General features: G+C 38.4%; 1 pseudogene; it reads left to right on the top strand.

Annotated features, from left to right (window-relative positions):
* Positions 1 to 23701: 23701 nt before the first annotated feature.
* On the top strand, positions 23702 to 24057 carry LOC104658012 (annotated as a pseudogene).
* The last annotated feature ends 48032 nt before the right edge of the window (positions 24058 to 72089 follow it).

Genomic DNA, 72089 nt, shown 5'->3' with positions numbered 1-72089 from the left:
TGGACAGGTACTATAATTCCTTTTCAAATGGTTGAGGAATGAAAGCTCGTTAAGTTACAGAACCTTGTCTGTGGTCAGTCCCAGCTTGAAGCAGGGGAAGGACTGCCACCAGGATCTTCTCATTTCTAGGCCTGGCTCCTTCCAGGACAATATATCCCCCTTGTCACAATGAAACTCAATAGATAGCCATATACAGAGAACTCACCAAAACACAACCAAACTGTACAATATTTACCCAAATTGAAAACTGCAAAGATTTATGAAACGCACACCATGTTTCTGGTAATGTGCTAGATAGAGTCCAATCTCCTGCCCAGTTTCATAGAGATTCCACTAATATCCAACATAAGAAGACAAATGCACTTTTTTACTTTAAAAATAATCCATTTTTATAATCAATGATGATTTTAGAAATGACCATCTTTCTAAATAAGTATCAACCATTCTACTAGCATTCAAAAATCAGATTACTTTATGATTGTGTATTTCAGTAAACATGAAATCTCCTTCTTTCTTTTTCACTGCCCTTAGTTAGACCTTCCTTACTTCCCAGCCAGATCCCTCAGCTGAACTCCTGAAGGTCTCCAGGCTTCCTTATGCCCTGATCTATTATCCATAAAGCTCATGTGACAATCTTTTACAATACAAATGTGATAAAATCACTTCCCTGTGCAACATTCTCTGATGAAAAGTTGAATTCTGTAGTCAGGGATAGGAAGTCCTTCAAGACCTCTGCGTCCTCACGTCATCTCTTCATTTACACACTTTTTCTTCAGCCACATAGAACCGCAGCTTGCTAAATGAAAGTCATACTGTTTCTTGGTTCATTGAGTTAACATATATGGTCTTTGCATGGGATGCCCCTCCCTTTCTTCACCTGGCCAGCTGCCACTGATCTTTTGAGACTCAGGGAGGGCACTGTTTCCTACAGAAAAACTTGGAGGCACTTTGGGAGGCTGAGGTAAGAGGATTGCCTGAGCCCAGGAGTTCAAGATCAGCTTGGGCAACATAGCAAGACCCCATCTATAAGAAAAGACTAGGCGTGATGGTGAGTTCCTGTGGTCCCAGCTACTTGGAGGCTGAGGCAGGAGGATCATTTGAGCCCAAGAGTTCAAGGTTACAGTGAGCTATGATCATACTTTGGCACTACAGCCTGGGCAACAGAGCAAGATCCTATCTCAAAAAAAAAAGAAAGAAAGAAAATCTTGGAGGAACTCGTATTTCAATGCAAGCCTCTGTGCTCCTCCGCACCCTGGACAGATATCTATTTTATCATTGTTCTTACATTTCTCTGATCTTCCATAATAAGCTTACCAGGCTGTCCCTTACAACTAGACTATGAGTTCCTTAAGGACTGAAATTGTTCTCTTTCTGTTGTTAAAGCAACTTCTCCAACAAGCTGACTACAAGCATATAACAGAGATTTTCCCAAATTTTTCACAAGGGAAGAAATTTTTCCAAAACTCCAATTCAAATACGTCTCTCTTATAGAGAGAGGGGAAAAAAGAACTATATATATCTGATAATTTAATTAAAATAATATCTAGTTAGCTCCCAACTAATGGTCAGCTGGGAGAAGAAGCAATGCTGAAGTATTTTGTTATTGTTGTTGTTGAGACAGAGTCTGACTCTTCACCCCAGCTACAGTGCAATGGTGTGATCTCAGCTCACCACAACCTCCGTTTCCCAGGTTCAAGTGATTCTCTTGCCTCAGCCTCCCAAGTAGCTGGAATTACAAGAGCCTGCCACCATGCCCAACTAATTTTTGTGTTTTTAGTAGAGATGAGGTTTCACCATGTTGGCAGGCTGGTCTTGAACTCCTGACCTCAGGTGATCCACCTGTCTCGGCCTCCAAAGTGCTGGGATTACAGGCGTGAGCCACCACACCCAGCCTGAAGTATTTTTATCAGTTATACTGATAGTATCCCAAAAGAAGGTAACATATTACATCATGCAAAACAGAGCTCTTTCTCAGTGCCCAGCGGAATGGGCTCTCTCAAATACTTATTGAGAGTAGTCACTCAATAAGTATTTGAATGAATGGAAGATGCATCCAATACTTAGTTTATAAAAATTCCAGTATATATAAAAGATAATGTTTACTAATCCCTTTACAATGAAAATCTTGTGTTTTTAAAATTGATTTTAAGCTATGCAAATTACATGCTAATTGTTCACCTAGTGCATGAGGCACAATTACGTGCTCTGCCCTCTATCAATATGAGTGACTCCTTGGTAATTATTGATGCTAATTTAGGAAAGTAACCAGGATTCAAATTCTCCTTCCAATATATTTCCACATTTTTTTTTTTTTTTTGAGACGGAGTCTGGCTCTGTCGCCCAGGCTGGAGTGCAGTGGTCGGATCTCAGCTCACTGCAGGCTCCGCCTCCCGGGTTTACCCCATTCTCCTGCCTCAGCCTCCGGAGTAGCTGGGACTACAGGCACCCGCCACCTCGCCTGGCTAGTTTTTTGTATTTTTTAGTAGAGACGGGGTTTCACCGTGTAGGCCAGGATGGTCTCGATCTCCTGACTTCGTGATCCGCCCGTCTCGGCCTCCCAAAGTGCTGGGATTACAGGCTTGAGCCACCACGCCCGGCCTCCACATATTTTTTAATGAGATATAGCAACTGTGTGAAACTTATAAAGCCTCCCCAGGATTTGAAAGAAGCAATGGAAGAATAGAAGAAAATGGCAATGCAGTTGGTCCTACCATGACTAAATTTCATAGGTCCGTGATTATTGCACACTATTTTTAAAACTACATTATAATATTTGACCTATGAGGATATGAGGAGGGTGACCAAATAATATCTCATCAAAATCAGGACTATGCTCCAACGACCAGACTATATGATTTCTTAATGCATGGAACAATATAGGCTCACAAATTTTGAAGTAGATATTTTATAATCTTAACAATTGTTTAAAGCCAGAGGTTATGAATTTTAATATGACTACTTTGCTAAAAGCAAGTGTACCATTATATCCTCTTCTCAAAGTTGTGATTTTCACTCATCGAAGCCACCTCCATTACTATAGTAAAGAGTAAAATACTTCTGCAAACATCTTAATGATCACTAAGATCAGGGAGTCTCATCGTGGTGACTCCTAGTTAATAACCCATCAACTACCTATCAACTCATATTAAAATAATTCGTTCAACAAAACAAGTATTTTTTTGCGGTAGATGGAATAATGTTCCCTGCAAAGACATCAACATCTTAACCCCTAAATCTTGTGAACATATGATCTTATATGGCAAAAGGGACACGGCAAATGTGATTCAGTTAAGGATGTTGAGATGAGGAGATCATCCTACATTATCAAAGTGGGCCCAATGTAATCACAAGTATCCTAACAGGAGGGAGGCAGGAGGATCAGGGTCAGAGAAGGTCATGTGGCAATGAGAGCAGAGGTCAGAGAGAGTGGTTGAAGATGCTACACTGCTGGCTTTGAGAATAAAGGAAGGGGCCAAGAGCCAAGGAACACAGGCAGTCTTTAGAAGCTGAAAAAGGCAATGAAGCTTCTTCTCCTATGCAGCTCCAGAATGAGTCATCCCTGCTGACAGCTTGACTTTAGCCTTTGTGGTTTTGAGGCACTAAATTTGTGGAAACTTATTACAGCAGTAATAGAAAATTAATACATCAATTCAGAAATTGTTGCAAATTAGGCAACATGCTCAGCACTGGGGACACTAAAATTAGTACAATGTAACCTGTGCTATCAATGTTTTTGTTAGTTTCATTTGATAATTAGTATGTGTCAATCATTAGACCTCAAGAAATATACCACATGGCCTGAAATCACTAGAGGAAAACAAGGAAAATGCTCAGGGAGAAGAGCAGTTTTGACTTGATTGTAGAATTTAAATTCTTACATACAGATCTGTATAGATGAAAGCTTAAAAGGATTATTATCAAATTATATAACTGCCATGTTAAAGAATAGGAATGAAACATGAATTTAAAACAACTAGCCATGGCTGGGCATAGTGGCTCACGCCTATAATCCCAGCACTTTGGGAGGCCAAAGTGGGTGGACTGCTTGAGGTCAGGAGTTCAAGACCAGCCTGGACAACATGGTGAAACCCTGTCTCTACTAAAAGTATTAAAAATTAGTCAGGTGCAGGTGGGGGCACATGCCTGTAATTCCAGCTATTTGGAAGACTGAGGCAGGAAAATAGTTTTAACCTGGGAGGTCAAGGTTGCAGTGAGCAGAGATGGCACCACTGCACTCCAGCCTGGAAGACAGAGTGAGACTCTGTCACTAGCCAAAATGACATTACTTTCTAATAATCCCAGTGATACTAAAACCAGAGGGATCCTTCCATATTGTGTAGATCCACCTATCAATGACTAGAATCTTATTTTGGTCCAAAAGCCTTAAAACCCTTTTATCACCCTAAATTCGCCATCCATACCTGGTCATCTCTTCCAATCCATTATTCATGTGATAACCAGAGTGAAAACACAGATCTTACCACTTCACTCGTACGTTCAAAACTCTGAATAACTCTAAAGCACAATCTGTCTCTCTCCTATTTTCCCATAGCCCTCTATCTATACTTCAGTTTTGTGACTTAAAAATATTAAAGTTTCTTAGCCACCTTTGTCTCCCCACTGCCTAACGCAGTTCCTGGTACAAAGTGGATACAGTATATTAATAATGACATTTTTGCTTCAAAGTAACAGAAAGCAAAATTAAACTCAATTAAGCAGAAAGTAGAATTTGACCTCCATACCTGGGAAGAGATCAGGCATGGCTTCTGAGACCCAAATGAAATAATCAAGGCTTTGTCTCTCTACATCATTTCTTCTTTCTTCTGTACGTTGATTTCTTTCTGCAGACAGGCACAATGTTGTAGAGAAGACGGCTATACATAACTCTCGATTTGTACCCTTCTAGCAGAAAATGGACTTCTCTTTACCAGACTGGCCTTGCTTGAGTCACAATCTCATCCTTGGTCAGCCTCCACAATTGCCCCCATCTGTATTATTACTCATTTCTGTGGCTGGAGTGGGGAGTAGCTGTAACAAACACTACTATAGGCCACTAAGACCATGTACATTTGGGGAGGGGAGTTTTCCAATAAGTAATAGAAGTACTGAGCAGACAGAAATAACAAAACAACCATGAAATTCAATACATTTTTTATTGATGGACAAATAAATCAATGCCTTAAGAGAGTGTTCCCACATATGCCCAGAAACCATATATTCCGGCCACGATGGAGAATTAGTATCATTGTATGTTTGAATTTGACAATTAACCTCAAAACGTTTTACTTGGGGTGATACTAAAAGAAAAGCTTTCCTCATGGGGAAATATCTGTTGGGAGCACTCTAAATAACAGCCTTTGTCAGACAACACTGTGATGAGCTCATGCTTTCCTCAAGACAGCTAGCTGAACCTTACTCTAACTGGGAATATTGTGCTTAAACTCTGTTTAGTTGATTCTCTGAGCTCAAACTAATACCCTTTCCCAGGTTAGAAATTCTGTCTGTCTGTGAAGAGGTGACTAAGATTTGACCAAGCAATTCAAATATAATCCAAATGCCTCTGAACATTTAATTCCAGCTGTCGGGAGATGGGGTGGGGGAAAGCATTTATAATACAGAAATGATAGGGTTCTGAGGCTGAATTTGGCCGGCTGCTCAGCCACCTCTAAATAGACCTTCCAGATGAGGGTGCATGGTCACAGAGTTCACAGAGGTGTTAAGTACAAAAGCATTCCTGAAAAAAAAAAAAGTTCTTTGGAATGCAATGCAGGTTTGAAAATTATACTTATTTGAAAACTGAGGGAAGTCTGAAAACAGAGACACTTGGAGCTGTCTTCCTTTGGCAAACACAGCATCATCGTCTGTCCCCAGAGGACAAAATCCTGGCAGCAATGCCTTCATTTAGAGGTGTTGCTGTCTACAGGCCTCTCTAGTCCCCAGTGGCTCCCTGCAACCACCAAGAGAAGGAAGGACACTCAGCAAAGGGATAAATGATGGGTTTCCTGGCTCACCAGTCTTGTCCTGCCCCGCAGCAATTAAAAGCTTATATGGTCAGAGGCAAAGTATATTTCCATAAAAGAGTCCCCAAAGCCAGACATGTTCTAAAAATGATTTGCTCAAGATGATGGATTCTTGAAAGAAATTTTCAAGAATCTTGAAAGAATTTTCCAGGCAATAGCTTCACAAGCTATCCTTAGTACTTTATTCTCTCCATGAAGACCAATAATAAAAGTGAGGAATAAAAATCGTCACAGAAAAATCTACTTCAGTTTCTTTGTTTCCTGCTAAGGAAAATGTGAGTTTCTGCTTCATCCAAGAACATCACAAACCACTTTGCTTAAGGAGTAGGCCTCATTGATGGTAGACCAGATTTCAAGCCTCAGCTCTGCCATGCATTAGCTCCAAAACCTTGGACAAATTACACAAATTTTGTAAGCCTCAGTTGCTTCATTTGTAAAATAGAGGTAATACATCTATTTCACAAAATATTTGTGAATATTAAATTAGAAAATACATGTAAAGTACTTAGCATAGTGTGTAGCATAGAAAAAACAACCAATAAATGTTATCTGTTATTATTTATTTTACTAAATATTAATAAGAGTTCCACCACAAAAAGTGTGCAGATAATTTCAATCAGTTCAATGGCTTGTTCAGTTGATGGAAATTTGTGGTTATGATTGTGATTTTATCCTGCATACACATATGCCAGTCACATTGTCTTTTGCTGAAGCTCTTCCTCAATCACAGAATGGAAACAAATATATCAGTCATCTGACACTATTCTACAAAAAGCACGAGTCACACCAAGGCTTCCATGTTCTGACCTTCACCAAGGCAGAGCGCCCGGAACAAGTTGGAGAATCACTGTTAGGAAACAAAATAGATAACCACTCTGCTTCTAGAGCAGGTAGTGACTCCAGTGGGAAAAGCCCAACACAAAGATTTTAAAACATTGTTAAAAGGCACTACCTTTTTAAAGGTCACATGTAAGACTCCAGCAAGAGAGGAGTTAGAACTTCAGTTATGGCCATTGCTACTAGCAGGAAATGAGAAGTATGTGTTTCCTTCAATAACTAATGCAGATCCTTTGGGGAATAAGGCAAGTAGACAGGCAGAAAGGAAGGAAAGCAGAGGAAGGAGGTGGAAGAGAGAAGGAGCCTGGAGACTTTTAGCAGCAGTAGGACATAGACTTGCCTTTTTAATATTGGGGATAGAGATGACATAGTTGGTATCTATAAAAGAGATTTTTTCGAGTTTTGTGGGCCATGTTGGAGATAAGATCCAAGACTTGGGGCCGGGCATGGTGGCTAGCACCTGCAATCCCAGCACTTCGGGAGTCTGAGGCGGGCAGATCACTTGATGTCAGGAGTTCAAGACCAGCTTGACCAACATGGTGAAACCCCATTTATACTAAAAATACAAAAAAACAGCCAGGCATAGTGGCACATGCCAGTAATCCCAGCTATTTGGGAGGCCGACGCAGGAGAAACGCTTGAGCCTGGGAGGTGGAGGTTGCAGTGAGCCAAGATCACACCACTGTACCCCAGCTTGGGTGACAGAGTGAGGCTCTGTCAAAAAAAAAAAAAAAAAAAAAAAAAAAAAATCCAAGACTTGGGTCTCGTTGGCTTACTTGCTTAAATGTGATGGTAAATATTACTTACATCTACCACAAACAGTGCTCTCCATCACTCACCTGAGATGTTTCTATGGAAATGTGGCTTCCTGGTTCTCTCTAATATGGGAGAACCACCCCTGCCATACCAGATGCTCCTCCCTCATAACTCTTTGTCCTTATTGCTACCAGAGTTGCCCTTTTCCTTCCCCTGAGACCTATGCCAGCTTCTCAGAAGCCCAGGAGAGCTCATGAGACAATCCAAGACCTACCTTTTGTGACTAGATCCAGGGATCCAAGGAGAGAGAAAAGGAGAACAGAAGAGCAACCCCAGCCATCCCTTTCATTCTCCTACTTATAACTTTTTCACCCACCACCAAAGTCTCCCAGTATATCAATCATATCTCAGAAGATGATAAAGCTACAACAGTCAAGACAGTACTGCCATAAAGAGAGATAATAAACACCAATGACACAGAAATAAATCCTAAACTTCGTCAATTAATTTTCTCCTTCCTTCCTTCCTTCTTTCCTTTCTTCCTTCCTTCCTTTCTTCCTTCCTTTTTCTTTTCCTTTTCCCTTTCTTTCTTTCTTTCTTTCTTTCTTTCTTTCTTTCTTTCTTTCTTTCTTTCTTTCTTTCTTTCTTTCTTTCTTTCTTTCTCTTTCTCTTTCTCTTTCTCTCTCTTTCTTTCCTTCCTTCCTTTCTTTCTTCTTTCTTCTTTTTCTCTTCCTTTTTGAGACAGTCTTACTCTGTCACCCAGGCTGAAGGGCAGCAGCATGATCTTGGCTCACTGTCATTTTTACCTCCAGAGTTCAAGTGATTCTCGTGCCTCAGCCTCCCGAGTAGCTGGGATTACAGGCGTGTGCCATCGCAGCTGGCTAATTTTTGTATTTTTAGTAGAGATGGGGGTTTCGTTATTTTGACTAGGCTGGTCTCAAACTCCCGGCCGCAAGTGATCTGCCAGCCTCAGCCTCCAAAAATGTTGGAATTACAGCCATGAGCCACTGCAGCCAGCCTATAGTTTGTTGATTTTCAATAAAAGTGCCAAGGCAATTCAGTGGGGTAAGGATAAACTATTCAACAACAGAGGCTGGAACAAATCGAACCTGGGACTTTTGTTTGTTTGTTGCCATTGATGTTGGATAATTATTTAAGAACTATCTCAGTTTATTATTTTTTTTTTTTACTAAAGTTTTCTTGTGACAATTTTTGACATCTCATATTCTCTAGGAATGTATTTCATTTAAAATTTTAAGGTTATCGTTTCAAACCTTTGTTGTATCTGTAGTGATATCACGCTTTCATTACGTGTCTTACTTGCTTCTTTTATCTTGATTAATCTTATCAGAGGTCTACTTTGTTAATCTTTTCAAAGAATCGGCTTTTGGTTTTGTTAATCTCCTGTATTGTTCTTCTGTTCTTGGTTGTCTTTGTCTACCTTTGTCTTCATCATTTCCAGCTTTATCTTTATCATTTCCTTCCTTCTTGTTTCTTTGGGTTTGTCACTGCTATTTTTCCCATTTCATGAGCTGAAGTTAGTTCATTTCTTTTAAAACTTTATTATTTCATGTTATTTTTGAAGCTATAAATTTTTTCTGCTTTACTGTATTCACAGATTTTAACATATGAATTATTTTGAAATATTTAGCTTTCAACTATATGAGATATGTTTTAGTGACTCTTTTGTAATTTGTGTTTAATTTTATTGCATTATGCTCAAAGAACTTGGTGAAATTGATTTATAGTTTATTGTTATAAATGTTCCATGTGGCCGGGCACGGTGGCTCAAGCCTGTAATCCCAGCACTTTGGGAGGCCGAGACGGGCGGATCATGAGGTCAGGAGATCGAGACCATCCTGGCTAATACGGTGAAACCCCGTCTCTACTAAAAAATACAAAAAAACTAGCCGGGCGACGAGGCGGGCGCCTGTAGTCCCAGCTACTCGGGAGGCTGAGACAGGAGAATGGCGGGAACCCGGGAGGCGGAGCTTGCAGTGAGCTGAGAGCTGGCCACTGCACTCCAGCCTGGGCGGCAGAGCAAGACTCCGTCTCAAAAAAAAAAAAAAAAAAAAAAAAAAGTTCCATGTGTGCTTGAAAATGATGTGTACTCTCTGTTGGATACATAAATGTATGCAAATATATTTAGATATATTAGCATGAACTAATTTATTATATTTTACTGTTCAGATCTTGATCCTGCTGCTTATTTGTGTGTATGTATGTGTGCATCCTTGATTTATGGTTTCTTGAGGGGTGAGTATGAAATTTCCAGCCACATCTGTTGATTTATCTATCTCTTCCTAAAATTCTGCTTGTTGGTCTTTGATATTATTTACAGCTGTGTGATTAGGTGCATAACAGATTAAAATGGTTGTAACTTTTTCTTCTATTGCTCCTTTACTGTATATAGCATCCTGCTTTGTCCCTATTAAATTTTTTTGGTTTTTCAGTTTTATTTTGTCAGCTATTAAGATGTCTACCCCAAATTTCTTCCAATTTACATTTTCCAAATATCTTTTTTTTTTTTAACTTTCTATGTTCTTTATCTTAATTTGTCTTTGGGACTCAACATATTGTTTCATTTCTTTAAAAATCTAATCTGTTTCTTTCAACAATTGTGTTTAACTCATTATATTTAATGTAATTTTTAGAATCGCTATCTGTTCTTTCATTTTATACTTTTCATTTACTGTAAGTTTTGCCTTCTTTTTCTCCTCCCTACTTTCTATTGAATAGACCAACTTATTTTCCCTTCTGGTTTAAAAGCTATGTGTTCTATTTTTGTTCTTATAGTGATAAGATATGCATCATTACTGGTCCTTATTTGTTTCTTAAACTTAGCAATATCTAGATGTGATATTCAAAGTACTATGTAACAATTGAAAACGTCACGGACACTGACCAAGAGAAAATCAGAACGATCACTGGTTAGTATGCTTATGGGCATGGGCTTGGAGAACATCAGTGTTACAGGCTACATGGTGTCCCCTCAAAATTCATATGCTGAAGTCCTAACCCCTGTACCTCAGAATGTGGCTCTATTTGGAGATAGGGTCTGTACAGAGATTATTAAGTTACAATAAAGTTGTTAGGATGAGTCCTGATCCAACATAACTGGTGTCTTTATAAGAAGAAATTAGGGTACAGATGCATGTCTGTGAAGACATAGGAAAAAGACAGCCATCTACAAGTCAATGAGGGAGGCCTCAGGGAAAACCGACCCTGCCCAGACCTTGATCTGGATTTATGGCCTCCAGAATTGTGAGAAAATAAACTTCTGTCATTTAAACTATTCGGTCTATGGTACTTTGTTATGGCAGCCCTAGCAAACTAATACAATCAGTCTGTCAAGATCTTTATCTTCTCCCTAAACATAAAAGTGGTCTGACAGTTTCTGTGGTCCCTTAGTGTCCTATGATCCACATCCTACATCATGTTGATATTGTCTAGAATCCCAAAATGTTTTCTCCTTCTCTCTTTCAACATATCTCTTGCACAAGCTCCTGAGTATATTTACTTCCAAACAGTACTTTCTCCAAAACATTTTCAATGTATCCTTTCATAAGACAAAAATTTGAGAATTTCCATACCTGGGAATATTTTTATTATCCCTCAATATCGAATGACAATTTTATTAGATGTAAAACTTTATGTTCAATGTTATTTTCTTTCAGTATTTGAAAAGTACTGCTTCACTGGATTCTCACATCGTGTTGCTGTTAAGGAATCTGATACCTATCTGATTCTTGTTTATTTTAGGTGATCTTCACTTTCTGGAAGCTTGTAGAAGTTTTTCTTTGTACTTAATGTTCTTAGATATTATCTGATTTGTTTTTCTAAGACCACCAGAGCGGGCACAAAAGAACCAGCGAGTAGGCAAGTGTAGGAGCAAAACTGCAAGTTTATTTTGGTCACCTAGCTTCAGGGGAAGAAGGTGGGTAGGGAGAGGTCTGTTGGCCTCCGGCAAATGAGGCCAACCGAGTCACCCGTGCAGCTCTCCGACGGAGTTCCAACAGTCCCGACCGCAGTGGGGAAGCTGGGAAGTCCGTGTGTGGCATTCGTCCTGAACGGCTTTTCTAGGAGTGGGAGGGCGATAGGTGGGGCACGGGCGTGTCGGGGGCGTTCCGCAGGTGCGACCAGGTAAATCTTGGTCTCTTCAGATTGACATCACCTGGCGCATGCCTAGTTGGTCTGCACCTTCCCGGGTAGCCGGCTGCATTTCCGCGCGCGTGGGAAAAGTTGGGGGGGGGGGATGAAGAACCCGGAAGTGCACCATCTTGCCTCCGTTCATCCAAACATTATCATAATGTGTAGGGTGAGTTTTCCTTTTCTTTTATGTTTAACAATTCATTAGCCCTTTCTAACTGAAGTTTTCCCTCTTTTTTTAAGTAGGAGTAATTATCTCTATTCTTTTTCCAGATTATTTCCTTCCATATATCTCCACTTTCCTTTTGAGTTTTCTAATACTAGATATTGGCACTTCTATCTGCCATGACTGTTAGCTCTTTTTTATTTCTCTATTTATTTTCGTTTTTATATAAATTCCTGCTGCCTTCTGGAAGAATTTCTCAATTAACTGTTCTACTTCATTAATTTATTTTTTTCAGTTATATCTTTCCTCTTATATATTTTTCTTCCTTTTAAGCCATACTTTATTATTCCACTTGCTATTATTGTTTTCTCTTACATTGCTAATATTTCCTTTATCAGCTTAAGTGTTTCTATCATATTTATTTTAAATTATTAGTCCACTTCTAATATTTCTATTCCAGAGAATGCATGCACCCTTCAGATGTCTGGTCATTTTAGTCCAGAAGTCTTCCCATGAGGATACCAGCTACCCTGCCCAGTTTAAATGAATTAATATAGAGAGAATGAGCCTCCTTGTGGAAATCCCGGACATCACCAAACCACTGTTAATTACCCTGATTTGTAGGAACCCATCATATAACTCTATTGCTCAGGTCTTGACCTTAAACCTTAAGGAGAAGATGCCTTATGATAAGGCAGTCTGCCTAGGTTTTAATCCATGAGCCCTGTGGGTCTGAAGGGTAGGGGTAAGGCAAATGGGTCCAGAAGCCCCTGTTTTCATTAACTCCTCCCTCAGCAATATTTTTGCAGCCTCTCTATGATCCTAGGTCACCTCTGTAGTGAGGAAGTGAGTGATGGCTGTCCTGAAGTAAAGCCAGAGAAAGACAATGGCAGAATCCAGAAAGCTCCACTACCACTTTGGGCCACTTTCTTCCCCTGGCTGAAACTGACACACATAAGTGCAAATAGTCTTCTGCACCCTCAGGGGGTTCCCAAAGTCTGTTGGTTAGTTTTATTCATTCCTAGAATTCATTTTTCACTTCTGTTTATTTTTTTTCATTTCTCCAGGATTAATTTGAGGGAAGAGGGCATCATCCTTGTTGGAACCAGAAATCCTCCTGCACAGGTTAGACATAGACTTCCCACAGTTTATAAACGCATGTGAAATTGTTTGTTCACATATAATAACATAGATAAATTATTAAGTTAAATGATGATTATATTCCAATCCCCCCACAGAAATTCCAAAAGTCATCATACTGTGTCTTCTCTTCTATTCAAATATCTGTCCCTAAAAGTGCAGGCCCTTTAAGAGGCCAGCCCTGTCAGCCTGTGTCCTTCCAAAAGTCCTCATATTGTGCCTCCTTGTCAGGAGTTCCACTCACCACATTCCTGACAGGATTTTGACAGAGTCTAGGGTGTCAGACATGCTTATTAGCATTCACTTTTCTCATTAGTCTGTTAAGGACTTGCTAATTAAAATGACTTCTTAAAATATTTTAGTTGCAGTTAGTCACCAGCATAAAGTTGTCCACATTGTTTCTGCCATGGCAATAATTTTCCTCTCAGATCCATTTCAAACTGTCATTTCCTCAGTACTCAGCCTCAAGCATCCTCAGTATTGGCCATGATCACTTAACACAACTTGGTTCCCTCAGTTCATACCCCATTAGCTGAATTCCTTCACAGGCACACTCCCTCTCAATTAGCTTTGGAATGTTGTATAGAGGAAATGGCACTACACCAAAGGGTCAAGTTCTAATCTGTGTTCTTCCAGAAACTGGATGTATGACAATAGCAAATCATTTCATCTTCTTCAGTTTTTTATCATCTACAAAATGGGGTTAAAGTTGGAAAAGATGGAAATAAATTATTGCAAATGTTCCAAACTCTAAACCTCTATGATTCTATGATTTAGTTTAAGGTTATCCATCCTCTACTTAAGCTTAAGAAATATGCACATATTTCTAGAGACCTAGTTCAACTTACTAGAGAAAGCTTATATTAGTCTATTATCATGCTGCTAATAAAGACATATGTGAGACTGGGTAGCTAATAAAGAAAAGAGGTTTAATTGACTTAAAAGTTCAGCATGTCTGGGAAGGCCTCACAATCATGGCAGAAGGTGAAGGAAGAGCAAGGCATATCTTACATGGCAATAGGCAGGAGAGCGTGTGTAAGGGGACTGCCCTTTATGAAACCATCAGATCTCATGAGACTTACTCACTATCACGAGAACACCATGGGGAAAAACCCATCCCCATGATTCAATTTCCGCCCACCAGTCCCTCCCACGACACTTAGGAATTATGAGAGCTATAATTAAAGGTGAGATTTGGGTGGAGACACAGCCAAACCATATCAAAGCTTCAGTAGCTTTCTGAAGACTCCTTCTAGCTGTCCTTTTTCCCCTCATACAATTCAGTGCATCTCACCTCTAGAAGAGTAGTATAGATAGATATCCTACTCATAATTTATTTCCATCAGCCCAAATCATATACTTACAAAATTTATCAAAGACTTACTCAGCCCCCAAATACATAGTAAGTTCAATATTAGAGTTTTTATTATCATAACTTAGCAGTCCAGACCACCATCTCTGGTCAGTCTGAAATCTTAGGAAACACCACTTATTAATGTCTTCATTTAACCTTGAACACTGAAGCAGAAATCTGCATATACTAGAGGTCCAGTCCCCACCAGTGCACAGTATACCCATGTAACAAATATGCACAAGTACCTCCAAATCTAAAACAAATAAAATTTAAAAAATAAAAAGATTAAAAAGAAATCAGCATAAGACTATTCTGATTTCTTTCTTGCTTGAAAATGTTCTTGGAAAAGCATTGAATTATTTCGAAACTTCTTAAAGAAGCTGAGCATGGTAGCACAACAAGTCTGTAGTCCCAGGTACTTAGGAGGCTGAGGCAAGAGGATCACTTGAGCCCAGGAGTTTGAGGCTCCAATGAGCTATGATTGCACTACTGCACTCCAGCCTGGGAAACAGGGCAAGAGCTTGTCTTTAAGAAAATTTTGACTTAGTGCAAATGTGGGGCAAAGGATGACATTGGTTCCTATTTTAGTAAAGGCAGTTGCCTGTTTGAAAAATGGCTGAGCCAAACTACTACACAAAGTTCCTTCTGCCAGGTTCTTAGCACAAAGCAACTACTACTGCAAATAATGTGTTTTGCAGTAGTATAATGCTTATAGCTTCTGGAAACTTCAGAGAGAATTTCCTTAGCTCTCAGGAATGATTGGATTCAAGATAGCAGTGGTCCAGTATGTACATCAAAGTAAAACAGGGAGGTCCCAGCCAGGCAGTCCCAAAGCAACACTCAGCTTCACTTTGGAGTCTTTATTCCCAAGAAGTTCTTCAGGCCAGCTCCTAAATTCCAATACCAAAGACTTTTTAAAATTGTACTCCAAAGCACTATTCTTTGTGTTATACTCTCTATGAGCTTACAAAAATTAATAACTCCCTTGTGACTTTGTTAGACAAAATGCACACAGTCTTTACAGTATTTGGACTGTCATTCTGATTACTGTAATTGGTAAACTCCAGAACTGCCTTATCTTTGCTTAACCATATCCTCCCCACGTATGATTATGTATGGCTACACACTATAGACATTTATGTGTAGGTCAGGGTGTCAGCAAACTTTTCCTATAAAGCATCAGATCTTTTGCATGTTGTGGGTTGTACGGTCTCTGTCACAACCACTCAACTCTGCATTGTAGCTCAGAAGCAATGACAGACAATCCATCAGTGAATGGACATGGCTGTGCTCCAATAAAACTTTACAAAGTAGATGGTGAACTAGGTTTAGCCCATCATCCAAGTTTGTTGTGCCCTTGTCAAAGCCGCCTTAATAATCAGCTCAAATAATTTTGTACTCAAAATGTATTGAGTTTTTAATTTAGCAAAGTATTGAACTTTCTCTAAAGATAGAGACTATTTTGTACTTTTATTCTGACATATATAAGCAGAAACATAGTCCAGATTTAGACTTTCTCATAATTGGAAATTTAAACACAGTTTGGCTAAAATACAATAATAACTAGAATTTATCCAAAGCTCAATAATTTATAAAGCTCTTTGATATACTTTATTTAATCTAGTCATCACAACTCTATTAAATAAGTATTATTTTTTCTTTCCTTTTTGTAGCTTAGGAAACTACATAAAACTAAGTTGAATTGTTCACTTAGTAACAGCAGGGATTTGAATCCAGATCTGATACCAAAACCATACCAACTTCACTGTTCCAAAACCAAATACTAACAGCAAAATTAGCAGTCATTCTTTGAACAATTGGCCAATAAGTTCTGAATCCAAGTGAAAATTTGAGTTAGTCAGCATTTCTTCATTTAATACACAACGTTGCCATGAAAAACTATAAATCAGTATGTTATTGTGTATATACAATATTCAGTACACAAAGCACTCTCCTGGTATACATCTGATAATGCAATTCAGATTTTTAAATAAGGTTGATTCTAATAGACTATTTAGTAGGCCTTTCCTGCTCCCTAGTGATGATCAATTTCATTTTCTAAATATTAAATAACTATATTCTAAGAATTCACTTTACAAGTTTTTGTTTAGAAGAAATTTCAGATGTATTTGTAGTTTCTGCATTACAGATTTATGTGTTTCGGCATATTTTCAAGCCTTCACAGTAAGTTGACAATTATTGAAGTGATTATTTTATTATATCTTCTGTCTTTTCCAGTACATGATATTGAACAGTGTCTAGGCTTAGGAACTCATTGAAAGCAGCTAAATGATCGCATAATAGTTCCTCTGCAAACTTTGAGTCACAATTCAATCTTAAGCAAGTAAGTACCAAATTATATCATTTGAAGATTGTCTCCATGAAGAAAAAAAAGGTAAGAGAAAAAAATTCAAATGTTTTTGCCTTTTCGGCTTTGGTTAATTTTATGCGACCATCTCCAAGTAAAAATGTCCTTCCTTTATTGTTCTTATTACTATAAAGGTAAATATTTAACAATTCTTATCATAAAGATAACTGTTTCTATGGTTTTGGAATTTTTTTTAAACCTCAGCACATTCATCATCCTTGTTACCCAGATCTCATTTTTATTGGCTGTACAACTTTTATCTATTCACCCTAAGATTTATAATTCTGCCCATATCTTTTTAAAATATGCTATATATTAATAACTCTATGGACAAAGGAGGAAAAGCTTATATATTTTTTCCTCAATAACCACTGTATTTTTCATTTAAAAATCAAATACCATTGTTTTTCAGGTCCCTGCATGTGTAATCCTATGACACAATCGTAGTGTGTTTCAACAGAAATGTGACCTTGTGCGAATTTCTAAACCTCTGACTCTTGTCTTATTGGAGTCCTCCCCAAATCAGACCCCAAGGATTTTGGTGCATGTAGCTTATTTGTGGTGCTGATGCGATTTGAGAAAACACTATCAGCTAGTGGAGAGTGGGACAGGGAAGGGAGTGTTGGTGAACAGTGTATTGCTCAGGACAGCTGATGCTTAATTCACCCCCAAACCACACCCACAACTCCCTGAGCCACTGTGTAGGACATAGCTCAAAGTTGTCCCACCACATTGGGGAAGAAGCTGGGAATTTACCCACCTACTCCTATTCAGCATTAATGGGGGTAGCTCTTGAGGTGTTATCGCTCCAGCATTTTTGGCCTGCCCCGAAGTTCAAAGGGCACCCTCACGCAGACAGACCCAGTAAACTGGCCAAATGCAGGAGAAGCATCTGCTGGTGACTTCCCACATGAGATAAAGGTATACGGGCTGGGCACACACAGCACTTGCTACACTAAGCTTCTTACTTTTAGATGAGGATAAAAATATTTGCCTCAATTACTTCATGTGATGTATTAAAAGATTAATCACTACTAATATTTATGTACTGCTTTAGAATTCACAAAATATCTTCACAGGCATTTTAAAACACATTCCAGTGAGGCGCACTGGCTCACGCCTATAATCCCAACACTTTGGGAGGCTGAGGCAGGCGAATCACCTGAGGTCAGGAGTTCAAGACCAGCCTGGCCAATATGGCAAAACCCTGTCTCTACTAAAAGTACAAAAATTAGCTGAGCATGGTGGTGGGTGCCTATAATCCCAGCTACTCAGGAGGCTGAAGCAGGAGAATTGCTTGAACCCGGGAGGCGGAGGTTGCAGTGAGCCAAGATCGTGCCACTGCATTCCAGCCTGGGCAACAAGAGCGAAACTCCACCTCAAAAAACAACAACAAAAAAAAACCACATTCCTCACACAAGAATGGTATATATATCTATAATGACAGTCTCCATTCAACCCATGAAAATCTGAGGCTCAGAAAGATTAAATCATTTGCTTCATATCACAGAACTGACAATTAGCAAAGGCAGGATTTGAACCAAGTATCCTAACTGTCACTCCCAGGCTTTTTCCACCACCGTATATGTGCATGTACTCTTTCAAGTATAAAGCATTCTATGTATGTAAGGCATAGTTACTCCTCTAGAGGGATCAGATTAACAAAACAAATGCATAAACAAAAATTCTTCCTATTTATCAAGAGTGTGTATATGTAGTTTTAAAAATATATGGAATAGTGCTGGGTGTGGTGGCTCTTGCCTGTAATCCCAGCACTTTGGGAGGCCGAGATGGGTGGACTGCCTGAGACCAGGAGTTCGAGACCAGCCTGGCCAGCATGGTGAAACCACATCTCTACTAAAAATACAAAAAATTAGCTGGGCGTGGTGGTGGGCGCCTGTAACCCCAACTACTCGGGAGGCTGAGGCAGGAGAATTGTTTGAACCCAGGAGGTGGAGGTTGCAGTGAACTGAGACCATGTCACTGTACTCCAGCCTGGGCAATAAGAGCAAAACTCCATCTCAAAAAAAATTACATATATATTTAAAAACACATATAATTTTATATTTATATTTGTAAATATATATAATTTTATATTTATATTTGTAAATATATATAATTTTATATTTATATTTGTAAATATATAATTTTATATTTATATTTATAAATACATATAATTTTATATTTATATTTATAAATATATATAATTTTATATTTATATTTATAAATATATATAATTTTATATTTATATTTATAAATATATAATTTTATATTTATATTTTTATATATAATTGACTATATATACACACACATATATATATACACAGACACAGACACACACACACATATATATAGAGAGAGAGAGAGCAAAATGCATACAGAGAGGCACAGAGAGAAGTGCTTTCTGACTCTTAACCCTGGTGTGGCCATCTGCACATTGTATGCAGCTGCTTTGGGACCTACTTCATTTCATTGAGGATGGAGCAGAATAGAACTAAGTCCACCAAAGCACGAGCAGGGTCAAAGTGAACAACCAAATGAAAGAAGGGTTTATGGGGAGATTGAGAACTTTCCCACTGGGGTAGACTCAATGCATACAATCCTTTTCTCAATGGAGCTAACAAGAGAAAATTAAATTATTCCTCAGCCTGAATATATTCTTGGCCACCCACGAACTGAACTGAGTGAAAGGCTGACCTACTTTGACTTCTAGTCAAGGCACTTCATTCACTAGAAGAGGGTCAAAAGGCTCCTCTTATGAAGCAAAGACCCGGGAGAAAGGTAGAAAACATGGACCTAGTATATTTAATAAGCAAAATGTTTTCTTTCACCTTGTTTACATTACTGACTTGTTCTAAAATTATTTCTGTTCCTGCAAGCAGGCAGTCACTTTGGGGTTTTTCTCTGAATAGTATTGGCCCATTTACTTTTTACCCTGTAGGTTTATTTCTCTTCATTTATTAGATTTCTTTAAACACACCCACTGCCCACAGGCCTCTGGGCACAAGTTCAAAATTAAATGCTACAATTACATGAAATGCAATGGCCAAAGAACATAATTTCACATAAGAGAAGGGTAGATGGGTGGGTTGGGAGTGGAAGGAGTTCATCAGGGAAGCCAATGCCAAACCAGAAAGGTACATCTTGTACCACACCCTGTAGGCACTAGGCATGAGGAATTATATGCTGGATTCAGTACATTAGCAAAACCGTTAAAAACCTGAGGTTGGATTTAAATTTAGATGCCAGCAGTATGAAGTGGAGTATAAAGCTGGCCAAAAAACTATCCCTCTCCCCTAATCTGTGGCTATATATCTATGCTCAAGAAAGCCAAAATGGAGTCCTGGAGAGAAAGCCACCAGACTCATTACATAAAGATAGGGCTGATATGTGCAAAATGGGGAAGAAGGACTGGTTACAATAACAGCTAATGTTTAACCAGTGCTTACTTTATGCCAAGCACTATTGTAACAAATAGATATATACACAGAGAGATACATTTATCTAAACCATATAAGAACACTTCAAGGGACACTTTATCAATGAGGAAACTGAGACACAGAGAGTTTAAGTAACTTGCCCAAAGTTGCACAGCAGATAGATTGGAAAGTCTGGATTAAACTCAGAAAATCTAACACCAGAAATGGATGTTTCCTGACTGTAGGAACTAAGAATGATATCTAAGTGACAGACTTTTGATAGACTTACTTATTTAGATAGCACTTTTTTTTTTGTTTTTTTTTTTGGCAAAGGTACTCAAAGACATCATCAAAATGGATTCAGGAGTAGGGAGAGCTGGTTATCCAAGCTATTTTTTCTCCTTCTTTATGAGTATATTAAAAAAGAAAGAAGAAAGAAGAAAAAAAAAACCCCACCTCGTACAGACCTTTCCTCTCTAATCTTCTCTTTCCTTTACTCTTCCTTTTTGGTCCACGTGGTCTCTTATCTAAAGGTCAATGCAGTGGCTAAGCAAGAGGGGAAAGCCTAAAATCGGCATGGAGAAGGAAAAGATGTTATGGTCATGCTATTCCTACCTCAGACAATAATCTTGATCTTTGACTCATCTGGCCTTGAAAAGTCTATGATATATACATTTCTGTTTTAAATTAGTTGCATTCAATTGAGTTCCAGCTAAGTAGACACCATATTGTTGTGAAATAGCACCAGACTAGAAATCTCTGCTTCCAAAATAATAGCTGGCCAACCATGAGATGCTTGAGCAAGTAACTTTTTATGCCTCTGAACCAAGTTTTATACAGAATATAGTGAAATACGGTAAACAGGTATAATTTCATTTTATATGCTAGAGATTTTGAGTATTATTTAGCTAAGGGTTTAAAATGATATGAATTTCTAAAAATAAAGTAGCATAGAGATTTCAATTGCAAAGATCTTAGAAACCATCACTCCCATCCTTACCACAAGAAAAAAAGCTGAACAGGCCGGGCGCGGTGGCTCACGCCTATAATCCCAGCAGTTTGGGAGACCTAGTTGGGTGGATCACCTGAGGTCAGGCGTTGAAGACCAGCCTGGCCAATGTGGCAAAACTCTGTCTCTATTAAAAATATGAAAATTAGCTGAGTGTGTTGGTGCACACCTGTAGTCCAAGCTACTCGGGAGGCTGAAGCAGGAGAATGACTTGAAACTGGAAGGTAGACGTTGCAGTGAGCCGAGATTGTGCCATTGCACTCCAGCCTAGGAAACAGAGGAAGAAGAAGAAGAAGGAGAAGGAGAAGGAGAAGGAGAAGGAGAAGGAGAAGGAGAAGGAGGAGAAGGAGAAGAGGGAGGATGGGGAGGAAGGGGAGGAGGAGGAGGAAGCTGAACAAACTGAAAACGTAGCACTTTTCTTGAATCCATCCAAGAATTCCGGTTGCAGGGCAAACCACCACCCAAGATCTGGAGAGACAGGTAACACAAAGAATTACAGCCAATATCGGCTTACCGGGAGCAAAAGCTGCTGAATTCATATACTGCTAGAAAGCTGTAGGTGGTAATTTTGAGGAACTATCATAGCCTGAATGTGGAGTAGCATTAGAGTTAGAAATGCATGGGGACCAAAGTCTCAGGGAGCCCCCTTCACTTTTGTGAATTTTACCTCCAGGAATCCTCCCAAGTGCTCACGGTGAAGGGCCAAGAAATATCCCCTGTGACTTGTGGGTGGGTGTGGGATGCAGGGGCTCGTTAAAAGTCAACATATTTAAATACATCCAGAGCATTCTCAAACAGAGGTCTACTCTCCAAGAAAAAAGAAATTATCGGAACCTTATGTAACTTAGGCAGAAGGGCATTTACCCAATTCTACCTCTTTAGCTTTTCTGTCTCATCCAACTGGAGAGGGTGGAGAGGACGGGAGGAGAAGAGATCAAGAAACACTTGTGAAGATAATAGCCCAGGGACACAGGCCCGTACACAAAAAATATGATTTAATCATAAGATCATAGAATGCTTCCCCTCCCCCTTTGTTTATCAACATATCAGCAGGATTCTAGTATAATAGATTACAGCTTAAAGAACTGCAAGGCACAAGCTTTATTTAAGAAAGAGTTCTCAGGGAAGCTCAAAGACAACAGAGGAGACAAACACAAGGCCACTTGAGGAAGTTGAAGTCTTTGATATCTACAACTACAGCAAACATTATACATAGCCCAACTCCTAACCATATTGACATAAAGTCTCACATTAATAAAGGCTTATTTCCTCAGTTCCTATTCTCTGATACATCGTACCTGCTCTTAATAAAAATTATAAGACACGCTAAAAGTAAAAGGAAGGAAAGAAGGAAGGAAGGAAGGAAGGAAGGAAGGAAGGAAGGAAGGAAGGAAGGAAGGGAGGGAGGGAGGGAGGGAGGGAGGGAGGGAGGGAGGGAGGGAGGGAGGGAAGGAGGGAGGGAATCCAAAAACTAACATAAAGCACAATCTGAGGAGACAAGTATCAGAATAAAACTCAGATATGATACAGCCACTGGAATTATCAGAGAGGGAATTTTTAATATAGATTTAGGGAGTACAGGTGCAGATGTGTTACATGGATATATTGCATAGTGGATAAGTTTTGAGTTTTTAGTGTAACCATCACCTAAATAGTGTACATTTTACCTATTAGGTATTTTCTCATCCCTCACCACCCTCCTGTCTTTCTAGGTCTCCATGGAATGCCACTCAACCATAAAAAAGAATAAAATCGTGTCTTTTATAGTAACATGGATGGAACTGAAGGTCATAATCTAAAGTGAAATAACCCAAAGCAGAAAGTCAAATATTGCATGTTCTCCTTTATAAGTGGGAGCTAAATAATGTGTACAAATAGACACAGAGAGTGGAATAGGAGGGAATTTAAAATACCTATGATTAATATATTAATTAATACCTATGATTAATAAGGCTTTAATGCAAAATGTATACAATGTGCAAAAACACAATCAAGTAATCAAGTAACACAGGCAGATAGACAAAAATTCTAATGAATCAAAAGAGAATGCTAGAAATTCTGTCCCTCATTAATTGGGGGTGGATCCGGAGATGTTTGCTCATTTTTTTCTTTTTTGACGTAACAGAAATAAAGAAAGCCTTTGATAGGCTTATCAGAAGACTGGACATGGCCAAGAAAAGAAAAAACAAAAACAAAACACCACTGAGCTTGAAGACACGTCAGTAGAAGTTTCCCAAAGCAAAATGTAAAGAGAAAAAGTATGGGAGGTGGTTGTCAGATGCTAGTGGGAGGGACTCCATTACCTTAGAGAGCTGGAGTGGTCTGGACCTCCAGGTGTGGTGGGCCAGAGGCACCTCTCCTGCAACCTCTCATTGTCTCTCTGGTGGGGTTCGGCCCAAGGTGGATTGACACAGACTTTTGTGGATTTTAAACAACCTAAACATTAAGCAATACACCTTCCTCAAATCTTTGGGAATTTCAGAATGACTGACACTTCCAAAGCTGTTCCAACTTTTGAAGAGATGTTGGCTAGTAAATTCACAGAAGGTGACAGGGAGTATCAGCAACACCTGAAACGCCCTCCTGAGTACCCTCTAATTGTTGAGGAGTGGAATAGCAGAGCTGGTTGGAACCAAATAAATAGAGGCAATCAGTTTCAAGATAACAAACAGTTCAGAAGCAGGGATAGCAGCCAGGGACGGCCAAGTGACAATTGATCTAATCAGTGGCGTGGATGATGCTGGGTTAACATTACCCATAACACAGACCAGAACCTTACTATCTCCACCAATATGGACACTATGGTTACAACCAACAGCCTCCTTATGGTTGCTACTGATAGAAATGTCAGCAGCTTTTAGTAAAACCATTTACTTTGCTACTATGACAGAAGTTTGGGTGTCTTCTGTTGGTCATAGCCTTACATCTGATTTTAGAGACTAGATTACTGATTTTTGGAACTTGAGATTTTTTTTTTTAATAGATCTTACTTGTGAGATGCGATTGTTGCTGGAAATATCTAAAATTGCGAATTATACTGCTTGACTTGTACCTCAGATTCTTCTTTGTTTCATGACTTAATAGTGCTTTGAGTTTAGTATAATTTTCTTATTTGACCTCTAGGAGTTCTTTGTTTTACACAGAAATAAAAAAAAAATTTAATAGAAAATGCTTGCTTTTACTTTGTAAGCTAGAGGAGTATCCATATGCTTACATGTGCTCATCTCTAAAATTCTACAAGTTAATAGAATCAGCTCATGAATGCACAGCTATGCTTACTTGTGATATACATAACATCAGCAGTTGAAAGGTAAAATAGTTTTTAATTTTTTTTTTTTTTTTTTTTTTTGCTTTTATTATGTGACTATGGTACTGTGTGATTCCTTATTCTATAGATTTGAGGTAACTCCACATTTATTTTGGTCTCTTTTTACAGGAAAACCTGTAAAAAAAAAAAGCTGTAAAATAAAGAGGGGACAGAAAAAGAATGGGGAACAAAAAGAAAATATCAGAAAACAAAATCTCAAAAAAAATCAAAACTGTGATAATGTCAAAGGTATAATAGATACGTAATTAGAATACAAGAAGAGGAAGAGAGAAAACAGAGAACAATATTTGCAATATTAATGACACAGAATTTTTCAAAATTAATGAGAACACCAAACCGTAGTTCCAGGAGACTGGGAGAACATGAAGCAGAATGAACACCAAACACCAGCATGTAGACATATCATGTTTAAACTTCAGAAACACAAAAGCAAAGAAAAAGTATCAAAAGAAGCCAGAGAAAAGAGCACCTGACCTATAGAAGACCAAGAACAAGAATTACAGTGGACTTCTTATCAGAAACCATGCAAGCAAGAAGAGAGTGGAGTGAGGTGCTTATGTGTTGAGAAACAAAAACCACGCATTGAGATTTCTATACCCAGTGAACTTCTCCTTTAAAAATGAAAAAGAAAGACTTTCTTAGACAGACAAATCCAACTCAAATCCAGCAGTGGGCCCTGCAAGAAATGTTAACAGTTCTTCAGTGAGAAGAAAAATGATATAGGTCAAACTCAGATTTACAAAAAGAAAAGAACCTTGAGGAAGAGTGAATAACATAAAATAGTCTTAAGTTTTTATGTTGTTTTTTTTTGTTGTCGTTGTTGTTGTTTTTTGAGACGGAGTCTCGCTCTGTCTCCCAGGCTGGAGTGCAGTGGCCGGATCTCAGCTTACTGCAAGCTCTGCCTCCCGGGTTTACGCCTTTCTCCTGCCTCAGCCTCCCGAGTAATTGGGACTACAGGCGCCCGCCACCTCGCCCAGCTAGGTTTTTGTATTTTTTTAGTAGAGACGAGGTTTCACTGTGTTCGCGATGGGGTTTCACCGTGTTCACCAGGATGGTCTCGATCTCCTGACCTCGTGATCCGCCCGTCTCGGCCTCACAAAGTGCTGGGATTACAGGCTTGAGCCACCGCGCCTGGCCTTCTTATTCTTAATTGATCTAAAAGGTAACTCTTTGTTTAGAGTAATAATAGTGATAAGGTATTGAGTGTGGCATATGGATAATTGAAATTAGTGAAAGCAACATTGTAAGAAACAGGAGGAAAAAGTAGGAACTACATTGTTTTAAGATATCTGCCCTACAGGTGAAGTGGCATATGATCTTATATTAGTTGTAAATATATATTGCAGACTCTAGTGGATGAAAAGAAATTTAAAGAGAAGAATAATAGTTATGCTAAGAGAGGTGAGAAAATAGAATCATATAAAATCTCAATGAAGACAAGAGAAGGTAGAAAGAGAAGGTGTGAGAGGTTGAATTTTGCCTTCCCCTACCCGCCAAAGTCACATGTTAAAGTTCGTAGAACCTCAGAATGTGACTGTATTTGGAGATATGGCCTTTAGGGAGATAATACTGTAAAATGAGGTCCTTAGAGTGGGTCCTAACCCAATATGATTGGTGTCCTCTTAAGAAGAAGAGATCAAGACACAATCATACACAGAGAGAAGACCACATGAGGACACAGCAAGAAAGCAATGATTTGCAAGCCAAGGAAAGAGGTCTCACAAGAAACCAACCCTGCCAACATCTTGATCTTGGACTTCATTCATCCAGAACTGTAAGAAAATAAATTTATATTATTTAAGCCATCCAGTCTGTGGTATTTTCTTATGGCAGCCCTAGCAAACTAACAGAGGGGAAGAAAGACAATAAGCAAAGAATAAGTGCAGTGATTGCAAAACAGCTGCAAACATGCTAGATAATTAATCCAACTTTATCAATAATCATATTAAATGTGAATAATCTAAATAAACCAATGGTAAAAATAGAGATTGTTGGAGAGGATTTTTTTAAAGCGTCCAACTATATGTTCTCCAGAAGAAACCCACTTTAAAAATACAAAAAGATTAAAAGTAAAGGAGCAGAGAAAAATCTAACATGTTAACGTCAACCGAAAGAAAGCTGGAGTGGCTGTATTAATTTTAGACAAAATAGAGTTCTGAGCAAAAAAAAAAAAAATTATCAGAGATAAAGATGGGCATTACATAATGATAAAGGAGTCAATTCTCTAATAAGACATAACAACCATTAACATCCATAACAACATCCCTAACATCCCTAACAAAATACTTGAAGCAAAAGCTGCTAAAACTACAATGAGATATAGAGAAATAGACTATTACAGTTGGAGAGTTCAACATCCCTGTTTCAGCAACTGATAGGACAAGCAGGTAGAAAATCAGTAAAAACAAACAAATGAAAAGCAAAACAACAACAAAAAATTGGCCTGAATAGCACCAGTAATCAACTTGATCTTGTTGACACTTATAAAATATTATATCCACCAATGACAGAATACACATTCTTCTCAAGCACACATGACACACTCACCAAGACAGGCAGTATTCTAAGTCATAAGCCACAGTACCAAATTTAAAAGAATAGATATCACATAATGTCTGTTCTCAGACTACAGTGGAATTAAACTAGAAGTCAACAACAGAAAGATAGCTGGAAAATCACAAGATATTTGAGGACTAAACAACATACTTCTAAATGGCATGTGTAGAAGAATAAATCTCAAGATAATTTTAAAATATTTTAACTAAATGAGAATGAAAACTTACCAGATTTGTGGAATGCAGCAAAAGCAATGTATAGAGGGAAATGCATAGCATTAAATGAATGTATTAAAAAGAATAGAGATGGAAATTCAATAACTTAGACTTCCATATAAGGAAATTAAAGAAAGAAGAACAATATAAGCTTAAGTAAAAAGAAGAAAAGAAATAACATATTTAAGCAGAAATAAATAACAATGAAAACAGGAAAACAATAGAGATAATCAAATAAACCAAAATCTGGTTCTTTGGAAAGATTAATAAAATTAATGAACCTTCAGAGAGTCTAACCAAGAAAAAAAAGAAAAGATACAAAAGACCAATTTCAGAAAAGAAAGAGGAGTCATCACAGTGATTTCATGAATGTTACAAAGATTATAAAGAAATACTATATGCAATTAATTACCTGCTCACAACAAAGACCAATTCCTTGAAAGAAACAAATTTATCAACTCACACCAGGAAAAACAGACCATCTGAATAGACCTATAACTATTAAAGAAACTGAAACAATAATTAGTAAATTTCTAAAAAATGTAATCACCAGACCCAGATAACTTCACTGGTGAATTATACCAAATATTTAAAAAGTTAGCTATATCAATATTTCACAATCTCTTCCAAAAAATGGAAGCAAAAGGCACACTTCATAACTCATCCTATGAGATCAGCTTTACCCTAATACTAAAACCAGATAAAGCCATTACAAGAAATGAAAACTGCAGAACAATATCTATAATGACCACAGATGCAAAAATTCTCATAGCATATTAGCAAACTAAATACAACAATGTGTAAGAAATGTTATACCTTACAACCAAGTGGGATTTATTCTAGGTATGCAAGAAAGATTCAACACTCAAAATCAATTAATATAATTCACATCAACATGATACAGAAGAAAATCTAATGATCATATCAACTGATGCAGAAAAAGTATTTGACAAAATTCAACATCCATTTATGATAAAACCTCTTGATAAACTAAGAATACACAGGAACTTGTTAAACTAGATAAAGAACAGCTACCAAAAAAACTATATCTAGTATTTTACTTAATGTTGAGAAACTAGATGCTTTCCCTCTAAAATTGGGAACTAGGCAAGGATATGCCCTCTCACCACTCCTATTCAACTTTGCACTGAAACCACTAGATAGTGAAAGAAGATTTAAAAAGGAAATAAATTGTATACAGATTGGGAAGGAAAGAATAAAACTGTCCTTGTTCACAGGAAACATAATTTTCTATGCAGAAATTGCCTCCCAAGAATCATTTTAAAACTACCAGAACTAATAAACAATTGTAGGTCATGGTACAAAAGGTTAATATATAAAATTTAATTGCTTTCCTACCTATCAGCAATGAATAATTGCAAATTGGAATTAGAAACACAATACAATTTACAATTACACCAAAAATATGAAGTACTCAGGTATAAACCTAAGAAAAAATATGTAAAATGTATATATGAGGAAAACCACAGAACACTGACCAGAGAAACTGAAGAAGAGCTAAATAGAGAGATAACTTATTTTAATGAATTAAATTTTTTTAAAACAATTTTTAATTGCAAATTCAATTTTAAATTCAGGGGGTACATATGCAGGTTTGTTACATGGGTATATATTGCATAATGCTGAGGCTGGAGTACTAATGATCCCGTCATGCAGGTAGTGAGTATAAGACCCAATAGACAGTTTTTCGGCCCTTTCCCTCCTCCTCCTTCCTTCCCACAAAAGTCCCCGGTGACTGTTGCTCTCAACTTTACATCCATGTGTAACCAATGTTTAGCTCCCACTTAGAAGTGAGAACATGCAGTATTTGGTTTTCTGTTGCTGAGTTAATTTGCTTAGGATAATGACTTCCAGCTGCATCTATGTTGGACGAAGGACATGATTTTATTTTATTTATTTTTTTATTATTATTATACTTTAAGTTCTAGGGTACATGTGCACAACGTGCAGGTTTGTTACATATGTATACATGTGCCATGTTGGTGTGCTGCACCCATCAACTTATTATTTTTACGGCTGCATATTATTCCATGTTGTATATGTACCAAATTTTCTTTATTTAATGCACTGTTAATGGGCACCTAGGTTGATTCCATGTTTTTGCTATTGTGAATACTGCTGCAATGAACGTACAAACAGATGTGTCTTTTTGGTAGAACGATTTATTTTCCTTTGGGGATATACCCAGAAGTGGGATTCCTGGGGTCAAATGGTAGTTCTGTTCTGAATTTTTTGAGAAATCTCCAAACTGCTTTTCACAGTGGCTGAAATAATTTACATTTCCACTATCAGTGTATAAATGTTCGCTTTTCTATGCAGCCTCGCCAATATCTGTGGGGTTTTTTTTATTTTTTAATAACCATTCTGATTAGTGTGAAATGATATCATGTTGTCGTTTTGATTTGCATTTCTCTGATGATTAGTGATGTTGAGTATTTTTTCATATATTTTTTGGCCACTTGGATGTCTTCTTTTGAGAAGTGTCTGTAGAAGTTTTATATCCTGAGACTTTACTTTCCTATCCTTTGCCTGTTTCTTAATGAAATTGTTTGGTTTTTGCTTGTTCAACTGTTCCTTATAGATCCTTATAGATTCTTAATATTAGACCTTTGTTGGATGCATAACTTGTAAATATTTTTCCTGTTCTCTAGGTTGTCTGTTTACTCTACTCGTAGTTTCTTTTGCTGTGCAGAAGCTCCTTGGTTTAATTAGGCACCATTTGTTAATTTTTAATTTTGTTGCAATTGCTTTTGAGGAGTTAGTCATAAATAATTTGCCAAGGCTGATGTCCAGAATGGCATTTCCTAGCTTTTCTTCTAGAATATTTTATAATTTGAAGTCTTCCAGTTAAATCTTTAATCTATTTTGAATTTACTCTTGTATACAGTGAAAGAGAGAGGTCCAGCTTCATTCTTCTGCATATGGATAGTCAGCTATCACATTACCATTGATTGAATAGAGAGTCCTCTCCCCATTGCTTATTTTTGTTGACTTTGTTGAAGATCAGATAATTGTAGATGTGCATATGCATTTCTGGGCTCTCTATTCTTTTCCATTGATTTATGTGGTATATATATGTATTTTTGTACCAGTACCATTATTGTTTTGGTTACTGTAGCCTCGTAGTATAGTTTGAAGTTAAGTAATGTAATGCCTCGGCTTTTTTTTTTTTTTGTCGTTGTTGTTTTGTTTTGTTTTGTTTTTGCCTAGGACTACTTTGGGTAGTCAGGCTTTTTTTTGGTTCCATGTGAATTTTAGAGTAGCTTTTTTCTATTTTAATGAAAAATGACATTGGTAGTTTGATAGGAATAGCATTGAATCTATAGATTGTTTTGGGCATCATGGCCATTTTTAACAATATTGACTCTTCCAATCCATGGGCATTCTTCCATTTGTTCGTGTTATCTATGATTTCATGAAGAAACACTGAATTCTATCAAAAGCTTTTTGTACATCTATTGAGATGATCGTATGGCTTTTGTTTTTAATTCTGGTTATGTGGTGAATCATATTTATTGATTTGTATATGCTGAACCAATGTTGCATCCCAGGAAAAAGCCTACATGGTCGTAGTAAATTAACTTTTGATGTGCTTCTGGATTCAGTTTGCTAGTATTTTGTTGAGGATTTTTAGTCTATGTTCATCAGGCATGTTGACCTGTAGTTTTCTTTTTTCATTGTGTCTTTGCCAAATTTTGGTATCAGGGTGATGCAGGCTTTGTAGAATCAGTGAGTGAGTTTTTTTGGAATAGTTTTTTTTGGAATAGTTTCAATAGGATTAGTACCAGCTCTTCTAGAAGACAACAGAGGAAGAATTGTAGATGACCGTGTGTTTGGACACCTTGTATAACACTGAAAGCATACTCCATGAAAGAAAAAAATGATATATTGGACTTTATTAAAATCAAAACTTTTGCCCTACAAAATACACTGTAAAGAGAATGAAAGACATGCCAAAAACTTGAAGAAAATATTTGCAACACACATATCTGATAAAGGACTTGTGTTTAAAATATACAAAAAATACTCTTAAAACTAACAAAAAAGAAAAAACTTTATTTAAAAATAAACAAAAGACCTGATATATCACCGCAGAAGATATACAGACTTTAAAAAAAAAAAAAAAAAAAAAAAAGCATACCAAAAGAAAAAAATGCTCAACGTCATTTGGCATTTGTCATTAAGGAATTGTGAGTTAAAACAATAACGAGATACCACAATATATATATTAGAATAACTAAAATCTTAAAGTACAAACAATGAAAATTACTGGCAGAGCAATAGGAATGCTCGTTCATTGCTAAGAGGATGCAGCCACTTTGGAAAACAGTTTGGTGTTTTCTCGCAAAGTTAAACATAATCATGCCATATGTCTCTGTGCATTTGTGATACTGTAACAGAAAGCCACAGACTAGATACTTTAAGAAGAATGGATGTTTATTTCTCACAGTTCTAAAGTCTGGGAAGTCCAAAATCAAGGCACCAACATCAGGTGTGGGCTCCTTGCAGGCTCACATGGTGGAAAGCTGAAGGGCAAAAGAGGAAACTCACTCCCACAAGCCCTTTTTGTAATAGCATTAATTCATTCCTGAAGACAGAGTCTTCATTACCCAAATGCCTCCCATTATGCCTCATATCCCAAAACAGCTGCATTGGGAATTGTTTCCAACACACAAATTTTGGGAGACACATTCAGACCATAGTACCCTATGATTCCACAGTCAGGTTCCAAGGTATTAACCCAACTGATCTGCACAATTATGTCTACAGAAAAACCTACAGATGAATATTTTTAGAAGCTTTATTCATAATCACTCAAAATTACAAGCCACGAAGATGTTCTTCAATAAATATTAGTAAGTGGATAAACAAACTATATAGAGTATCCATTAGATGGAATGTTATTCTGTAACAAAGAATGCATTATTAAGCTATGAAAACATATGAATAAACTTTAAATTTATATTACTAAGTAAAATAAGACAACCTGAAAGGCTTTACACTGTAATTGCAATTATATGACACTTTTGAAAAGGCAAACTTAGTGACAATAAAAATACCAGTGGTTGTCTGAGGTTTAAGAGGAAAAGAGGAGGATTGAATAGATGGGACTCATGGGCTGTTTTTAGGACAGTGAAACTATTCTGTATGATACTGTAATGATTGATATGAGACATTAGGAATTTTTCAAAACCCATTGAGCTTAATAGCACAAAAGGTAACCTACATGTAGGCAAAAATTTTTAAATCATTTAGAATGTTGGAAGATCTCAGAAAGGAATGCAGGCAGCAATAACATAACTATTATGAATCTGTGAAACCTCACTGAAAAGTAAGGGGAAAATGGTACTGACTTAGGTAATTCTAGAAATGATTTCAGTAAGACTAGAGACAAAAGAAACTACTCATAACCACTGTACTCTGATGGATGAAGCTATTTCCCAGGTGGGTATGGGTTAAAAATTCTGATGCTCATATCTATGCATACTGGAACTTAGCAATTAATAAACTGAACTTTAGCACATAGCGTAAACTTAAACGGGGATGTTGAGGACCAGATTGCTCATTGTTGAAGTGGGATTATACAGATAAGTAAGGGAAACAGCTAGAATAACCCATGTGGTAATGCTTAGCATTAAAGACAACAGTATGAACTCACACTTAGTTTAATATAGATACAAATAGTTACAGTAGAAAGAAGTATAGATATGTGTACATGGGTTAGTATACACACATACATTTCCTAACTCTATTAGCTGAAAGGGCCTAGAATTGAAGACACTCCAGTAGCAATAAGTACTCTACACACCAAGATCTTGCTTTCTAATACCATTCTACAATAAAAGGAACCTGGGCTCCTTGAAGAAATGGCTGATTCTAGGACTGGTGCAGAAGAGACACAAGATGATCTTGAAGCATTTTGTAATATCAGAAAGTAAGAAGTGCTAAAATAAATAAATACATACATACATATTAATGGGGGTATGTCAAAGAAGCAAAGTAGTCACCTGAAAGGACTCCTAATGGCCAAACTTGGAACAATTTAAGGAACAGAATATAGTGTTGGATTATAACTAAAAGTAGAAAAATACCTATGAGTCCATACTGACATAAGTAAATGATTGAATGAATTTATGTGTTCACTTCATTCATTTATTCATTATTTATTCATTTTATTCATTTAACAAATGAGTAAATAAATAGGGGAGAAGAGACAAATCTCCCATGTAGAATTGCAGATATTCTGTCCTCAAGGAGGAAGAACGCAACTCCCACTCCTCAGCTGTGGGCCGGACACGGTGAATTCCTTCCAAAGGGTACAGAATGGAACAGGAAAAGAAGGACTAAACAATGGAGAAACCTGATCAACATTACCTGAGCCAAGTGATGGAGGTCAACATCAACAGTGATAATCAGTCCTATTGATAATATACCCTGCATGTGGCACATTATCAACATATGATGCAAATGGCACTTTTCCTCTGTGGTCTTCCTTTCAAAAACCCATAACCCTGTCTAACCATGAGAAACACATCAGACAAATTCCAGTGTAAAGACATTTTACGAAATTCCTGAACAGTACTTCTCAAAACTATCAACGCCATCAAAAACAAAGAAAGTCTTAGAAACTGTGACAACCAAGAGGCACCTAAGGAGACATGACAATTAAACATAATGTGGTATTCTGAATAGGATCCTGGATCAGAAAAGTAATGTTAGGTAAAAGCAGGAAATCTGAATAAACTACAGATTTTAATTAATAGTAATCAATATTGATTCATTAATTGTAACAAATGAACTTCACTAATGCAAGACATCAATACAGGAAAAATTACACGTGTGGTATCTGGTAGCCTCTTTCTATAAATGTATAAGTGTTCCAAAAAATAAGTATATTTTTAAAAACTAAAGTAGCATGAAAAACTAATGTATGAAAGGGTTTTATATTTAGATGTATTGAAACTACCTGCCTATAAGAATCAAATTCAAGTGTCAAATTAATTATCTGGATCTTGACTTGAGACCTTCAGACTTAGACTAAAACCTGTACTTAGAGAAAAAACGAAAAAAGGAAGTCAAGGAAGGTCATTATCTAAGTTATTCATGTGAATGATCAGCTGGTGAGGAAGAATCTGAATGATCCTGATTATCCACAATCATTGAATTCATCAAGACATGGCTCCACTTCCTTTGCTTCCAATCCTCTTGGGAATATTCAGTGTTGCAGGCCATCATCCCTGAAATGCTCCCACTGAGACAGCCTGCCAGTGACGGCTCTGGCTGGTGCTAACCCATTCCCACTCTCACCCAGGGACTGAGACACAAACTCACAAGACCAAGATGGCTGCCTTGGGCCCCTGAAGAGAATGTTTCCCAGTGTGAAGGAAAACTAATTTAACAGGACTCTAGCCAGTGCCACTGGGTCCATTAGCTTCAGGTTCTAACAAGATTCCTATGCCAGACTCCCTGTTACCACCACTATATTAGGCTGCCGATGATAACTCAGGATTTACGCTGCCAAAAGTCAGTGTGCCTTTCTTTTCCTGCCACCTATCTTTGAAATTGGTGTTCCACCCCAAGGATACCCCTCCTAAATAACAGACATAACACGGTTAGTTCCCAGGCCACACCAGAACGTGGAGAAAACAATAAGACAGACTTACTGCCACATACAGACTCTGAGACACCATGATTTGGTATACGGGTGTGGAGTGCCCAAAGGTAAAGTGATCCGAGATTTCCTGGCCTGACCATGGTGGACTCATTTTTTCCAGCCACTTTCTACTAAAGCCAAAAATGTGACCAGGGTTCCCTCAGGGTCTCTAATTGCCCTGGTGGCTTTAGTAATTGCTCTGTACTCTTTCCCCAAAAGAGTAAACAATGATGTGTCCTTTTAGATTTCCCACATCCTCTCAGTTCACACTCTCCTCAAATAAGAATGTATGAAAGGAAACAAATAACCTTGTAACTTGCATAATAGATAGTTCTTTTCCAAATAGTGTCAAGTGCCTTTGTGGTTCATTTGTTTCAATATATTTTTCTACACAATTAATTATAAGAGTAGGAAAATCAGGTACCTTTTGACTTTCATTATCAAACAAACCTTTTAAATGCCTACACTGTAGGTTGCAGTAACAGCTCAAATTTATTTACTCTTCCTTGTATCCTTTGACAGTGTCCTCTCACACTGATGCTAGCTTTAGCCATATGACTTATTTTGGCTCATAGGACATTAGCAGTTGTGATGCAAGCAGAGGCATTAGGAGCACTTGTGTATTGAAGCTTGCCTGCTTGCCACTCATGGAACCAGCCACCATGAGAGCAAGCACAGGCTATTCTGCTGGAGGAGAGCTGAGACACCCAGCTAACAATCAAGCAGCCCTCAGCTATTACACCAATTGACTACAGAAGCATAAGTGAATTCCTGGCAAGATCAGACAAGATTGGCCCAGATAAACAATACTACCCAGATAGCCCAGCCTAAATTACTGACCCACAGAATCATGAGCTACATAGATTTTTGTTGTTTTAAGCTACTAAGTTTTGGATTGGTTTGTTACACAGCAATAGCAAACTGACACATCTACGAAGTACTCAGGACTTCCCTTTAGGATATACAGAAGAAATGGAATTGTAGGTGAAAAGACAAGACATACCATATGGGATATATCCTGCATTACAAGTAAGGAGAAAAATTTTACCTTTAGTTGCATGAAATGTAATATTGATACCAAAGAGTGAGAAAATTACACATAACCTGGAAATGATAATATTTATGTAATTCCAGCATCATGTATCTCATTTAGGATGAAAATTAATAAGGCTCATAAAAATTAATAATGGAGGGAAAGATATCAGGGACATTTATTTTGCATCCAAGAAAATTTTCTCTCTATGATTCAATTTACACTTTGGGAAACAAATCAGATCACTTTTTCTTTTATCCAAACTGGTGTACCCATTCCTTGAAATTACATATGATGACATAATCCAAGTCTAACTTGGCAAAATAGAGAAAGCACAGCTCGGATTTGGTTTCTCTTTAATTTTTATTTCCCCTAGGTCCCATTCATATTTCTTACAGACACTTTCCCTTGTGACCCAATCTAATTTGATTCCCTACCACATCTCCTCTACCAAGAGCATCCAAAGCTATTTTTCAGAGATCCTATAAATAATCTTTTGACAATATTTAAAAGGTAGTATTCAGAAGAAAAAAAACTGTAGCTTCAAAAGGAAGGGGGTATGGAAAAAAGGCTCTTTTCAGGACAGTGTCTAAGATTGTACCTGGATATTATCAACCAATCTGAATGATCTATTTTTCCCACTGACTTGACAGAACTGACCCATTTTCTTGGCTTTATATAGAAAAAGCCATCATGAGGTAAAACAAGAAGGAAAACCTGACCAGTCAGAACAAAGTTACGGAAATAGAGCAGGCATCCTGAAAGGGCTGATATTTTATGACAAAGCAAAATGACAGAACTAAGGACAGTTATCTAGGTACCATATTCCACCAACCTTCCATGAAGTTAGAGAAGGAGCTGATATTCTTCTTTGCAGATAGATCTGACATCTGAGAAAAATCCATTCTTTGACATTTGAATACTTTTTGAACTTCTTTTTCTATTGTCCCTACTAAGGTTTGAATGTTCACTCCCCTCCCAAATTCCTGTATTGAAATGTAGTCACCAATATGATAGGATTAAGATATGGGGGTCTTTAGGGGGTGATTAAATCATGAAAGTGAAGCCTAAGTGAATGGAATGCAGGCTTTTATAAAAAAGGCTTCATATGTGCCTTCTCCAGCTTTTTTCCCTTCTGTCATGGGAATAATTAAGGCATCATCTTGGAACCACAGAGTAGCCTTCAGAGACACTGAGCCTGCCAGGACCTTGATCTTGAACTTCCCGGTCCCTAGAACTGTGAGAAACTAAATTTCTCTTCTTTCTAAATTATTCAGTCCCAGATATTTTGTAATAGCAGCTCAAGCAGATTACGACAGTCTCCTATGTCCTCTCTTGGCCCCATAGGTCTCTCCCGACTGGCCCCAGTGCCTGTCAGGCTCACTCTGCTCTAGTATGCAACCAACACTTTATATTAGTTTGCCAGCGCTGCCATAACAAAATGCCACAGACTAGGTGGGTTAAACAACAGAAATTTCTTTCCTCACAGTTTTGGAGGCAGAAGACCAAGATCAAGGTATGCCATGGACTGAACTGTTCTCCCTCTGCAAAATTTATATGTTGAAGCCCTAATCTCCAATGTGATGGCATTGGGGCCTATGGGAGATTATTAGTTTTGTATGAGGTAATAAGGGTGCAGCCTTCATGTCAGGATTAGTGCCATTATAAGAAGAGGGAGAGACAGTAGAGCTTTGTCTCCATCACATGAGGACACAAGGAGAACATGGCCATCTGCAAGACAGGAACAGAGACCTCACTGGGGAACTGAATTCACTAGTCCCTTGATCTTGGTGTTTCCAGTCTTCAGAATTGTGATAAATAAATTCCTGCTGGATAAGCCACCCAGTCTATGGTATTTTGTTACAACAGCCTAAGCTGATTGATACAAGTTTGGTTTCTTCCCGGAGCCTCTCTCCTTGGCTTGTAGATGGCCATCTTCCCCCTGTGTCTTCAGATTTTTGCTCTGTGCATATCTGCATCCTTCCTAATTTTATTTTCTTATAATGACATTACCCACATTGGATTAGGGCCCATCCTAATGACCACATTTTACCTCTTAAAGCCCCTATACTCAAGTACTGGGGTTTAGAACTTAAACATGAATTTGGAGAGCAGGGGGACACAATTCAGACCATAGCACACCTTAAGGTTCTTGCTTCAGAGGTCTATTTACCTTTCACTTTATTCCTTGATGTTAAACTAATTTCATCGGCTTCATAACTGTACAAGAGGGAATGAAAACACTTCTTCCAGGTTAAATATACATATCAGTTGATTTCAAGGTGCATCCTAATTTTGGACATGTGAAATGTAAGAGAAAAAAAAAGTCTTTTAAAAAAATATGATAGTAAATGACTTTGAAAACCTAAAAATTCTTGTGAAATTTATAGAACTGAAGCTCTAAGAGTTGGAATTATAGCCAGTGAAAAAGACATAAGTAGATGGCTCTCCACTGAGTGATCCATTTAGATCACTTACCTTCACATTCTCAACACTTGTAACATCACTGAGGATATTTTCAGCGTGAACTGGAGCAGAGGCTGCAAAGGCAGACGCAAGGGGACTTGCTCAGTTTCTTCCAGTTCTTTCATTAGGAAGTAGTACACTACACACTGACCACTCTATTAGCCACAGGCTTTTTCTTTCTTACAAAGTCCTTGTTTTTGAATCCCTACCATGCTCCAGTACCTTTTTATAGGAACTGCGTAAGCATTAAGCAGGCAGCCAGTCGATGCTGACTGACTGATTTAGTACTATCATCATTTCAGAGATATTCATATGAGAGCACTAGTAATTCCAAGTGGCCTTCATTTTTATTTTGAGGGTGAGAAGGAGTAGATGTGCTCCTTTTTAATCCTATCGCCCACCCACCACTTACTTCTATATGAAAGGAAAATTTCCCTGCATGGACAGCCACTTCCCAGGGGTGGATATAAAATCAAAATCCCCAGTCTCTTTCAAATACTCCTCCTCTTTCTGCTTCAACACTTTACTCCTCATCCCCAAGTAAATAACCTTAATGTTCATATCAAACCTTGAACAAATAGAAACTGAACTTTAGATATTTATCTTGAGTGACTTCCTGAAGAGTATCACAGACTCCACCCTGTACTGTGCTTTCTCCTTGAGACACTGTCCCTCATCTCCCAAGTTTTGTCACAAGCTTACTGCTTGCTTTCTTCAGAAATATTGCTAATGACTAAGGAGAGGTAAATATCAAATTCTATTTTTTCTTCCCCTCTCAGAGCATTTTCCTGTTTCTGCACTTTCTGTCTAAAATAACCTTTTGGGAAATCATCATAAAAGCTTGTCACTCCTCTTTTGATTTTCTTACCCCATAACCCATGCTGCTGGGGCTGCCCTATAACTGTTTTCCTTTGCTGAACTGATCAAAAGTCCCCTGGCTAATTATATCATCTGGGAAGCAGAGGCAGTGGGAGTTGGGAGGGGCAGCCAGTATCATTCATACTAATTTGGCTTCAGCTACTACATTGCCACTGTTCAAAGAGACTAATTTTTTGGATGTTGACCAAAAAGAAACGAGATGGGGAACAAGCACAAGCAAAACAAACAGACTGTTATTCCTGGACACATAAAAATATACCTTTGGAAGTGGTTTAGTGAGGAAAAAATATTTTTTAACTCCCACCACAACATTCGTCAGTCTAATTTCTTCTTGAATAAACAGTTCTCTGTTGGATCTAAATGGCACAAGGAGTTTTTCAGCTAAATGGCCTTTTGTTTATCAAGATTATCTATCCATGTGGATCGTTGTCTCTGGTCACTTGCTCCTCTGAGTTGAAGGCAAAGGCATAAATTGTGCCCATATAATCTCTTCATTTTAAAAGAAGGGGCACAGGGACAAGTCATAAGACATTTAAGTGCTGGGAAACTTCTTAGCCTGGTTTTCTTTCTCAGGAGTCAGCTTACTTCACCAGTGCCTCTATTCATGTGGGATATAATGTTATTTCATTTTCCTCTGGTCATTTTACATCCCTGGAGAGAGCTTGACTCATGATATAATTATATGCTCGGCCAGTTCCCACTGAGAATCACTCTAGACTGCCACTGACCTGCCCCCCAGCTGATCTTCCACTCCAGTGCCAAAGAGAGCAGAGCTCTGCCAGAAACTGAGTGACACTTTTTACAAAACCATTAATTATTAAGTTCTCAGACAACAGTTTGCAATGGCTGTTCTCTTTCCTCCAAGGGGAACACTGAGCGCTAGAGGTTAGTGACTCACTGCAGAATCAGCCCAATTTGTGGTCTATTGGGTCGGTCAGCACAGCCTGCCTAGTTCTCTTTGGTGGCTCTTAAAATGTTTCCTGGAGGACAGATTTTTAAATGTTTGGGAATTATGGCTTGTTTTACAGAAAATATAAATACTGCCACCAGAGTTGTATAAAGCATAGTCTTGTATAAAGCCACCTTGAGGACATGACAGGATGACCCTGGCAGCCCCTCATAATCAATGACTTGTTACCTGTCCTTCCATTCCATTTGTCCTAACTGAAGATCAGTCAGGGCTATGGAATCCTGTCTCTACAGGCGACATGGAGAAGTCATCTTTTATGGCTGCTTGATTTCAGATAAGTCTTCTCACTGTTTGCAATTACTTGCAGGGCTGGAAGCTTCTTAACCAAACTATTTGAAAGCCATGCCAAAACTTTATCTCCTAGCACTTTAATGTCTTTTTCTTATGTCCACCACAAATCCAGACTGTTTCCATCGGATCTATTTTTTCTGGTCTCCAAGGCTTTAGGGCTCATGTCAAATCTTACTTCCTCACAGAAGCTTTTCCTGACCCCCTAATTCAATTTTCATGTTCCCCATTATATTTTTAATCACAGCATCCCATTCTTTCTTCTTAGTTCTATCACAACTTGGAATTATATATTTTATTGTTTACAGTATGTCTCCTTCCATTAGATTGCAAATTTTATGAGCAAAGACATACCTGGTTTTTAAAAATATTTTACTACTATTAAACCAGAGGTTTCACATAGCACCTGGCACAAAGTTAGTTCTCAATATACGTTAGTTATGATTAACATTATTATTATTATTAATTGAATAAATAAACTTTTCCACAGCCACTCAACTAAATTCTTCATGCTTTTAAAAATTATGGCCACTTCCCTCTCCTCCATTTCTTTCCATTTTTCTTTTATATTTATTTCTACATATGCAGTAAAAGATTCTGGATCTTTTCTAAATGGAAAACCATAATTTTTTCAAAAAATGCTCATATATATTTCTGTCATTTTAATACGGCATCTCCCTCATGGGGACAATCCAAATTGCTTTCTCCCAGAGGGTCTCAGGAACCCCATATTCATAGTGCAATTGCATCAAGAGCACCCAAAACATTGCATCAAAATAGCCCACTTTTCCAGCTGGTGATCCATTTTACCCCAAATGATCTCCCTATATTGACTGGAAAGCATGCCATCCCTGTATTGACTGGAAAGCAACTTGTGTTGCTGCTGCCTGCGACTAGGCCATGGGGCTCAGTAAGAAAAGAAGTCAAATGGTCATAAGTAAGGGTATTGTCAGTCCAACACTGCTCCTCCCGGGGAAAGCAGGCTGTGATGACTGAGGAGGGCTGTTGTCTGAACGCAGTGCGGCCTTACACCCCACTCCTCAGCTGCCCTTTGTTAACTCTTATTTCCTATAACACATTTTCCTCCAAGATCCAAGAAGGAAGGGGCCCTACAGTGCATTGATTCCAACTGGCCTCCCCAGCAGAGATGATCTGACAGTCATCTTATCTGCCTGCCTATTTCTGAGAAGCAATGACAAAGAGGCAAGATCCTGGGCTTTCATCTCAGCTCTACCACTTGGAACTGTGTGTATTTGAAACAAAGATTTCACTTCTCTGATCTCAAATATTGTAACTATAAAATAAAGTTAAAACTAACTTCCTCATAAAGTTATTGTGATCATTTAAATAATAACAATTATGATGATTATACTAACAACAACAATACTAACATTTCTGAAAGCACAGTGCATAACACTTCATAGGATCCCCATAAGTATTTGTAGGATCTATTGTACCAAACTGCCCAGGATAGTTCATAAGCTGATTGAAATATAATTTTTAAAAAATTTTATCAGTATCATCATTTTTTTTGAACTACCACTCCTGCCAAAGCATGGTGAATGCAATTAAGGAAAAGGCCTTAAAAAGCTCCTGACTTAGTCAAGGAGACAAATCTGATAGATAATGTGGCCCATGGCAAATAATAATAATAATAATGTGCATTGAGCATCAAATGAATGGCCTGAAAAACAAATGCCTTAAATATCACAGATGGCAGTTATTCCTGCAAGTGGAGCTATTATAGAAGCTTTCTGAGAGGACATAACAATGCTCTTTTTTCAGTTATACTCCAAAACCCAATGGCTTAAGAAAAATAATTTACGATTGTGGGGGGGCGGAGCAAGATGGCCAAATAGGAACAGCTCCAGTCTCCAACTCCCAGCGTGACTGACACAGAAGACCGGTGATTTCTGCATTTTCAACTGAGGTACTGGGGTCATCTCACTAGGGAGTGCTGGACAATCGGAGCTGGTCAGCTGCTGCAGCCTGACCAGCGAGAGCTGAAGCAGGGCGAGGCATCGCCTCACCTGGGAAGCGCAAGGGGGAAGGGAATCCCTTTTCCTAGCCAGGGGAACTGAGACACACAACACCTGGAAAATCGGGTAACTCCCACCCCAATACTATGCTTTAAGCAAACAGGCACACAAGGAGAATATATCCCACACGTGGCGGGGAGGGTCCCACGCCCACGGAGCCTCCCTCATTGCTAACACAGCAGTCTGCGGCGATCTAACCACAAGGCAGCAGCGAGGCTGGGGGAGGGGTGCCCGCCATTGCTGAGGCTTAAGTAGGTAAACAAAGCCGCTGGGAAGCTCGAACTGGGTGGAGCTCACAGCAGCTCAAGGAAACTTGCCTGTCTCTGTAGACTCCACCTCTGGGGACAGGGCACAGCTAAAAAACAACAGGGGAAGCAGCAGAGGCCTGTGCAGACGTGAACAACTCTGTCTGACAGCTTTGAAGAGAGCAATGGATATCCCAACACGGAGGTTGAGATCTGAGAACGGACAGACTGCCTGCTCATGTGGGTCCCTGACCCCTGAGTAGCCTAACTGGGAGACATCCCCCACTAGGGGCAGTCTGACACCCCACACCTCACAGGGTGGAGTACACCCCTGAGAAGAAGCTTCCAAAGTAAGAATCAGACAGGTACACTCGCTGTTCAGCAATATTCTATCTTCTGCAACCTCTGCTGCTGATACCCAGGCAAACAGGGTCTGGAGTGGACCTCAAGCAATCTCCAACAGACCTAGAGCTGAGGGTCCTGACCAGTAGAAGGAAAACTATCAAACAGGAAGGACACCTATACCAAAACCCCATCAGTACGTCACCATCATCAAAGACCAGAGACAGATAAAACCACAAAGATGGGGAAAAAGCAGGGCAGAAAAGCTGGACATTCAAAAAATAAGAGCGCATCTCCCCCTGCAAAGGAGCGCAGCCCATCGCCAGCAACGGATCAAAGCTGGTCAGAGAATGACTTGGACGAGAGGAGAGAAGAAGGCTTCAGTCCATCAAACTTCTCAGAGCTAAAGGAGGAATTACGTACCCAGCGCAAGTAAACTAAAAATCTTGAAAAAAGAGTGGAAGAATTGACAGCTAGACTAACTAATGCAGAGAAGGTCATAAACGAAATGACAGAGATGAAAACCATGACACGAGAAATACGTGACAGATGCACAAGCTTCAGTAACCGACTCGATCAACTGGAAGAAAGAGTATCAGCGATTGAGGATCAAATGAATGAAATGAAGCAAGAAGAGAAACCAAAAGAAAAAAGAAGAAAAAGAAATGAACAAAGCCTGCAAGAAGCATGGGATTATGTAAAAAGATCAAATCTACGTCTGATTGGGGTGCCTGAAAGTGAGGGGGAAAATGGAACCAAGTTGGAAAACACTCTTCAGGATATCATCCAGGAGAACTTCCCCAACCTAGTAGGGCAGGACAACATTCAAATTCAGGAAATACAGAGAACACCACAAAGATACTCCTCGAGAAGAGCAACTCCAAGACACATAATTGCCAGATTCACCAAAGTTGAAATGAAGGAAAAAATCTTAAGGGCAGCCAGAGAGAAAGGTCGGGTTACCCACAAAGGGAAGCCCATCAGACTAACAGCAGATCTCTCGGCAGAAACTCTACAAGCCAGAAGAGAGTGGGGGCCAATATTCAACTTTCTTAAAGAAAAGAATTTTAAACCCAGAATTTCATATCCAGCCAAACTAAGTTCCATAAGTGAAGGAGAAATAAAATCCTTTACAGATAAGCAAATGCTTAGAGATTTTGTCACCACCAGGCCTGCCTTACAAGAGACCCTGAAGGAAGCCCTAAACATGGAAAGGAACAACCGGTACCAGCCATTGCAAAAACATGCCAAAATGTAAAGACCATCGAGGCTAGGAAGAAACTGCATTAACTAACGAGCAAAATAACCAGTTAATATCATAATGGCAGGATCAAGTTCACACATAACAATATTAACCTTAAATGTAAATGGACTAAATGGTCCAATTAAAAGACACAGACTGGCAAACTGGATAAAGAGTCAAGACCCATCAGTCTGCTGTATTCAGGAGACCCATCTCACATGCAGAGACATACATAGGCTCAAAATAAAGGGATGGAGGAAGATCAACCAAGCAAATGGAGAACAAAAAAAAGCAGGGGTTGCAATCCTAGTCTCTGATAAAACAGACTTTAAACCATCAAAGATCAAAAGAGACAAAGAAGGCCATTACATAATGGTAAAGGGATCAATTCAACAGGAAGAGCTAACTCTCCTAAATATATATGCACCCAATACAGGAGCACCCAGATTCATAAAGCAAGTCCTTAGAGACTTACAAAGAGACTTAGACTCCCATACAATAATAATGGGAGACTTCAACACTCCACTGTCAACATTAGACAGATCAACGAGACAGAAAGTTCACAAGGATATCCAGGAATTGAACTCATGTCTGAACCAAGCGGACCTAATAGACATCTATAGAACTCTCCACCCCAAATCAACAGAATATACATTCTTCTCAGCACCACATCACACTTATTCCAAAATTGACCACATAATTGGAAGTAAAGCACTCCTTAGCAAATGTAGAAGAACAGAAATTATAACAAACTGTCTCTCAGACCACAGTGCAATCACACTAGAACTCAGGACTAAGAAACTCAATCAAAACCGCTCAACTACATGGAAACTGAACAACCTGCTCCTGAATGACTACTGGGTACATAACGAAATGAAAGCAGAAATAAAGATGTTCTTTGAAACCAATGAGAACAAAGATACAACATGACAGAATCTCTGGGACACATTTAAAGCAGTGTGTAGAGGGAAATTTATAGCACTAAATGCCCACAAGAGAAATCAGGAAAGATCTAAAATTGACACTCTAACATCACAATTAAAAGAACTAGAGAGGCAAGAGCAAACACATTCAAAAGCTAGCAGAAGGCAAGAAATAACTAAGATCAGAGCAGAACTGAAGGAGATAGAGACACAAAAACCCTCCAAAAAATCAGTGAATCCAGGAGTTGGTTTTTTGAAAAGATCAACAAAATTGACAGACCGCTAGCAAGACTAATAAAGAAGAAAAGAGAGAGGAATCAAATAGACGCAATAAAAAATGATAAAGGGGATATCACCACCGACCCCACAGAAATACAAACTACCATCAGAGAATACTATAAACACCTCTACGCAAATCAACTAGAAAGTCTAGAAGAAATGGATAATTTCCTGGACACTTACACTCTCCCAAGACTAAACCAGGAAGAAGTTGAATCCCTGAATAGACCAATAGCAGGCTCTGAAATTGAGGCAACAATTAATAGCCTACCAACCAAAAAAAGTCCAGGACCAGATGGATTCACAGCTGAATTCTACCAGAGGTACAAGGAGGAGCTGGTACCATTCCTTCTGAAACTATTCCAATCAATAGAAAAAGAGGGAATCCTTCCTAACTCATTTTATGAGGCCAACATCATCCTGATACCAAAGCCTGGCAGAGACACAACAAAAAAAGAGAATTATAGACCAATATCCCTGATGAGCATCGATGCAAAAATCCTCAATAAAATACTGGCAAACCGGATTCAGCAGCACATCAAAAAGCTTATCCACCATGATCAAGTGGGCTTCATCCCTGGGATGCAAGGCTGGTTCAACATTCGCAAATCAATAAACGTAATCCAGCATATAAACAGAACCAAAGAGAAGAACCACATGATTATCTCAATAGATGCAGAAAAGGCTTTTGACAAAATTCAACAGCCCTTCATGCTAAAAACGCTCAATAAATTCGGTATTGATGGAACGTATCTCAAAATAATAAGAGCTATTTATGACAAATCTACAGCTAATATCATACTCAATGGGCAAAAACTGGAAAAATTCCCTTTGAAAACTGGCACAAGACAGGGATGCCCTCTCTCACCACTCCTATTCAACATAGTGTTGAAAGTTCTGGCTAGGGCAATCAGGCAAGAGAAAGAAATAAAGGGTATTCAGTTAGGAAAAGAAGAAGTTAAATTGTCCCTGTTTCCAGATGACATGATTGTATATTTAGAAAACCCCATCGTCTCAGCCCAAAATCTCCTTAAGCTGATAAGCAACTTCAGCAAAGTCTCAGGATACAAAATTAATGTGCAAAAATCACAAGCATTCTTATACACCAGTAACAGACAAGCAGAGAGCCAAATCATGAATGAACTTCCATTCACAATTGCTTCAAAGAGAATAAAATACCTAGGAATCCAACTTACAAGGGATGTAAAGGACTTCTTCAAAGAGAACTACAAACCACTGCTCAGTGAAATCAAAGAGGACACAAACAAATGGAAGAACATACCATGCTCATGGATGGGAAGAATCAATATCGTGAAAATGGCCATACTGCCCAAAGTTATTTATAGATTCAATGTCATCCCCATCAAGCTACCAATGAGTTTCTTCACAAAATTGGAAAAAACTGCTTTAAAGTTCATATGGAACCAAAAAAGAGCCCGCATTGCCAAGACAATGCTAAGTCAAAAGGACAAAGCTGGAGGCGTCACGCTACCTGACTTCAAACTATACTACAAGGCTATAGTAACCAAAACAGCATGGTACTGGTACCAAAACAGAGATATAGACCAATGGAACAGAACAGAGTCCTCAGAAATAATACCGCACATCTACAGCCATCTGATCTTTGACAAACCTGAGAGAAACAGGAAATGGGGAAAGGATTCCCTATTTAATAAATGGTGCTGGGAAAATTGGCTAGCCATAAGTAGAAAGCTGAAACTGGATCCTTTCCTTACTCCTTATACGAAAATTAATTCAAGATGGATTAGAGACTTAAATGTTAGACCTAATACCATAAAAACCCTAGAAGAAAATCTAGGTAGTACCATTCAGGACATAGGCATGGGCAAGGACTTCATGTCTAAAACACCAAAAGCAACGGCAGCAAAAGCCAAAATTGACAAATGGCATCTAATTAATCTAAAGAGCTTCTGCACAACAAAAGAAACTACCATCAGAGTGAACAGGCAACCTACAGAATGGGAGAAAATTTTTGCAATCTACTCATCTGACAAAGGGCTAATATCCAGAATCTACAAAGAACTCAAACAAATATACAAGAAAAAAACAAACAACCCCATCAAAAAGTGGGCAAAGGATATGAACAGACATTTCTCAAAAGAAGACATTCATACAGCCAACAGACACATGAAAAAATGCTCATCATCACTCGCCATCAGAGAAATGCAAATCAAAACCACAATGAGATACCATCTCACACCAGTTAGAATGGCAATCATTAAGAAGTCAGGAAACAACAGGTGTTGGAGAGGATGTGGAGAAATAGGAACACTTTTACACTGTTGGTGGGATTGTAAACTAGTTCAACCATTATGGAAAACAGTATGGCAATTCCTCAAGGATCTAGAACTAGATGTACCATATGACCCAGCCATCCCACTACTGGGTATATACCCAAAGGATTATAAATTATTCTACTACAAAGACACATGCACACGTATGTTTATTGCGGCACTATTCACAATAGCAAAGACTTGGAATCAACCCAAATGTCCATCTGTGACAGACTGGATTAAGAAAATGTCGCACATATACACCATGGAATACTATGCAGCCATGAAAAAGGATGAGTTTGCGTCCTTTGTAGGGACATGGATGCAGCTGGAAACCATCATTCTTAGCAAACTATCACAAGAAGAGAAAACCAAACACCGCATGTTCTCACTCACAGGTGGGAACTGAACAATGAGATCACTTGGACTCGGGAAGGGGAACATCACACACTGGGGCTTATCATGGGGAGCGGGGAGGGCGGAAGATTGCATTGGGGAGTTATACATGATATAAATGATGAATTGATGGGTGCTGACGAGTTGATGGGTGCAGTACACCAACATGGCACAAGTATACATATGTAACAAACCTGCACGTTATGCACATGTACCCTAGAACTTAAAGTATAATAAAAATAAATAAATAAATAAATAAATAAATAAATAAAATTATTGTGGAAAAAAAAATAAAAATAATTTACTATTTTTTGTGATCCTGTAGATTGGCTGTGATGCCCCTCTGCTGGTATTCTCCAGGCTCACTTCTGAAGTTGAAGTTGCACTCAACTGGAGGGTCTGCTGGTCTAGCAGTTGCTGATGGCTACTGACTAGAAGGCCTTGATTTTCTTCTTCGTGAACTTTTATCCTCCACTAAGCCACCCTGATGTCCTTGCATGGAGATCTCAACATAGCATTACGAGAGGGTGAAAGTGGAAGCTTCCAGGTCTCTTGAGGTTCGGGCAGCAAAACTCACATGATACCATTTCCACTTCAGAAGCCTAGTCCAGATTTAAGGATGAGAAGTGAAGTAGAGTGCCAAAATTACATTGCAAAGTGGTATGCATACTGGAATAAGAATTGGTGACTCTTAAAACATTTACCAGAGCTTAGCTTTGTTATTATTTGTATGTAAATGTTCTTTGTCACTACACTGCCAGTCCATTGGAGGCATTTAAAGTGACCCCTGAACTGTTTGCAGTAATTAATATGGAATCTAGAACAGAGTAACATCTCAATAAAGATCTTTAAATATGTAAATGAAGGAACAAATTATGAGCAAATATAGTATTACAAGTAGCATACTTGTAATATTGTAGCATATTGCTCTCTTCCACTTCTGGCATGAGAAAGTAACAGAGACTAGAATGATCCTTTTTACTTAATGAAATAACTTGGAAATATGTAAAACAGCAGTTTTGAGACAACAAGCAGTATAGGACAGTGATCCCTGAAACATGGGAAACAAACAAAGTGAGCCCTACGGGTGCTCCAGATTACTGCCCGTAAAGAGTGTACAGTATGTAGTCCAGGAAGAGAGAGCTAAATGGAACCTGGTGACTGGTAATTTCACTGAGTTGAGAAGACAGGGTTCAAAGTTCAAAGAGTCCATGGTAGCTTGAGTTCACAGAGAAGGGTACCAAGTATGCATGTTATAAATAACAAAATCATCTTTTCTAAGGCTACATGAAATTCCAGTGTGTGTGTGTGTGTGTAACATTTTCTTTATCCACTTATCCATTGATGGACACTTACATTGATTTCATAGCTTGGTTATTGTTAATTAATTGTTAATTATGCTGCAATGAATATAGGAGTGGAGTTTTTTTTTTTTTTTTTTTTTTTTTGACAGAGTCTCCCTCTGTCACCAGGTTGGAGTGCAGTGGTGTGATCTCAGCCACTGCAACCTCCACCTCCCAGGTTCAAGCGATTCTCCAGTCTCAGCCTCCCGAGTAGCTGGGATTACAGGCACGGGCCACCACGCCCAGCTAATTTTTGTATTTTTAGTAGAGGTGGGGTTTCACCATGTCAGCCAGGATGGTCTCCATCTCTTGACCTCGTGATCCACCTGCCTTGGCCTCCCAAAGTGCTGGGATTACAGGCATGAGCCTCCATGCCTGGCTGGGAGCGGAAATCGTTCCATGAAGTGCCGATTTCATTTCCTTTAAGTATATATGCAGAGGTGGGATTGCTGAGTCATGTGGTGATTCTATTTTTAATATTTTGAGGAAACTTCATACTGCTTTCCATAATAACTGCACCTGCAAAAAATTTTTAAACTAAGGAATTTATTTGATAAATGGATCAAAACATTGAATACATAATTCACAAATAAGGGGGAAAATGCTGAGCCTCACTAGCAAGTACAAATGTGTATGTATGTAGAAGTTTCAAGGAAAGAAATACAATTTTCCTTCTCCAAACAGTAATTGTTTTATGTCATTAACATTTTCTGGTTTGATAAAAGTAACTGTGAAGGTACAATAAGGACTCTCCATTAGTGTCAGAAACTCAATTCAAACCAATTTAAATAAGGAAAAAAAAAGAGTGGGAAGGGAAGAAGGAAGAGAGACAGGTAAAGAGGCAGGAAGGAAGACAAGAAGAATAGAGAAAAAGAAATTAATTTGTTGGCTTATCTAAGTGAAAAACATAGGGGTAAAACTAGCTGGTTTTAACTTCAGGTGAATCCCAGCAGTCCCACAACATAACCAGGGTTCAGCCCTTCCCTCTCCATTCATTTCTGCTTTTTTAAAGGGGAGATGAAGAGTGGAGAGGGAAGCACTGAACCCTTTTCACACACAAAGGTGACTATGCGAAATAGTGGATATTCTAATTAGCTTGACTGTAGTGATCATTTCACTATGTATATATATGTGTGGAAACATGATATATGCTTAAATATATACAATAACAATTAAAAAAAAAAAAACATAAGTAGATTGAACTTTCCAGTGGTCTTCTTTACAGCTCAGAATTTTGAAGAAAATAAGATAAACTTCCCTTCAAAAAAATCCCCAGTGGCCCAGACTGGGTAACACGCTGACCCCAGATGAACTGCTGAGTTGTTGTTGTTGTTTCTCTTTTGGGACTCCAGAGAGTAAGATCTCTAATAGGTTGCTCTGAGGGATGGAGATGACAGCATGCAGTGGCAACTCCATGTGAGTCACAAAGGAGGGAGAACAAGTTCTTAATAGGAAGATATACCAGAAAAACAACGCAGAACAGACTTTCCCTTACAGTAGAAGGATGAATTGATACAAATTTTTGAAAAGCAGTTTGAAAATGTGTATCAAGAACTTTAAAATGTGCCTATTCTGTAACCTAGCACAAGGCTACAATCTCCTCAAAGACAAGAATCATATTTATTCATGGTTCTGAATTATTAGCCCCAAGGACATTAACATAAAACAAAGTATTAAACGATAAACAAACAAACACATTATTTCTCTTCTTGGACTCTATCTTAAGGAAATCAATCAAAACTGCTACAAACATTTAAACACAAAAATGTTGCTAGGACCCAGAATGACATATAATAGGAGACTTATTCAGTAAGCTGTAGAGCCATTAAAAATAATGTCTACAAATAATTTGACTAACATGGGGAATGCTTACTACATGTGTTAAGTAAAATATGCAGGCAAAAATAAATACTATGAATATTAATATGTTCACATACTGTAAAAAACAAAAACATTTGTACTGGTCTTTTTTGCATGTTATAGGTAATTCTTTTATATTTCTGTTTCTTCTGTATTTTTAATTTTCTAACGCAAATTTATGCTATTTTTTAAACCAAAGCAAAAAAAAAAAAAAAAACTCATTAAAAATAGCTGACAAGCTGCTTTTCATACAGTATGATTTGAGGTTCACCATACGGAGGCATGGGTGCCCAGGTCCAGTGAAAGATGAGCAGGTAGAGTGCCATCTTCAGAACAGCCTCCAGGGAAATAGGAGTCCAGGCCTATGGATCAAAGAGAAAGGAATGTTACTGCATGAGTGGGTTCTGGGGTAGGGAGTCAGAATTTTAGAGGAACTGAAGCTACAACAAAATAAACAATAGAACAGATCAAATCTAAAAGTCAAGGAATGAAAACAAAAAAGTTGAACCTGGTAGGTTCTATAATGGGGAATTGATGATTTGTTTTTTTTTGTTTGTTTTTTTTTTTTTTTGTTTTTTTTTTTTTTGAAATGGAGTCTCGCTCTATCCCCCAGGCTGGAGTGCAGTGGCCAGATCTCAGTTCACTGCAATCTCTGCCTCCCGGATTCACGCCATTCTCCTGCCTCAGCCTCCCAAGTAGCTGGGACTACAGGCGCCCGCCACCTCGCCCGGCTAGTTTTTTGTATTTTTTTTTTTAGTAGAGACGGGGTTTCACCGTGTTAGCCAGGATGGTCTCGATCTCCTGACCTCGTGATCCGCACGTCTCGGCTTCCCAAAGTGCTGGGATTACAGGCTTGAGCCACCGCGTCTGGCCTGATGACTTCTTAAAGTGGCCACACCAGGTTAAGGTGGGAGTGGCCCCAAAGGTAAACTTCATTGAGTGTTCCATATTTCTGTAGCTTAAAATGATATACATGAGGCATGTTGTGTGGTGTTTGTCTGGAGGAAGAAAGAGATTTATTCCCTTGAGACATGGAAGGAGAAAGACAAAGACATGTTTGCTGGCTCTTTATGTTTCTGCCCTACCCCACCTTACACTGACTGGGGGCAGGGGCAGGGAGAAGGAGAAGTATATTGAAAGATTACATAAAGAAGGTAAAGTAATCTTTACCTGAGAAGCCGTGTGAGACTTGGAGCACAGGTGACCAAACTGTTTCCAAGACCCCAGTGATAGATTTCAGTCCAGAAGCCATGAAAGGGACACTCTCCCCACCCCTTCTATACCTTCACAGAAACCCCAGTATGGTTTTGGCTGAGAGAACACACATGCTTTTGTACAACCCAGGGATCTAACCAGAACCTCCTAATTCCCCTCTTCAAGTAGTTAATTCCTACCCAAACTTCAGACAGCTCTGTCATCATATTCCAGACCTTCCTGGCCAGGTTAAATCCATGGTGAAGTGTTGTAGTGCTGTGTATTTTGCTTTCACAGAATTTGCTTACTTGCAATTGACATTTCTTTGGTATGCCTGGCCCCTCTACAGATCATAAGTTCTATTGTAGTCCTGGTGCCTAGCACAGTGCCTAGAGTATAAAACCTAGAAGCAAAAAAGTATTTAATGAACGAGTGATGATAAAGAACTATTATGCTTGACCCACAGTGGAGGGAAGCAGTTCCTTCTTACAAGACCCCAGGAATAGAGACAGTGGCACATTGTCATCTGTGAGTTGCTGGCAGGCAGCATCTGACACCACACTCCAAGGGAGAGAAATGGTTTGAACATCTGAGGCATGCTAGATTCCACAGAAAAATTACCAAGTCACAGAAAGTGCATTCATATAGAAACTCATTCAGTCTGCATTCACAACACTCATGATCGAAGATCTCCTTTGGCAAAGCCTCCTGCTCCTGTTCCTGTAATAAAAATGAATCTTGCCCATCGTGTGAAATGGGAAATTCAGACTTACCATTGAGTGGATTCCACTGTCTTCTTATCATTTTCACTTCTTGTCCCTTTTTCACCCAGTATCATCTATATTTTTTCTGTCCTTACACAAAATCTCCAGTTTTTTCTACTTATTTCAGTTTTAACATATTTCTGAATAGTGGAAACTCATATGCTTAACTAAATAAATTCAATTTTTACAGGAGGTTCTCCAAACTTTCAGCTTCCAGTTATAGAAGAGAGTGACATAAAGATCATCTTTAGAAGGGCAAGATATGGGTTTTTATTTAGGGCACAGGAGAGCATGGGTATTCCTGAAGTCAGAAAGATGTGGATTTAGCCCAAGAATGACTGAGCAGCCATTTTAGTCATCATTTTTTCAAGGAGGATAGTTTCAAGACATTCATTCCAGATTTGCCATGGTAGTAATTGACACCTAGGGCACCTCTTTCTGTCTAACTAAAGAACGGGATCTCTAAGGCACCTCATTCTGTCCAACTGAGGAATGGGATTTCTCGAGATTTTTGCAAGGTGATAAGAGTCTCAAAGAACTAATATCAGAAATTTCATAAGGTAGCCAGGTCCAAGACAGCTTACCAATTAGATTTGCATCTGCTTATCCCACTGGAGCCAAGCCCTTCACATGTACACATTTGTGTGGGCTTCTAGAAGGCCTATTTTTGAAATCTTACCTTGGTTTTTGGCCCTTGGAATAAATCTCACAGAACTGACTCACAAAAGGGGAATAAGAAGAAGGAGAAGGAGAAAGAGAAAGAAAAGAAGAAGAAAAGAGAAGGAAGAGAGGAAGAAAATTGCTAAGTAGCCTAAATTATTTTTTGCCTTGGTTAATCTCTAAGTTAATCACCAAGGACTGAAATGATTGTAATGATGATGATGATAATGGTGATGACGAAGAAGAGAGGAGGAGGGGGATGAGGCAGATCTAGTTCTAAGCTGCTTACCAGGTACTGCAGACCAAGCCTTGGTCAAACACTGGGTAAGTGGAATTACTGTCATGACAAATCTGTAATGAATGCCTTGAAACTGTTCTGCTTAAATAAATGGCTACAAAAATTGCTGCTCAGTCATTCTTGGGCTAAATCTATAGCTTTCTGACTTCAGGAATGCTCATGCTATCCGGTGGCCTGAAGAAAAACCTATATCTTGCCCTATCTAAAGATGACTTTTTTTCTTCTTTTTTCTTTTTTCTGAGACGGAGTCTTAGTCACCCAGGCTGGAGTGCAGTGGCATAATCTTGGCTCACTGCAGCCTCTGCCTCCCTAGTTTAAGTAATTCTCCTTCCTCAGCCTCTGGAGTAGCTAGGATTACATGCACCACCAAACCCACACACCCGGCTAATTTTTTTTTTTTTTTTTTTTTTTTTTTTTTTAGTAGGGACAGGGTTTCACTATGTTGGCCAGGCTGGTCTCAAACTCCTGACCTTGTGATCCGCCTGCCTTGGCCTCCCAAAGTGCTGGGATTACAGGTGTGAGCCACCACGTCTGTCCTAAAGATGACTTTTGTATCACTTCCTTCTATAACTGCAAGCTCAATTTTTGGAGAACCTCCTGTAAGATTCAATTCATGGTGTCAAGCATATGAATTTCTACCACCCAGAAATAGGTTAAAACTGGTATCAAACATGTTGATAACTGGGGATTTTTCTGTTGTAAGTTAAGCTTCAACCTAGAACTAATGTTCCTGCTCTTTGAATACATTTTAATCCTTCTACAAAAAACAAAAGATTAAACTTTGTTAAGCATTTTAACTAACTGAACTAGTATTTTCCTCTTGCACAATCTCTTGTGTTTAAAATCCCCACGGACAAATGACAGGCATTGAACAAAATATAGGAAAAGCCCACAGAGGCAGTGGAATCCATGTCATAACTCAAGTCAGTCTGGGTCTAAACTCACTCCCTTGGAAGAAAATAGCTTTTCAGAATACAGAAATTAACTGTTTACCCTTCAAATTTATTTTGCTTTATTGACTTGAACATGGAAGCCGAAAATATACAACCACCAAAAGTTTTAACTCTGTAGATCTATGTTGTACCAACGTTAGGTACTCTATCTAACGTGCCAGTATCAATGAAGAAAAATGGCAGAAAGAAGAAAAATGAAAACATTAAAAAAAGAAAATATCCCTTTGAAAGCAATATCTTTACTTAGCAGAAGCCACAACTTTATGACTTTTTCAGCAGAGACAGAAGTGTATTTTTTAATTCTCTCATTCCTTTGGGGCATTAAAGCCACACTATAAAGCAGTGGGCTGTCAATCAGTCATAAAAGGCTTAACAGATGATGACATAAATGACAAGAATATGATATATAACTACATTTTTAAACCATAGACTAATTCTTAATTGTCCAAACTCCTTATAAAAAAATAAAAAAGTCTTCTGAAAAACAAGGAAGAGTTAACATTAGAAAGGAGAGGGAATACTTTGTGTTGGTTTCCAACCTCCAATCTCTTCCAAGCTGAATATTGCATACGAATCTGTATTTGTGAGGCACCGTCATCCACCAGTTAATCAGAGCCCTGGAAATTCAAGGAAACCTGTGTTTATGGAAATCTGGCATTTCTGTAAAGTTTTGAATGAGGGCTAAATAGAGCAGTTCATCTCATTTTGAAACTAATGATTCCTGCCAAGTGGTTTTCCAATGCTGGGTCTTCTGGCTCAGTCAGCATTTAGGAATTCATTTATGAGTTGGGTTAGTAGGAGACTCTGGAATTCAAATTTATGTCTGCAACTCACTAGTTTGCTCCTGATAGGTCTCTGAAAAGAGATTGTAATCAATTTAACAAACCCAGACTTCAGGAAATTTTCATATCCCCCAAAAAATTCTGGTTTGGAGCTTTGTCCCATATTGGAATCAGCCCTCCTCCCCCTTCACTCCACCCTAAGCACTGAGTCTTGCTGTCTATGGCCCTTTCACTCAGCTTATCCCATCACTCAAAGCAGCCTCGCCAGGTGCACGAGAATCTACCTCCCTTAATAGACCTGCTAGCAGATTATAAAATGGCAGAATATATGTGTGGTTTGTCACCTCAGACAGTTTCTATTTTATCTGTCTGCTTCTTGATAGAAGTGGCAAAGGTTCTGATAATTATTCATCCAATTTGTTTTAAGGATTTATCTGCCCCATAATGTTCCAGGAAATTGGAATATGGGTTTTAGGGGTGTGTGTGTGTGTGTGTGTGTGTGTGTGTGTGTGTGTGTGTATACATTTTCCCCCAGTCTTATAAACCCACTTTTTACTTTTTTGCAAGGCAAAGGGCAAGCATTGAACAGCCTTTCAATGTAACCATAAATTTACTGCTTTTTAAAAATTTGCCTTTGAAGAAGTCATCAAATAAATTAGCAAAGCTGGAAAGGTGCCTCTAGTTTGTGTTGGCTTTGGGTCTTAGGGAGTTACTTAATAAACAAAAGTCAGTGAATTCAAACAGTAACAAAGTAATTTCAATGATTAATCAAGTGTTAAAACTAGTTTAACCTCTCCTGTTTTACAAATTCTATATCACCCTGACTAAACTAATAGAGGAATAAGACACCCATCTGGAAATCTCATCTGAAATATTAGATTGGGAATCTAAAATTCAGCCAAATAGTGTGGCTTGTAGGGATATCCTGTCGGATAATAAATTGCATTAATCTTACTTAAATTTTCCATCTAAATCATGTCCTGAGGCCATATTACTCTGAGGAAACTGTGCCTTACTTTAAATGCATTGTGCTACTGAAAACGATATTAAAAGAAGGGGGGAAAGAATTTTTCTCCTTTTTTTTTTTTTCTCATGCCTGGTTTTTCCAACATTAAAAAAAAAAATCCATATGAAACCTTCTGGTTCTTCTAGAAAAACCAGTGTCTACTCAAATCAACACTAGCTCTTTCCAGTTGCTTATAGGAAGCAGTATCAGTCACAGAACACTTTCAGGAAGTTTGCTCTAATTTATCTGTTTCTTCCCATCGATGAACTCTGAGTCAAGATGTCTTATGGCAAATGTTTTTTTCCTTTTAGTAGTGGCAGGGGGCGCATCTTTTTCTTAGCCTCTTTTTGACTTTCACAGTGTACAGAACTGCAAACACTGTCTTTCCTGAAGATTCTACTGTGGCCTTCTTATTCCTTCCATTTTTCAATAGAAAACATTAAAGTCTGCTTAAATGTTTAAACTATTTAAAAATGTCCAAGAGGGGGGAAAATATCATAGTGGCTTTTGAAAATATTGTAGAGCTTCAAGAAAGGACTTGGCTGGCTCTGAAGCCCCACCCAGCTCAATGCCATTGTCTGCCACCAGCTGTAAGCTTAAATATTAAGTGCATTAAAAGGTGTTAGAATAATGTTGACTCAAACCCACAAACCCTCAGAAATGCTGAGTTGTCTCTGCTTATCCGGAGCATCTGCTTTCTTAGGATTTGCAAAGAAAGGGGAATCTTGGGACAGAGCCCCACTATTTCTTAACACTCTTGAAAACGGCTGAACAGAGAAAATGACAGTTAGCCATCATAAAAGTGATGATGCTCATCAGGACCTGAGTATTCTATGGTCTTTCATAGCCACCTCTGCATTAGTCCTCCCAGCATCCTCTAGGGCAGGCGTCACTTTCACCACCTTCAGGTAAGGAAGGAGTTGTGATTGAAACACCCACCTCTGGCGGCGGGATTACCCAGAAAGGAAGGAGCCGGGACCAGAGCTGAGGCCTCCAGTCCTCTGACAATTCAAACCACTGGAGAGTGGAAGGAAGTAGACTTCAATCCAGTCCTCTGTAGAAGAGATGGCGCAGAGGCCCCTCAAACCCATCCTGTCAAACCCTAGGTGAGCTGGAGGCAGTGCCACTTGCTCAGCCATCAAAGCCAAGGGTTTTATGGTTAACCTAGCCTCCTTCCTCTCTCATCTAAATAAAAAATGCTTTCAGGACCCACCCCTCCTCTGCCCCAGGCAAATCCTCAGCACCTCGAACTTGAACAGTTACTCGACTGATAACAGCCACAGCTCTCACCCTACCTTTTCTCACACTATTGCCAGACGGATTCTTCCAAAATTCCACCATGCTGATCTGCTTCTTGGGACTCTTCACGGGCTCTCATTCTACACAGGATAAGCTCCCATGGTGAAAATACAGCCCCTGACTGTCATCTCAGTCACATTTCCTGCCATTCACCCACCTCAACTCAAACCTGATGAACTACCAGTTCAGACACACTAACCGTTTCAGCAAATGTCATGTTGTTTCTGTTAAAGCGAACTAATATGGCAAGAGAGACTCTGTATTTCTATATTTGAGTCCTTGAGGACGAACTGCAACCAACTTAATAGGTAGACAAGATTGAGAACGTAACTTGGGAGTGTGCACTGTAACAGTGGTTGGGCCTTGGCCAGTCCCAGCAGCCAAGCCAACCACTCAAAGTTTTCAAACTGTTCAAATAAGCCAAACGCTGAGCTGTAACCAATCCAGTTGTTTCTGTACCTCACTTCTGATTTCTGCACGTCGCTTCCCTTTTTCTGTCTATAAATCTTCTTCCACCACGTGACTGCGCTGGAGTCTCTCTGAATCTGCTGTGATTCTGGGGGCTGCCGGATTTGCGAATTGTTCATTGCTCAGCTAAACTTCTTTAAATTTAATGCTGCTGAAGTTTTTATTTAAGACCTCCTTTGTGTCCCATCTGAGCTCCCTATAGTCCCCTAGACCCGTTGCGCTCCTCAAGGCCAGGTTGAAGCACAGTGCCCTGTGCACGCCTCTAGCCCAGCGCTTATCACAGTGCATTGAAATGATCCATTCACAGTTGTTTCTGACTAGACGGAGGCCCTTCCCAGAAGGACCACTTCTTACTCACCCTTGTTAACCAACATGTAACCCAGTGCCTTACCTATGGCAGATGCTCAATCAATGTCTGCTGCACTGAGCATGGATTCTGATTCATTTTTAGTGTCTTACTTAAAACGCTTTGATGATTCAGAGAGCTTGTAATAATTTTTTCCCTGCGGGAATTTTAGCTGGGCTGCTTATCTCATGGTTTCATTTCCCTTCCATTTCCCACAACTCATTCCTCCTTCCTCCTTAACTTCCTCTATGACCCTCCCCAGGCCAAAGAGAACACCCTGTCTACTCTTTTCTGTTGACCATAACCTCTAGTCCTTCCATTCACTAGCTCAGGGCTATCTCCCTCAAGGATTTCCATGCTAACTCTAATTCCACACGGCCCAATCATTCTGGCCATCCTTGAGCCCAACACTATTTGGTTACAAGCTTGTTTCTGGGTTCCTGCTGTTTGTGGAGTTGAGTGTCTCTGGTAGCTTGTTTGGTTATCTTAGATTGTGTGCTCTGTGAGGGCAGCTCAAATCTCTTAAGAAACACATCCCTGAGGCATAGGCTGACCTTGCAAGAGACTAGGGACGACTCCAGAAAACATTCCACTGGTTTTAGTCACTGAAAACTCCCAGGCCTACTGTGGTAGAGCTGTGCTCAAAGTGAACAGCTTAAAGTAGAAGTATGACAGACCACCAACATAGAAAAAGCCATCTGCTCAGCTATCACACCGCCCTGCCGGTAGAGGATTACTCAGAGCCTACTGTCTATTTCTCTGTTTCAACAAGCTACCCTCATAACATTCTTTGAGGTTACATGCCCCCACTGAAATGAATAATGGCATAGTTTATGGTAAATGGTGAACTGAAAAAGAGCGGTGTCATTATTGCTGTAAGTACCCACAAAAGATGTTTATTATCGCACATAGACACAGCCACAAACGCACAACTCATCACTAATAAACTCATTTATTTCCACATAAAGTTGCACAATGTTGTGCAACCCAGCAAAAGACTGAGAAATGTCAGCAATTCAGGCCAAGACTATTTGTCAACAAAAGCAATCCATTTCACCAGCTTCAGCAAAGCATTTCTTGCAAGAAGCTTTTTGTTTTTTCATAGAAGAAAATCATCACGCATAACTTTAAATACAAAGGACAAATGCTCACAACAACACAGACAAAGCAAACAACAAGTTGAGGTAATATTGAAGGGACACTTGGAGGTTGTGGGGTGGGGAAGAGGACATCACTTGGTTGCCTGAGTTGCCTAGATCAACATTTTTTCTGTTACTCTTTAGTAGAAAAAAAACAGAAAAAATCAAAGAAAAATTAGAGGAAAAAAAAGAAACGTCTCACTTATTACCAAACTATTTTTTAAAGAAATCTTAAATTTTTTTAAAGTTCTACACACCTTCATTGTGGCTTTACTACACACCAGAGACTATGTTAGGTATACTCAGCACATAAAAATTGATAAAGTCAAGTTTACAGACCGATAGAAGAAAGAAACACAGGCACGGATCACCACAATAATACAAGATGACTGATTATGATAGAGATATGTCATTGGGAATTATAAACTCAGAGAAGAGGCATTTTTAGTTTGCCTCTGGCAAACGTTTTTATTCAAGTCAGCCTGTTTGCCTAATTTTTTATTCTTACAATAGTCCTTACAGATCTTGAAAATAAATACCTAAGACAGTTTAAGGGAAAAATAGATGTATGAGAAGCAAAATAATTATTGCTATAACTCAAAGAGAAACAAGGTTATTCAGAGGAAAGAGGCCATGAAATAAAACCAGAGAAACTGGGGAAAGGAGAACACCCCAGGGGCTGTCATTTCACTGGTGGTAATGAGAATTCAAGAATCAATACAGTGAGAGTCATGTCAACTAGACAAGGTATAGAATAAGAAATAGAATAGCTTCTCAATTTGATTCTCTCACCCACACTCAAGTGAATTTTTTCTTTTCAATGTATTCATGTCCTTTACTATACCCTAGTAGTCCTGAGGACACTTATGGGCAAAATCTTGCATTCCCTACCCTTCCAGGCTTAGCTGGGGAGACAAGGCCAGATGGTGCAAGAATCAAGGTGACATGGACTTGGGCGTGAGAGCCTTGGGAGTTAAGAACCAGGAAAGGCCGGGCACAGTGGTTCACACCTGTAATCCCAGCACTTTGGGAGGCCAAGGAGGGTGGATCACCTGAGGTCAGGAGTTCAAGACCAGCCTGGCCAACATGTTGAAACCCCATTTTCTACTAAAAATAGAAAAAATCAGTCGGGCATGGTGTTAGGCATCTGTAATTCCAGCTACCCAGGAGGCTGAGGCAGGAGAATTGCCTGAACACAGGAGGTGGAGGTTGCAGTGAGCCGAGATTGCACCATTGCACTCCAGCCTGGGTGACAAGAGTAAGACTCCATCTCAAAAAAAACAAAACAAACAAACAAAAAAAAAAACAGGAAAGATCACAGCAAGTTTAGACATCTGTGAGAAGGCAGTGAATATTCTAAGGGCAGGATCAATATGAACAAAAAGATGTGGAGGTCAAAATTAACAAAGTTCAGAAGACTTTTAAAGTTTGAATTAGGCTGAGCATGGTGACTCACACCTGTATTCCCAGCACTTTGGGCGGCCAAGGTGGGTGGATCACAAGGTCAGCAGATTGAGACCATCCTGGCTAACACGGTGAAACCCCGTCTCTACTAAAAATACAAAAAAATAACTAGGCATGGTGGTGGGCGCCTGTAGTCCCAGCCACTCAGGAGGCTGAGGCAGGAGAATCGCTTGAACCCAGGAGGTGGAGGTTGCAGTGAGCCAAGATAGTGCCACTGCACTCCAGCCTGGTGACAGAGTGAAACTGTGTTTTGAAAAAAAAAAAAAAAAAAAGTAAGTTCTTTGTAGATTCTGGATATTAGCCCTTTGTCAGATGGGTAGATTGTAAAAATTTTCTCCCATTCTGTAGGTTGCCTGTTCACTCTGATGGTAGCTTCTTTTGCTGTGCAGAAGCTCTTTAGTTTCATTAGATCCCATTTGTCAATTTTGGCTTTTGTTGCCATTGCTTTTGGGGTTTTAGTCATTAAGTCCTTGCCCATGCCTATGTCCTGAATGGTATCACCTAGGTTTCCTTCTAGGGTTTTTATGGTTTTGGGTCTAACATTTAAGTCTTTAATCCATCTTCAATTAATTTTTGTATAAGTTGTAAGGAAGGGATCCAGTTTCAGTTTTCTACATATAGCTAGCCAGTTTTCCCAGTACCATTTATTAAATAGGGAATCCTTTCCCCATTTCTTGTTTTTGTCAGGTTTGTCAAAGATCAGATGGTTGTAGATGTGTGGTATTATTTCTGAGGGCTCTGTTCTGTTCCATTGGTCTATATATCTGCTTTGGTACCAGTACCATGCTGTTTTGGTTACTGTAGCCTTGTAGTATAGTTTGAAGTCAGGTAGGGTGATGCCTCCAGCTTTGTTCTTTTTGCTTAGCATTGTTTTGGCAGTGCAGGCTCTTTTTAAGTTCCATATGAACTTTAAAGCAGTTATTTTCCAATTCTGTGAAGAAAGTCATTGGTAGTTTGATGGGAATGGCATTGAATCTATAAATTACCTTGGGTAGTATGGCCATTTTCATGATATTGATTCTTCCTATCCATGAGCATGGAATGTTCTTCCCATTTTTTTGTGTCCTCTTTTATTTCGTTGACCAGTGGTTTGTAGTTCTCCTTGAAGAGATCCTTCACATCCCTTGTAAGTTAGATTCCTAGGTATTTTATTCTCAAAAAAAAAAAAAAAAAAAAAAAAAAAGTTTCAATTAAGTCCACTAAAAGCAGAGTTCCTTTTAGGGGTGTGTGGAAATTTGAAGCTACTAAGTCAAGTAGGGGCAGATTGAGAAGATTCCAGAAAGTCAGAGATTTTGGCAGGTAAATCTTCTGTTTCCAATTTTGATAACAGCCAATTTGTGTAACTGATTAGACAGGTTGCAGAAATGATCAAATCTGTACATTCATATTTTTGAAACCAAAATTGTAATCAGATCTGGTATTTTCCATCATAAGCCTGAGTAAAAACATTTATTCCTATGAAATATTTTTCCATAAGTTAAACAGATATCCAAGACCCCAAAAGAGACTCTTCAGGATGCTAATACGATTTTTTTGTTTCCACTTCTGTCAGATATCTAGAGAACTGAGTTTGATGACCACATGAGACAGGTATTTTCAGGTTATTCAGTCATGGCTATAACTTTTCCTGGGGAGGCAGGTCATTAAAACTTCGCACTGCATTGGTATATTCAGGAGGGTCCAGTGTCCGAGCAGTGGGGAGAGAACTTAAAAAGCTAGTCTCTTCTGCTCCCAGCTTTGCCACTGACTGCCACGTGGCGTGGAAAGGTCACCATCTCTCTGAATCTGGCTGTTCATTTGCAAAACAAAAGGGTTTAACTAGTGATAGTTCAGTCTTGCTCAGATCTAATATTCCATCATAAACAATGACATTGGAGATTGAACTAAGTTTTCCTGGTCCTAGATTACATTGCGAAAGTCGTATTTTAATAAATCTTGCTATCAACATGTTTACTTGTCATGTGTCTAGTGCACATAAAATGGGAGTGCAGACTGTACCCTCAACAAATTGGGTCTTTTGAGCTTCCCAGATGTTTAGATTCCAAATAAACAGTAGTAGTCAGTTTGAAAATGATAGCAGAAACTCATCGCTCCAGGGGAAGAAGCTGAGCTTCCTAAACCACAGACTGGGGAGTGTGAGCTCTCTTCAAATGCCCTGGGCAAGGCAGCCCCAACCCAGGCAGTGCAGCGTGGTCTGCCAAAGTTCTGTGTGTACCCGGGGGTGATCAGGGCTGGATGTAGTCTAAAGGAGGTAGATAAGCTCAAGATATATGATCTGTTTGCCTGCCAAGAGCAATTTGCTTGACAAGCCTCCTGCTTATAAAATACTAAGGCATTCTTTTCGGTATTAAAAAGTTTTGGTCTTTGTAAATGAACTACATCTGCAATGGGAAAGGAACAATTGAGCAATGTGATTTTTTTAAGGAACTGGATGGATAGTGAGCACAATTTAAAAGTTTCCCAGATGAAGGAAATGAAAATCGGTTGCAATTTTCAGATATTGGTGTGTCCACATAAGGGAAATTTTTATCTTTACAGGAATCAAAGTAACCTAAGTTTTAAAAATACACGTTTTAATGTTTTAAAAAGCATTGATAATCCACTTTTCTTTGATTCTTACAACAAGTTTATAAGGTAAGCAGGGAAGGAATTATTCTTATTTTGCAGATGAGAGAATACATCCAGAAACCTTAAGATACTTCCCCAAGACTTTGCAGCTAATAAATATGTCTAGGTAAGTGAACTTGACCCAAGTTAAGTTTGCTGATGCACTTCTACAATACTCTGTGCTCCTGCAACACCTCAACTTTTCATTTGCATTTTGTATTGATTTGTAAGGTAAACCACTTTGCTGTCATTTATTTTAAAGTTATTTACTATGACGATTCTTCCTAAACTAATATATAAGGTTTTAATCAAAATTAAAAAGTGATAAAATCCCAATAGAAAGTTTTTTGCTAATTTTTTTAACTGATTTTAAAGTCACCTGGAAAAATTCAAAAGGTAGGCCACCTAATTTTTAATACGGGTAATAGTGGGGCAAATAGCAATAGAAGCTATTAAAATAAGTCTGTAACAGTTAAGTAAGGATGGTACTGACACAAGGCTATACAAAAAGATGGAACAAAATCAAAGGTTCAGGAACAGTCCTTAGTATAGATGAATATTAAATATTTATAAATTGGAGCATCACAAATTAATGGAGAATAGAAGAATTTTTCTACAATTGATCTTAGGATAATTTTGTTAGGTATTAATGAAAATAATTTATAGCCTTCAATTATATTTATATACTTAAAGATCAGATGGAATAAAGAGTTAAAATATTTTAAAAAATGAAAGTCACAAAATCAAAAGGAAATATAGGTCAATATTTATCTGATCTATCTGAATGTAGAAGAACTTACTAAGGTCAAATTCAGTGGAAGAAATCACAAAGGAAAAATATGAATAGTTTTTGTTTTTGTTTTTGTTTTTTTTTGAGATGGAGTCTAGCTCTGTCGCCAAGGCTAGAGTGCAGTGGCATAATCTCGGCTCACTGCAAGCTCTGCCTCCTGGGTTCACACCATTCTCTTTCCTCAGCCTCCTGAGTAACTGGGACTACAGGCGCCCACCACCACGCCCAGCTAATTTTTTGTATTTTTAGCAGAGACAGGGTTTCACCGTGTTAGCCAGGATGGTCTCGATCTCCTGACCTTGTGATCCATCTGCTTCGGCCTCCCAAAGTGCTGGGATTACAGGCGTGAACCACCACACCTGGCCAAGATGATTTTTAATAAATATTTTAATTTCTGTATATCACAAGACATGCCAACCAACATAAACAGATAGTACAATGGGAAAAAATAATTGTATCACATATGGGAGATGAAGTTATATACTCTTGCTATATACAGAATTCAGTCAAACCAATTTTAAAACTCTAAGAATTTAGTAGAAAACTAGGCAAAGGACGTAGCAGATAATTCATAGAGATGCAAATGACTAATAAATGCACAAAATGTTTAACCTCACTAGTACTCTAAAGGCAGATTAGTATTGTATAGCACTTTTTGCCTATCAAATGAGTAGAGTCTAAAAAATTATCTTCCTTGAGGGTTGAAAAGTTGATGTGAAGTTATACCCTCACTGCTAAAGGGCGAGCCTGGAGCATCTCACTACAAAACAATTTGACTATGTTTCTAAAGTCCTTCAACCGTTCACACCTCTGATGTCAGGAATTTCTCCTAAGGAAATAATCAAACATATAACCAAAGATTTGTAGACAAAGATATCTCCTGCAGTATTTTGTATAATAGAATAAAAATATGAAAAAGCACTTAGAGGTCTAACATTGCAGGATGTTTAGAAAAATAATGGCTTGAAAAGAAGATGAATATTATGTAACTAATTGAAGGAGAAACAAAGAATTTGTATTACATGAAGAAATACTTTTGACGTGATCTTCACTGAAAAAAATTCAAGTAGCAAAATCCATAACAATATGAGTTTAACAACTTGTTTAAATGCCTAAAAGAATACAAAAAGGAACAAGCCAAAAATGTAGAACTGCTTCAGCATAGTGAGCTTATAATTGATTCTTTTATTCTGCTTAAAATTTTTCCATTCTAACCATATTTTCTAAAATAAATGTTCATTACCATTTTTGGAAGAAAAGAAAATGTATATGCACACACACACACACACACACATATATATATACACACACACATACATACTCTACATGCACAAATATATGGAAATCCTGTTGACCTGTCATCCGTACAGCTTATCTTTGACTTTTTTTTTTAATAGTGAGGATAGATTATACTAATCATGCAATTCCCTATTATCAAATTCCCTTGTGGCACTACAAGATTACTGGCATGCCTGTAGATGTACTCTAGCCATGCAACAGAACATAGAATATTAAACCTCAAACCTTAAAATTTAGTAGACTACTCTGACCAGTTGATATGAAGAATGTGCTTATATTAATGAAATGACACTAATTTCACCCCCATACAATTCTACAGTGAACTAAAATCATAGGTGTATACTTATCAATGGTTTGTGTCCAAGGAGTGAAAATGTACAATTTTATTTCAATATTCTTTACAAGTATCCAATTAAATGATTGAAATTTAATTGGATACTAATTACATTTCTACTGATGAAGCTTCAACCACAGAGCTATCTATGTCAATGACAGAAATAAAACCTGTGTATAGAACTAATAAAACATTCAGAATTTTTCCACTACTGTCTTCAATTTGAACTCCAGTTTATTACCTGAATAAGAAGTGAATCAAAGTATCTTTACTTTTTTTGATGATTTAGATAAATTTTTCTATTTTCATCTGGTACAGGTATCACAGATATATATTATATATATCAAGCTCATACATAGAACACATATATATTGCATATATATCAGACACGTATATAACATATGTAACACACACAGATATATATATACACCATGCATATATATATAAAACATAGCATCGGGGTGGGCTGGCACTGCCTCATACCAGCTTGGGCAGAGAAATAATAAGAAAATTCAAAGTGATTATATTGCCAATTGGCATGAGCCAATTCTGCTCATCTCCTTCCTAGGCTATGTTCAACAACATTGCACTGAGAGCTTGAAATCAGTGACAGGAGAGTGTATATACCCAGGAATCACCAAATGCTACAAATCAGGCCTTTTTAAATTCCAGAGTCACCTTACAAGTACAGCACAGCATAGCAGACATTTTTAAAATATTTGTTATATGAACAAGTGAATTAATTAATAAATTCAACATATTTTTATTGTCATTAAGCATAGCAAACATTAGAGGAAGATGATCTCACTTACTAAAACTTCCAAGGCATGTGGCTGTAAAGTAAAAATGTGAGTTCTCTGAGGCAAATTTCAGAAATTACCAGTTTAATTTCTTCATGTTTTTGTCTAAATAAGTGGATGAAACCATGCTTCCTTCAAATTTAGGTATCCAGGAAAGCAAGCCTAAAATATTTATGGATCCAAACCAATGGCTTACATGGTATTCTCTACATATATATCTGTGAGTGTATTAAGTTTCTCCCCAGAGGGAAAGAACTAAAGATATTTATCACCTTTTCTAGATTCTTAAGAGTCCTAAAATGTTATCTCAGAGAATGCTAGAGTAGCATAAACTTTTTTTTGCAAAAAGTAAATAAATCACTGCCATATGATGATGGTTACTCAATTTCCAGATGATTTAATGGCTAATCCTACGGGTAATATCTTACTAGTTTCAACTCCTGCTGTGTGATGAGGTTTTGACAGTCATAATTGTACCGCAGGCTATAGTTTAATATAAGTAATTATAAACCAGGAATTATCAATCATTATCTAATAATCTGATACTAAACTGTTGGATGTTGCTTATGAAATAATAAGAAAATTCAAAGTGATTATATCAAATCATTCTGTAATATTTCTAGGCAGCAAAATAAAAGTAAAAGAAGAGGTTCAAGCTCTGTTAAGGTTTTAGCATCACAATCAGACAGCACATATAAAATAAGTCAACTATGACATAGTCCCAGTGGCCAGTGACGTTCATTGGGACCAACTTCCTTCCTCTTCAGCTCATGCCTCTTGGAGCATATGGGGCAGCTGTGTGCACCTCAGGTGGAGCAACCCAAAAGAACTCAGAGCTTTGATCCTGACTCTGCAGCCCAAGTGAGATCATGGGTAAGTCACTTAAACTCTTTGGCCTTATTTTAACAACTCAAGATCATCGACCCTCTCCAGTTTATGTCAAGGACAATAACAACAACAATAATAATTGTTCCCACTAATTTAAACACCTGTAGTGTGTCCAACATAATGCTAAGTTTATCATAAACTAATTTCTAAAATGGTCATGCAGGGTAAATATTATTATCTTGATTTACATATGGAAATAGCTAAAGCTTAGGACAGTTTAATGATCTGTTCCAGGTCAAGGAACCAACAGGGGTTGAAGCTGTGGTTCTTCCCTAGTACTGTCTGACTATAAAGCCTAGGTTATCTTCACAAGACAGAATAACCTACAATTTATACACAAGACAATATAACCTACAATTTATAGAATCGCTTTAAAGAATCAATAAGACCAGGATTGGGAAAGCACTTGGAAAAATACAAATTGCTCCATAATTGTTTTCAGCTGGAAAGTAATCCTTGCTAATTTCTCAGAAAAAGTATTTGCAATGTGACTGATATAAACATCCAGTTGGTTGCTCCATTCTAGTCAATCAGCTCCAGTCACCAGTTAATTTATTCTCTGAATAAAATATAAGTAGCAGAATCTTAGCTTTTTCTGATCTCAAACACAATCAAATAATAAACCTTAATGCCAATCCCAATGCCTAGTAGGGTCTGTTATGTGTTTAATAAGCATTTATGAAGTAGTTACTGCATCCCAAAGAGTGATTGCTTACTTGTTTTTTCCATTAGAAGACTCAGCTCTAGTCAACTGGACTCACAGGGAGTATTAATAATTCAGGTGGCTTATGCTCCCCAGTAGATGCATAAACTCTAATGGGTTGTTTTTTAAAAATTGTGACTTTTAAAAATTATAAAGGTAGTACTACAACTATTTTATTTAAGGAAAGTATTGCAACTTTCCCTAAAAGCTTTTTTATTAAATGTTTTGCTTTGAAATCTTGAAGATAGTAGAACAAAAGCTACCATTAATTAAGCACCTTCTGAGTGCCATTCACTGTATTATGAATTTAACTTTTTTTTTTTTTTTTTTAATGAGATGGAGTCTCACTCTCTTGCCCAGGCTGGAGTGCAGTGACACAATCTCAGCTGACTCCAACCTCCACCTCCTAGATTCTAGCAATTCTCCTGCCTCAGCTTCCCAAGTAGCCAGGACTACAGGAACACACCACTATGACCCAACTAAATTTTTTTATATTTTTAGTAGAGATGGGGTCTCACCATGTTGGCCAGGCTGGTCTTGAACCTCTGACTCCTGGTGATCCAGCCATCTCAGCCTCCCAAAGTGCTGGGATTGCAGGCTTGAGCCACCGTGCCCAGTCTTTAACATAGGTTTTGACCTATCCTAACAACCCTGAAAGATCAGCATAATTAAATGATAAGTACTGATAGGTGCTGGAATTGAAGCATTTCAGTATGTCACAACAAGAATAGGGGCCACAGGTGTCCTAAACTTGTGTCTTATCAGCTGAAATGAAAGAAAAAGCTGAAAAGTACTGTGACTCACAGAACAAATTTCAATAAGGCACAGTTCCATATTGCACTGCCACCCCTCAGTTCTTAGCTGATTGTAGAGGTTTTCTCCACCAGCATTCCTCAACCTCTGCCCTGTGTGCTGATTTTGGGTGCATTTTATCTGATTTTTTTTTTTTCACATATATCAGGAAAAGAAAAGAAACAAAACTTTCCATGAGGCTTACTTTTATTTGAAAAATTGGGAAATTTGCAGATACATTTTGTCCTAAGGTTATAATACTTACCTCAAAATAATTGGAAACCCTTATATTCAATCCCGAAGATTGAAGTCAGTTTGTTTGTTAGAGGAAGGATATTTCTCAAATAGTTCGTAAAATTGACTCCCTGTTTGGCCTTTCCACTGCTAAGGGGCTCCTGCCGTTATTTATTAGAGTGACCAAACATAAGTATACCTCTCTGACTAGTATGTCTCTCTTCACTTTCTTTTTTAAATATAGGAGTACAAATGTAGTTGTACATTTGTTGTGTACAGGATATATTGTGTTACAGGATATGTTGTGTTACAGGATATATTGCATACTGGTGAAATCTGGGCTTTTAGTGTGTCCATCACCCAAGTAGTGTACATTGTAACCAATAGGTAGTATTTCATTTCTCTTCCCCCTCCCATTCTCCTCTTGGAGTCTCCAGCGTCTATCATCCCACTCTCTCTGTCCATATGCACCCATTGTTTAGCTCCCACTTATAAATGAGGACATGTGGGTTTTGACTTTCTGTTTCTCAGTTATTTCACCTAGGACAATGACCTCCAGCTCCCTCCATGTTGCTGCAGAGAGAGAGAGAGAGTACAAGTGCAGGAGCTGGACTTTCTGCCAGTTTGGGTGCAACACAAGCATCCCCAAACCTTCCTTGACTGCAGAATTTTATTACTTTTGATGGTAACAGAAAACAGAAAGAAAGACTACAGCTGGGCCTGAAGTCCCAAGTGGAGTTTAATGTGGTTGCAGAGGAAAAAGTTGTGTTTCAACTTGCAAAATGAGAAAATATGATATAGCAATAAACATGGGTGGTGCCTAAGCATCAAATCTGTGTACAAAATTGCAGCGTAATGAAACCAACAGAGGGGAACATCTATTTACTTTCACTCTTTTAACCACAATAATTTAATAGCTTTAAATACTTTTGATGGAGTTACAGGCCTAATAAATGTCACATTCCAAAGTTTGGAAGCCTAAAAGTTACTCTGGATCCCTGAAGTTAAAACAACAACAAATATCCACAACTCAATCACTCAAAGTTCCAGTGATCTTATAAAGCAATCCAATTCTGCTCCCTTGAGCCGATGATATCACTTGTTAGACTTGTCTAATAAATCACTTGGTCAAATTTAATCTCTACTTGCACAATATTATTTAGCACCTCATACATTCTGTTCCGTCTTTAGGGCAATTCATTAATTAGACATTGTCATATCTGTGAAATCAGGATCATACTTGCCATCCTCATTTTTCATGTAAAGAAACAAAAGAGCAAAGACTTCTTTGCAGTAATGCCTTAGGCAAAAAACAATTCACATCACGGGTATTGTGCTCTATGCTTCACTCTGTTATTGTGCTAAAGACCTCTGATTCCTATGCAAATTTTCTGCTCTTTTAAAGATGTTTTATAATTGAAAAAAGAATTATAAAAACCAGTGGCACAGAAGACTTCCTGAAGGGAATGGTGAATAGTGCTCATACAGCAAAGAGATCAATGCTTAAAAACAGTAACACCCCACTAAACTTGGCATGTTGGAAGTCATTGGTGAGTTGGGTAAGTGTCAATGAGATAGACAAAGGACAGATGCTGATGGATCAAAAGTGATTTGAGATGAAAGAAATGACAGCAAATATAGATTACTATTCCCAGAGTTGTGACTGCAAAAAAAAAA

The sequence above is a fragment of the Rhinopithecus roxellana genome, chromosome 8, assembly GCF_007565055.1.
Source record: "Rhinopithecus roxellana isolate Shanxi Qingling chromosome 8, ASM756505v1, whole genome shotgun sequence".
Classification (NCBI taxonomy): domain Eukaryota; kingdom Metazoa; phylum Chordata; class Mammalia; order Primates; family Cercopithecidae; genus Rhinopithecus; species Rhinopithecus roxellana.
This window is presented reverse-complemented; position numbering and strand designations above follow the sequence as displayed.